This window comes from Lynx rufus, unplaced genomic scaffold (genome assembly GCF_022079265.1).
Source record: "Lynx rufus isolate CCGP_SWC_20201006 ecotype Redwood Valley unplaced genomic scaffold, mLynRuf1.p SCAF_15, whole genome shotgun sequence".
NCBI classification, from domain to species: domain Eukaryota; kingdom Metazoa; phylum Chordata; class Mammalia; order Carnivora; family Felidae; genus Lynx; species Lynx rufus.
This window is the reverse complement of record NW_025814829.1, coordinates 2,593,105-2,665,193: the sequence shown is the minus strand read 5'-3', so window position 1 is coordinate 2,665,193 and position 72,089 is coordinate 2,593,105.

Sequence of the window (72,089 nt, the reverse complement as noted above, 5' to 3'; positions counted from 1 at the left end):
TTCCAGCTGACCCCTGGACTGGAGTACCCAACAGGCTACCCAGCTCATCCTCCTCCCTGCTCTGTTCAGCCTCTGAGAACCTTGATATGCTTGAAGCATTACTACTGAAGCCTTCCAAACTGGGAATTCTTAGCTTTGACACAACTGGAGCCCGGGATGGCCCTGGACTCTGGCCATCACGATCACGTGACTCGAGGCCTCTGCACATGCTGTGTACTCAGCTTTGGATACACCACACACTCATTCTTCAGCTACGCCTCTGCATCCCTCAAGATCTACTGAAACTTGGTTCTAACGTCACTTTGGCATCCTTCCCCCAAACCTCACTGCAGAGTCAGTTAGACCATCTTCTGTAAATCAATGAGCTTGTAAGATTCTGAAATCCCTCTCGCTCGTCAGAAAAATTAAGTTATAATAAGGCAGTATGAATGCTTATGCAATGTATGTTATACAAAATCTGCAAATGCCATCAGTCCCCACGCACAAATAAAGCATTAACCGTCTCCTTCACTCATTAAGTAAATACGGAGTCCTTGCCATATGGCAGAGAATGTTCTAGGTGGCAGGACGGAGCAATGAGTCAAAGTCTCGACTATCACATAGCTTATACTCAAGCCTCAAAGGAACGGCTCAGCCACACACCGAGACGCGTCTTCAGCTTATTACTAAGAATTCTTTCTATTAAAGTTTAATGCAGTCCTCTCTAGAAGTTCGTTTTGTCTGCCAAGTCCTTTATGACTATTACATATGGATGCCACAGTCATAAGCGGATGGCATAAGCAAGGACTCACGGGACACAATAAAGGGGCCATGTCCACTCCTGATGGGTTATGGCTAACTCATTAGACCCTGTGACAAAAAGCCAGCACCAAGTGTGGGCCTGAATGACAGGGCATCGTGGTACACAGGAGGTGTCCTGTACAGGTGTCTGGTGAATGAATGAATGGATGAGTGAATGAATGAATATTAGGATGGAAGGAGCCTCAGAAATCGGTAATCCTAAGAGTAATGAGCACACCGTGTAATGACCATAAAGCGCAGACAGGTAAGAAGGCAGGCTGTGCACCAGCAAAGCCTCATACGATTTCTAGAACCTCTGCACTCCTCGGTTTCCTCGTTGCTAAAACAGGATTAAATAAGGGGGTACCTGGGTAGATCAGTCGGTTGAGCGTCTGACTTCGGCTCAGGTCATGATCTCACGGCTCGTGGGTTCGAGCCGCGCGTCAGGCTCTGTGCTGACTGCTTGCTCAGAGCCTGGAGGCTGCTTCAGAGTCTGTGTCTCTTTCCCTCTCTGCCCCTCCCCTGCTCGTGCTGTCTCACTCTCTCTCTCAAAAATAAATAAATGTAAAAAAATGATAATAATAGGGGCGCCTGGGTGGCGCAGTCGGTTAAACGTCCGACTTCAGCCAGGTCACGATCTCGCGGTCCGTGAGTTCGAGCCCCGCGTCGGGCTCTGGGCTGATGGCTCGGAGCCTGGAGCCTGTTTCCGATTCTGTGTCTCCCTCTCTCTCTGCCCCTCCCCCGTTCATGCTCTGTCTCTCTCTGTCCGAAAAATAAATAAACGTTGAAAAAAAAAATTAAAAAAAAAATTAAAAAAAAAAATGATAATAATAAAATAAAATAAAACAGGATTAAATGAGATCATGTACAAAGGGCTTTGCACTACGGCCAACAGTACGTGTTTAAGATGATCATATTATTCCTTCCTAACTACAGTCCAGTCACTGAACTGAAAAACAGGCCACATGAAACTTAAAACTCAAAGCGTATAAGGCAGATATCACCGGGAAGCGCTCTGTCCCCACGCTGGTGGGATAGGTCGGTGTTTTCCACATAGCCTGTCACAAGCCCTCTATTTGAAAAGAAACGGATTTCTGGAAAAGTTAACCCCACTTTGCACAAACTCGGAAGTTTGTTACCTCAACAGAACCCACTACCTTCCATGGTCCCTACGATGCCGCCTAAAAAACACGTGTAATAAGACACAGAATCACACAAAGGCTTCTTCTGGAAACCCCTAAATATTTCGGTATCTGTTTCTGAGGGTCCATATTTTCAAGTAACGGGGTGTTTCACGTAAAGTGCGACTACCCCTCACGCAGGTAAAAACACCCCAGCACCGTGAGCGGAGGCCCTGAGCTACATCTGGCCAGCCCCTCCAGGACAAAATTGCGTTATTCACCTCTCATTTTAATTTTTCAAAGCCTGAGACAGAGCTGAACTTTCTCCACATTCTGTTTCACTTAGGCAGTTATTCAAAATTCCTCTCTTTTGCAAGCAACCATTCCGAACCGGAATGGTTAAAGAGAAAGAAAGAAGGCTGAAAACACAAAGACAGAAAAGGAAAAACAGGGAAAGGGGGGGCGGGGGGGAGGGAAATAGCACGAACTCTTTTGGCCCTGCCTTGTGTAGAGAAAAAAAACGAAATGCTGCTTTCCTAGTCTCATTATTCCCGCTCTGTGCCTAGTGGCTACTTTTAGAAAACTCTGGAGGGTGGGGGCGGAGTGGGTTGGGAAGGAGGAAGGAAAGAGGTGAAAGATAAGGAAGGGAGGTAAGGCAGCTGCAGAAGAAAAGAAAGGAGGGGGACACGAGGCTGAAACCTGACACCCGGGCACTCGGGCCTGCCCCGGCCTTCTGGACTGAACACTCGCCAGCCCGCGGAGGCCCTCATGGAGGCCGCATACATTCAGCCCCTAATTTACAGCCGGTTAACGGCAAACATGCTACAAAGTACCTTTGGGGACCTCTGAGGACAGAAAGGAATCGGGGAGAAATTAGGTGCCTGGAGAGCTCCCCTCAAAGGCAAGGGCCCTTTCGTGCAAGTGAGCAATTTAGGGACTTTGGGGGGGGGGGAGATGTGCGGGGGCGGGGGGAGCAGGTCAAGTGGAGGAAACGCGGGGCTGGTGGGACCTCGGGGGCTGGTGGAGAGGGCTGGGGTGCCGGGGAGGGAGGAAAGGAGCAGGCTTTCTTGCCCGTGGGGCCGTGGGTGGCTGCGGGCGAGCGCTGTGCCTAAGTGGGCGACACCCACTCTTCGCCATCAACCAGACCCTTGTTCAAGCAATGAAATTAACAAGAACATCAAAAAATACAATACAGTAAAAACCCACGAGAACAACCGGGCCGGGCGTTTTCCTGGAGTGCTAAAATGGAGACCCACTTCCAGAATAGGGCAGAAGCCTGAAGTTTGCCCCAAGCTGCAGAAACTGAAACCCGGCTGGGGGGCGTGGGGGCGTCATGGTTTGGAGGGTGGGCCCCTTCCTGGCAGTCCTTCCTTCTCCTAGGCTGTTTCTCTCCAGCCCCCACTGTACCTGTGTGTGCTGGGAACAGCACAGGGCTTTAACTAACCAGGGCCTGGGAACTGGTCGGGCAGCTTTTCTCCCGAGGCTACAATGAACAGTGGCTGGGCCAAAACGCAGGCGTCCGAGAACCCCCTTCTCCTCTAGCAGCCGGGCCGACCGGGGAAAGAGAGGCTAAACAGATTACCTTTTAACTAACAGCTTTACCTAAACGGATTAACAAGGGAGGATTAACTTTCAGAGCCACAGAGCGGCCACCACCGCCAGCAGCCAGGACAGGGAAAGAGACAAGGGGGGTGGCTCCCTGGAGTCTCCCCAGAATGGGCCCGCTGCAAAAGGAACCCCACAAGCATCTTCAGAGTACCCGGCTGCAGTGTATGAACCCTTACGATCTTCAAGGAAATGCAGTGAAAGCTCAGGGTGAGGCAGGTGGCAGGGATGGGGAGAAGGGCACGTGCTCCACGGGGGCACACGGATGCCACACCACGTCCCCCAAGACTCACCCTCCGCCCAGCACAATCTCAAGTCCCGCATTCCCATCCCCTGGGGGAAAGAGTCGCGCATGCTCCCCTCGCCGGTGACCCCCACAAATGTGGCAAAACCTCCGTCACCCTCGCAATGAGCTTACCTGCCAGGGAATGAGGTTTCCTCCCAATCCCCTTTAACCACAGGTCCAGTGACCTCCCTCCTCTCTCCTTTGCTTTATTGTCAGCACAGGAGTCTTCTCACCTCAAAAGGGGGTGGCTATCGAATAAAGAAATCCCTGCTGCATTCTGATTTTCCCACGGCAGAGAGATTCCTGATTTGCGAGAAAGGCAAGCCATTCTTCAGGTGCGGAAATCACCCCCATGGCCCCGTCAAAAGGGATCCACTGGGATGACTCCAGTCTGGAATCCACCTGGGATTGCCCCCCAGTGTACCGTGTGACCAGAGACGGCCCGACCTCGTTAGGGATGGAGTCCGTGGTGCAGGAACAAGTCCACGGCAGTGTTAAAACACTGCTTTAACCAGTTAAGCTACACTGCTCTAAATAGGCATGGTGGTGTCCCGGTCACTAGGAAATTGCTAGAAGCCCTGTTGGCTTTGTGTCGAGAGAGGGAGTACAGGTTGACTTCAGTTAAAAAGGAATAAAACCGTTTAGGTCCTTAAGACTTCTGTCATTTTAGTCGAACACTACACCTTGGCTTTTTTTTTTTTTTTTTAAGGACAGTCCTGACTCACACATTCTACCCAAATGTCCCCATAAATACACTCACAATTATCAGGCCCAACAGACTAAATTGAGATCTAGAAGACAGGAACACCATGCCTCATTATTCAGCATCAGGCGAGGTACTTCAGATTGCCAGGGCGATTAGGGTCTTTCGCACTGCCCCCAAACTGGCCGCTGTGAATTAAAATTTGCTTTGCAAAAGAACCGCTCATGAGGTCTGAGTTGCATACACACACTGGCTTCAACTTTTGTTGGCTTGTTTCAAAAGAGCACAGAAGCTTTTTAAGAAAAGGGGGGAAATGGGGGATGGGGGTTGCACAAAGCCTACTCTTTGCTTAGCAAACGAATAGGAAAAGTAAGACGAAGAAAGGACACCCGCCAGGATGTACCCCCAGTCTTCCTAAACTCCAGCAACAGGCTTTTAGAAAGGGTACAGCCCATTTCGTCCAATCTGCCCCCAAGCACTTCTATGAGAGCAGGGAGACAAGAGACAAGTGTCCTTCCAACCTCCAGCATCCCGACTGGATCACCAGTTGTCCCCAACTCGGCCCATGTCCCTCCCCCACCCTGAAGGACAGCCCCCCTCCCAAGCTGCTTTTGTAAGTCTTGACCGGCACAAGAAAAATGATGGGTCTGAACTATCAACCCTTCCCCAGAAAGGACTAAAAGGGAGAGGAGGCCACGGACAAAATATTCACATGGGAATACTGTAAAAAAAAAAAAAAAAAAGAAAGAAAGAAAGAAAAAAGAACAGCTAAGCATTTGCCCAGCAGTTCCAGACTGGCCTGAAGAAAGAGAAAAGAAACATAAATAGAAGCGGGAGTGGGCGAGCAGTAGAAAGAGACTGGGGTCAAGCTCAGGATCTATTAAGAAAGAATGACACAGTTCAGAGAAAACTGGGAGTTCACGCTGGCGTCAGAGGAGAGCGAGGTTGGGGTCGAGAGTGGTGTGGGACATGAGATCTTGAGGGACAGGTGGAAGGGGAAAAAAAGAAATCGGTTGGTAAGCCTGCTGACGCTTCTTTGCTGAAAAACCAGGAGGAAAAAGACACAGAAAACGGAGGCCCACGCAGAGGAACACTACTTTGCCTATGGGCAGGGAGGGGCTGCTGTGGACCCAGACCAGGAGTCAAATTCAAGCTCAGCCACATACCTGTTGAATAACCTAGGGCAAGTCACTCCGCCTTTTGGGCCTCCATCGCTTACGTGAAAGGGGATAATGATACCTCTCCTTCTTACCTCCAGGTGGTTTGAAAGGTCAAATCTGATAACATAAATGAAAATGTGCTATGAACTCTACGGTACTGCACAAATGTCAAGGTATGAGGTTCTTTATGAAAAATGTGGCTGCCCAGGTAGCCCTTCAAAACGTCCAGAAGGATAAAGGGGGCAGGAGGGAGCTGGGGAGGGAGGATCCTGCTGCCCAGAAATGATAAGACAAATGGCAAAACCAGACATGAGCAGGTTCTCCGAGGACTTCACCACATAGTGAGGGCTCTGGGCATTCAACTAAAGACCACTTGGCACTAGTCTGCTCATCGGAAAAGTCTGGAAATTAAACTAGTTCGCCTCCAGCAGGTGACTCTTGTAGCTGTGAGAGTGCATGGTAGGCGTCTGTGAGGGTTGGATAGGAGAGATACCCAAGGGTGACAGCAGACAATGGAAGGCTATGGCTTAGGCCCTCCCCATGTGCCCTTGACCCCGCCCAACTCCAGTCTGAAATCCTTCTCTGGGTTCTACCACGCTGTAGGAAGGTAGGGAGGAGAAAAGAAGGGGGAAAGGAAAAGAGAGAGAAAGAGAAACATATTCTTATTCTACTAGTCGGGTTAACCAACCAAACAAACCAAAACCAGAAACCCAGAACTGGGAACCCTACAGAAACGTATGGCAACAATTCAGATCAGTTTCCTAAAAGGCCAAGGCTTCTTAAGTGCCCAGTTACGCGCTACAAACTAACTCATCTAAGGAATCACATAGCCACAAGACCCCAAAACCAAGGTCATGAAAAGGCCATTCCTGAAGTCCTAAAATGTGGAAGAAACTTAAGGAATTTGTTAAGGAACAGTACACACATGTCCTGGCTTCAAGGCCACACCTTAGAATCATCACTGGGGACAGCCAAATGGGTACAACGGTCCATATAAAGAGTTGGGAAACTCTTGTTTTTGCGTCAACAAATTTGGAAGTATGGTAGACAATTATCTCTGTGCCCCTCCCCAAAACTCCTTTATGATGCCATCGTTCCAACAAGTCAAGATTGTCTACCCCTTCAAAGAACTATGTTGTATTTTCCAACCACTGACGCTTGATATTACCATCTACCTTCTAAGGGGATGACCGCCTTCCCAGCTAGCAAACCAACTCTATTCCTTCCAGAAATGACAGGGAGAGGGGACGCTCCTCCTACCTGGCCCTATGGGGCCACATAAACCCATCCCAGCTGAAGGAGTGAAGTAACCGGCAGTACACAAAATGTAAACATGACTGTGAAGTGGTGTTTTCAAATTGTTAATTGCAATGACCATTCCCCCAAATGAATCTTACCCTATTGGGCAACTTGTACCAAAAAAACATAGCAAAATAAAGACCAGCAAGAACTCCTATCTCGAAGCCTGGGTCCTGGAGCATGCCTTCATTAACCCCCAGGACTGCTAGGAGCACAACTAAAGACAGATCATTGATCCCAGTCAGGAAACCAGCCTCATATCCCAGACGTGCCACTTATCTCCCGTGTGGATGTGTCAAGACACTAAACTTCTCTGAGCCCCGGCTTCCTCTTGAATAATTTTTTTTGAAAATGTTTGCTTATTTATTTTGTGAGAAAGAGAGAGAGAGAGAGGACAAGCGCATGAGCAGGGGAGCGGGAGACAGCGAGAGAGAGAGAGAGAGAGAGAGAGAGAGAGAATCCCAAGCAGGCTCCAGGCTGTCAGCGTAGAGTGCGACATGGTGCTCGAACTCACTAACTCGTGACCTGAGCTGAACTCAAGAGTCAGACGCTTAACCAACTGAGCCACTCAGGTGCCCCAAGATATAGACTTTTTTTTTTAATTTTGGAGGAGTTGAGCAACATACACGTAAAAAAATAAATAAATAAAAGCTTAGAGTTTAGTATGGAAACAAAATTAGCGTGCCCTAACAGCGGTCAAAATAATAACACCTTAATTCTCTGCACGCTATCATGTAGTTACCATTATTCCTATTTAATACGTAAGAAAACTGGAAAGTTAAAGGCTGTATCTAAAATGAGGATGAATGAAACAGCAGCTTCTATCCTACAAACAAGCACTCTCTGCAGTAGACTCAAGTTTTTCCCAGATCATGGGCAGGTCTCTAATGATATCACAGTGATCCTGAAAGGCATCCAAGAATGCAAATAGTACACGGTAGAAACAGATCCTAAAAATGAACCTGCATGTCAATGAAACGCAACAACAGCCAATGTTTTCCCTTGTATTTGTTCTTCATAACTCAGCTTCGTACTAAAACTGGTCTGAAACAATGGACTGTCTTTTACTGGGAAATTCTACTTTCTCTTGTTCTAATCTATGTTCAGGGTGCCATATTGGACTCCGCCAAAGCCCTGAAAATTACAACCTTCGGAGCTAGCTTGTCAGCCGCATTTCCCTAGCATGTATTTTTCTTAGCCAGCCCAGGCTGGGTGTCTCTTTCTGTCATTTTTTTCTTATGAGCCCATTTGCAAGGACAGAGTCTAATTCCATGTTCTTTAGAGCGCCCTTCATACTGCTGTTGATTAACACTAAATAATAATGATGTTTATAATAATGGCTGTCAATAATCATAACCATAACCATCATCGCCATAAATAAGATTTCCCACTGGTGGTTTCTTGAAGCCGGTGAATACACAGTGACCGTATCAGTTTGGAGATCACCTCCTAAAAGCAAAGCTGAGCTGGGTGGTGACAATGAGCAAATCAATCCCACATAACATGCCAAAGGTGGTGATTAATAAATGCCTCTTCTTCTTCTTCTTCTTCTTCTTGCCCAGGGATAGTGAGAGGGAAGTTCTGAGCAGCAAGGACCCCGTTCCACTGAAGGGAAGTAAGTCTGCTCGGCAGATGTACCAGGGGTTTCTACTTCCCCTAGACAGGCTGAGCAATCCGAAAGGTCTCTCTGCTACTGGAAAGAGTACGATGTACCTTTGGGGACAGGCATGGAGCTGTCTGAAAGCCCACTGACAGTGGGAGCCCTCTCTAAGCCCAACTGTAGAGTGTAAGAGAGAAGACGTAAAACTGTAGCAGAAACCGGGTTCTTTTGTCTTCCTACTGAAGTCACTTGAGTGCAGACGGTACAGTGAAAAGAGCTCAGAAGGCAGACTTGCTTCATTTCTGCCACTTATTCCTCATAATTCTAAGCCTCACTGCCCTAACCTGCAAAATTTAACAGACCGGATGTGAGTTGTCCAATAAGGTAAAAACCAGCCACGGGTGGCACAGAGACCTTGAAATGTGGCTCATCTGAACGGAGATGTGCTCTAAGAGTAAAACACATACTCAACTTTAAAGACTCAGTCCAAAAAAAAAAAAAAAAGAAAAGAAAGAAAAAGAAATGTAAACTCTCCTTTATAATTTTAAGTCCATTACGAATTGAAATAATATTCTAGATATATTGGGATATTCTTGGAATTAATTTCACCTGTTTCTTTTTAAACATGGTAATTGCAAGTTCTAAATTTTCTATCTGAATGTGACATACCTCTCCTTCTCAGTACTGGACGGGATGATCTCTAAAGTCTCCCCTGCAGCTTTAATATTCTGTGTTTCATTCTGCGCTTCTGAGTGACCTTTCCTCAGCAAGTTAGTAACAAAAAAGGATTGAAATCTTTTCCTTACAGAGATTCGATTTCCTTATCTCTGAAATGGGGATAATGCCACATTTCGGGGGAGATGAAACAGGAAAGTGATTTTAAATTAATAAAGTGCTATGCAAATTAGGTTATTATAATCATCGCACTGTCCTGTTACTTTCCAGGAGGTACTACCCGGAAACAGCAACCTGGAATACAGGGGCAAAGCAAAAGGAAGGTGGGAAAAGTAAGGTTCCCCCAAAGGGAGAGAACATCAGCTTAACCCTAAGAAAATCGGGAGCTGAACCTCTCAAAAGCAACAGAGACCTAGGGCCATCGCGCGGGGCCAGGGAAGAAACCAACACAGTGAAAGCAAGGGCCCGCTCTGGGCACGGAAAGCACCCTGATCTCCTTGGTCCCCAAGGCACAAAGCACTTTATCCTTTACAGGAGACCGGATGGTATGCACCGACCTAGCAAAAGCTAAAAAAGAAGAAAACTAGCAGTATTTTTACAAAGTAGTGGCCACTTTCCATTATTTATTTATTTATTTATTTATTAGCCCTCTCAACAACTTTTGGGGGTGAGCCAAACACCCTCACGTTTACAGATTGAAAACAAAACAGAGAGGTTAAGTAACTTACTGTGGTCATGCAGCCGGTAACCACGAAGGTGGAATTCACACCCACGTCCGCCTACCTGATCGGTCTTCCCATCAGGAAAAAGGGGAGAGGACGTGGGGCCGGCTTAGTGCTTCTAACCTTCAAGGGTACAGCTTAATTCTTCTGAAGGAGCCCTGGGATCTGGGGTCCACCTAACATGCGGAAAATCAAAGTGCGACCACAATCGCACGATAATTGTGTCCGGATCTAGAAATAAGTAGCCTGGGTTTAGAAAAAATGTTAAGGGCTGTGTGTTACAGGTGCTGGAGAAGTGTTAGCTCCCAGGGCAGGAAGGAGAGAGGGACCCGCCGGAACCCAGGGCTCAGGAGAAAACCCAGGAGGAGTCTCCATCAGCAGCAAGGCAAGTGGGGGGCCGGCTGGGGCAGGTTTTGGGGGGACTGGCATGCCACAGGCAGCAGTAGACCCCACTCAGGAGCAACGGGGTGGTGGGAAGGAGGGGGAATCCCTGAGGCAGAGAACTCAAAGCAGAGGAGGAAGATGCCCTGACCTCTGGCTGGCCCCCTATGGCCACGGATCTTGCACTGCTTTCCAGCGTCCTGTGTGCGGGTGCCACACCAATTCCAGAAAGGTCGTGCCCTTCCATTCCCCCTGAACCAGGCTGGACTCGGCCGCCCTCGTCAGCACCTGCTTATCCTGATGGCACTGGGAAGCGGGGCTCGCAACCGCAGCCCCCGCTCCTTTCCTGACCCTTGAGAAGGAGGGGGCCGTCTGGGGACCATCGTAGCTTGGGACTGTGGCGCAACTGGGCGAACTGGCAGCAATGGAGAACTCCTCTGTGAATGCCTATAAACTGCACTGAGGAGGCTGGCACGGGGGTTTACGAGCTGGATGAAGTGTTCCTCTCCCGTCTCCTAGGACACACGCTGGACTCACACGGGAGCTCCACCTAGACTCTCGCACGGAGACCGGAGACCGTGAGCCCAGACAGGATCTTGTGAGCTAGGATTCCCTGCCACCCTCTCTCCGAACCACCACTCAGCTTGAACAAAGACCCTCCTCCCCACCTCCCTCCAGCTTCCCAACCCCCACCCCCTTCAGCTGCCTTCCCCCAGCCACATTAACTACTCAGAAACCCAGCCACCCCACTCTAGACTTACTCAGGAATCACATTCTTAGAATAACTCATCAATTATACCTGTCAACTTGCCAAGAATACCACAGGGGAGGTGGAAAGTCTAGACTGCCTCTAACTACAGCAGCACAGCACCCCTCTTCGCAGGGGCCCCCCACTTTCTGCCAATGGCCTTTGCAAGTTCACAAGAAACAAGGATCCGAGGCAACGCAGGAGCGCCGGGGCTGGAGTGTAGACCGGGTCACCAAGCTACTCTGGAGCCCGGGGTGGCGCACGGCTCTCTCCCCGTCTCCGCTTGTAGACGAGGAAAACCCGGCACCAGTCTGCTAACAGGATGTTCCGCCACAAAAAGCCTGGGTTAGGAAACGTTGAAGAGAAATGTCACCTTACTACTCGAATATGCACACAAACTCGTCGTCAATAAAGGCACTGCCAAGGAAGCGCCATGACAGACACACTTTTTAATTAATTGGCAAGGATCATTAGTAATTAAAACATCTATTGGAAAGTTGATTCTCCTAAGCAGGATAAATTCCCCCATCACCATGGATGCTTCTGATACAGTTAGAAAGTCCTCTTTTTGTCAACCTGTGCAGAGGTAAGCGCTCGTCGCCTGCAGTGATTCCGGATCCCACTTCTCCAGGGTCTTAATTAACAAGGTTGTCCCTCGCTTCCCAAACCCTCCGAGCTAACAGAGCGATCCTGCAAAAACACCACCGGGCGTGTGCTGTATTTCCACGATAACGCACACGGCCATCGATGAAGCTGGTCTCGGGCAAGTTATTTCCATCAGCCTTTGCTTCAGTTTCCTCACTTGCTAAATCGTGACCATTTCCACCTCCCAGGATGGTCGTGTGGATTACCGGGGCTCATGCACAGGTGCACATACGAAATGCACACAAAACGCCAGACGTGTTAAGACGTGTAAGCATGCAAAGATTTTAATTTCACCACCCACGGCATCCCTACGAGGAGTAGAGTTTGTCTGTCCTTTATTTGGTTTACAATTTATTTAACAGAGCCACAGCCAGAAGGAGAAACAGAACCCAAGGCGTCCTGACTCCTTAGATCCATTACCCGTTCACCCCAACGGAAAGAACACCTGATTCCCCTCATCGCCCACGCTGAACGGCTGGCGGACAGCACCACCTCCGGGAGCCACAGCGTTCACCACGATCCGGACGACTGAGGGGAACAAGAGGCAGTAGGTCTGGTCACAATGCCAAGCAAGATTTCACGCTACTGTCCTCTCCCTGCAGGCTCGCCCAAAATGGCACCTTGCAACTGAATTTCCTCCTTACCAACTCAGGCCCCACTTTTCACTCCCACCAGCAGCTTGCTCACGGGGCCTCAGCGGTGCTGACCTCGGAGGCACAGGGCGGATGGAGCCTGGGAGTCACGGCAGGAGCGTGTGAAGCAAGCAGCCCAGGAGGGCAGGCCCAGGGCCTCGAAGCACTAAGGAAACGGGGAGCAGTCCCTACTGGGGTCAGGACGATCACAGCACTGCCCTCCGTTTGGCCTCCTTCTTCCTGGTTAGAGCTGGCTGATGTATTTCAGGGAGCGGTCACTACAAGACCTTGGAAAAGTCACTTCACCTCCCTGGCCAGCCATCCCATCCTGGGAACGGGAATCCAAAGAGCATCTGTCAGGCCCCCTTCCCGTGGTGACAGGTGGGTAATATCACCTCCACCCTAAATACCTCGCAGGGATGTGAGAGAATGAATGAGCCAGCATTACAGCCAATATTCGACTCTCTGGCAATAAACAACTCACCTTTTGGAGGTAAACGGGCTCTTTCCAGGGCACCAGGGGATCATTTAGCACTCTGGAAGCAGTAATTTGCTCTATGGTCCTCTGGTGTCCTGAGAAGTGCAATCCACCTCCAAAAGGTGAACCCTTAACTCCCAGAGAATCTGTTTCCTCACAGTAGGATCAGAAAGCTTCAGCGTTTTCCGCTTTAGGAAAAAGCACCCCAGCTATCATTTTCTGGCCTCTTCTCTGCTCTCCACTCCCCCCCCCACCCCCGCCAGCCACGTCTCCTTACAGCACTCCCCCCCAGACCCTCCTCCCTCCAACAGAAACCAGATGAAGCCTTCGGCAAACGACTGGGGAGCTCGCAGTGTGTGCCTGGGGACGCTGCAACAAAAATCCTTTTCCGAGGCTTGTCTGTCGAGGGCCCCGGCAAGTTAATGGGAACCCACGGCCCCCTCTCGCCCGGCTGGGTCCTCAGCATTTGATTCCTGTCTGTCACTGAGTGATGAGGACAAAGGGTGAGGAGTCAGGAAAAGGTCTGCGCCACTTTGTTCGGAGTCTGGATGCGAACTTTGGATGAACTCTTCATCGGGGAGGGGGCTGGGGAGGCAAGGGGAGGCCAGGGAGGAGAAATCCACACAGCTCAGGCCTCCAAAAAAAAAAAAAAATCCTCTTTAAACAACAAGAAAGGAAGAAAAGGGGGTTAGGAGGGTAGAGGCAGCCTCCCTCGGCCCCCTTAGGAAAAAAAAAAAGGAGGGCACGGTGGGGGGACAGGGGGTGTGCTTAAGGAAACAGAAGGCCGGGGGCTCGACTCAACAAGGCTGCCGGGCCCATGCTGTGGGCTGCTGGCCAAGAGCGAGTTCTGCAGTCTCCCCCTCCAGCCGGCTCTCTTTCTCCCTCTATTTTTTTTCCCCCTAAACTAAAGGGAATTCCTAATAAAGCCACAGCAGACTCGCAGAGAAGCAAAGGGAAGGGAGAAGGAGCCCGGGATGGGAAAAGACAGATCAAACTGCTTGCTTTTCCGAAAACCCCCAAATTGCATCTATGCATTTGTGCCCGTAAAACGAGAGCACGCTTCGCCCCACGACGGCGCACACCCAAAAACGTTTCGTGCTGAGTCTGTGTCCCCCTTCCCGCACCGGGGTGCACGTGTGGGCTTGCCTGTGGTGCAGGCCGGCAGCTTTTCCTGGGTGACCTTCCCCCCGCCGGAACCCTGTCGTTTCTAAAAAAGGGCCATTAACGTACAGTTGGAACCATCGCAAAAGCCAAGTTTGTCTTCTTTGTGTTCAATAAAACCCCGCTAAAACTCCTTCACCTCCACTTACCATCGATTTTTCTATTGTGCTCCACAGGCGTGTGTCTCTCACTCATCAGACTGTCTTTCATTCTGCGAACCTCTCTGACCACATCTGGACGTGAGGTTTTTCAGCTCCCGGGGATGGGTATCCCTGCTTCCTTCAATTATTTTGCGCCCGCGTGCAATCGCACAGTCACTTTTGGTCCGGCCTCGGCCCTTTGGTCTCTGCCTCAAGAGTCTGGATTTCAGTTCCCCCCCAAATCGGGTGTCCGTCCCAAGCATGGGGAGCAGAGAGGTGCCAAGGCCTCTCCTGCACCCCCGGGGCTCTTTCCCCTCTTGACCTGTATGGAAGACGTGAACTTAAATGACTTGGTGGGGGGGGATCACGCTCCCAGGGCTGCAAGAGGGGGCGCTGCGGCCAACATCTGGCAGTTGGCTCCCCACCCCTCCGGGGAGCACCCCCTGGGGTGATGTGTGAGGCTGTCCCCCCATCTCCCCAAGCACCAGGGCGGGCTGCTGTAAATGGCAGCTCTGTGCCTGTGTCTCAGATTCACAAAATCCTATGTGACAAAGACGGGCAGATAGATGGGCCAACAAGATGGCCCTTCATTTATTTTCTGAGGGACTAACTCCATGCAGTTGCTAAGTGAATCTATGTATCGAAAACCTCTCATTTTGCATTGCTAGGAATAGGAAAATAAACTCCACACAGCCAGTAAGTGTGTGTATGATGTCCTTGCTCTAAGGAAATCAGACGCACAGAGATCAACAACTACCGAGAAAACAAAGAGGCAGGTGAACTGTTGAGTACTCCCATTACAAAAAGGGCTCTTTGCCCTAAAAAGGGATGCTCCAAGCCTCGCCTGGAAGAGACCTTATTAATCACTCAAATCGAACCCCTTCACTTAAAGAGGAAGCAGGCAAGACCTTGAGTATAAGCAACTTACCAAGTCAACACCCTGCATAATGCCCCTCCCGTGTCCCCTCCACCATACACACGCTTTCATAAAGCTAAGGAGTATACTCAAATAAGGGACACGGTTTTCAAATAGCATACACGCACGCACGCATGCATATGGGGGAAAGACACCGGCACGTCTTACCTGAAGACACAGCTGTAGTTGTAGCCTGGCCCGGTGTGTGAAGCCAGGAAAGGTGAAATAGGGATACGCACACACAAACCCAACCAGCCAATGAACCACACGTGCCATTTCCATTGCCCACATAGTCCTACGCTCTCCTTGGGCGTGAGGGGTGAGGGTTTGTAAGGTTGACACTCAAGTTTTCGTTCTCCAGATAAAATCCTGATGGACCGGTTTTCTCTGTGGGCAGGTAACCTCTATTCTCCAGGTCCCTCCGTGGAGAACGGTGTCCCCATGCCAGGATCTAACTCCCAATCACAACCCTCTGTCCCACCCTCCTGGGATCTCGAGCTTCATATCCACCACATGCCCCACCGATGCCAGGGTCAACAAGATTTCTGAATCCACACCATGTCCTAAATCAGCCCTCCGCGTGCCTGCCAATCTGTGCCTTCTTCCTCTTGCTTCAATTTTCAGCAGGTTTGAGAAGAAATCTTGAAGCTGTGGTGTGAACTGGTAACTTACAAAGCCTCTCGTACCCACAGCTCCCTAGAGATTCGCAACCACCGTGGAGGCGGACCGGGTCGGCCCAATGAGTGTCATCAGCGCCCACACAACAGGTGAGGAAACCACGCATGCACCAGGAGCAAGAGCGGCAGGCTCCCTGGGTACCATCTACTCGATAGTGCAACAGGCCACTAATTGTTCCCCTGCGTCCGAATGCCGCTTGCTCTGCGTGGGCATGCGTGTTTCCATTTTGCTCTGGAAATGAAGAAGCAAAAACGTACGTTCTACTCAACACTCATCACACACCTAACGCCATGTCTGACGCTTGTTCTTACACCTGGGATGACCGTAGCATCTTCACCCACGAACAATCTCCTCTGGGCCAGCAAGGAAATACACACACGTGCATCTTCTGCAGACAACACGCTTTGTGTTTCTTACGCCTATCCGTCTGGACCCATTAGTGCATGGTCTTTCAACATCCTAAAAAATGCTCTAAGTTCCAAGGGCTTCTAAGTACAGCAGCTGTCTTCTCCGTGTATATCAGAGCTGGACGACTGGGTTCCCAGGCAGCTTTTCTCCCTCTTGTAACTTAGCATCCCAGGAAGATGCCATTTGCTGAATATTTGACTGAACAAATAAATCTCCATCTGTAACCATTTCTTCCTCAAGGAATGTTCTGGAAAATGTGTGAGACTAGAAATTGAAATTTATTTTGTTTATTAATTGCACACAGGGGAGAGTCCTTACTCAAGGACAGAACAACACACGAGCATCGGATGTAAAGAAAAGAGTCTCCAAAGCAAAGTGCAAAAGTGTCTCGGCTAGACAGGCGCTGTCGTTTGTTCCCCTGATGCCCCGCTTTGGGGGAGTCCTGGCAACTGCAAAGGTCATAGATAAGAAGTCTTACACAGATTGTGGTTCTCAGACAGTGGGACGGCCACAGAAAAGTCAGAGGAACCGGTTCCAGTGGCTTCCAAACCAAGCCAAAGGAGACCTTCTTTTCTATGAATGTACAGTCAGAAGATGTCAATAGTAACCTGATGCTACATCACGATGCCCACGGCATTTCCCTCACTCCGTCTCATCACGTGGGCATTTTATCATCTCCCAGCATCACAAGAAGGGTGAATGCAGCAGAGTAAGATATTCTGAGAGGCAGAGACCACATTCCCACAGTTTTTATTACAGAATACTGTTAGAATTATTCTTTTTATTGTTGGTCATTATTGTTAACCCCTTACTGTGGTGAATTTATAAATTAAACTTTATCATAGATATGTACAGGGAAAAATACCAGTTTTTTTAGGGTTCGATTCTACCCAGGGTTTCAGGCATCCTCTGGGGCTCTGAGAACACACCCCCATGGAAAAGGGGGGACTGTACTGGTCCTCAAGGACCTACTACCCTCCTCAAAGCCCACCGTGAGATTCCTTGCCTAAGACCACCCCCCTCCCACCCCCCAGCCCCAGGAGAGGGCTACATAGCAAAGTCGCTAAAACAAACGCAGGACCCTACATGGGTCCTGTTCTTCAGTCAGAAACATTTGAATTGCACTGGGATTAGGGGAAGGATATCCCCAGGGAGTGACCCTGAAAAGTGACAGCCCCGTTTGAGATATCACAGACTCTGACTAGGAATTTTCAGTGGGAGGAGGGGACTGGCGGGGAGCGGGGGGGGGGGGGGGGGGGGGGCGGGGGCAATTCTCTCTTTACTCCTCCCCAAGGACAGGTTTAAATTACATGTGCTCAACTGGAAGGGGGGGGGGGTGGAGCATGCCCAGAGAGCCTCCTATTCAACCACTTCCCCTGCCTCAGGGTCTACAACCTTTTCTGCCTTAATAAAAAAAAAAATCCCACTTTGAACGTCTTGGGCTTATTTGTTATTTCCTATTATTATTTAATGGAGGAGTCCTTTTCCAACATTTTGATTGATCTGATGGGAGGAAACGTGGACAAAAAGTCATCACAAGCAAACTGGTGGCTTGATTTTTGGGAGAGGGCAAGGAGAAAAGAGGAGGCTTTACAGATGGGAAGAGACCAGACCATGTGAGGATGGGCCATGCCTACTTCGCCTCCCTACACAACCCCGGGAAGGTTGTGTCTGGCCAGTTTCCTGCATCTGATCGTCACTTGTCTTTACACGGTTTCTCATGTCTCGTCTCGCACACTCTCCCCCAACCCCCGTTCACCCCACGATACCCCGAGCACCCTTCACCCCTCCAAGTCCCACATCCTAACTCGGAAAAGCCAGACTCAGAGGAGCCGTTCAAGAAATGCCCCCGTTTGGTAACAAGCTGATTCCAACCAGAACCTCTTTGTGTCCAAACATGGGGTTCGGAGCACTTCACGCGAGGGACCCAGGAAAACGGAAGATGTCTTCTTCTCAGACACATCACAGAAGTGCCCACAGAATACTCAGAAACGAGCGCGCTCACAGCAGATAGTAGCAATTTTGGAAATAATTTTTTAAGAGGCTCAGTCTGAAAATATTGGTAAGTCCAATTTAGATTTAGATGAATTATCTGTGACTCCTTTTTTCTTCTTTCCTTCAACCAGTATTTGTAGAGCATCCTGTATTATATACGTACATATACATGTATGTGTGTGTGTGTGTGTGTGTGCACCAAGCACTGTGCTAGCATGGCTCACTAGTTTACCATCTAGGAGGAGAAGCTTACAAGCTTAGAGAAAACTGGCATCATCTTTTTTTCTGGAAACAGCTGAGAGCATGCTGTGGGCGAAGCACTAGGCTACATTTAGGTCACCTTCACGGCCCTGCTCGATGCTGCCCTGAAGCCCTCTCTTGGTTTTCTCCCAGTGGTAAGCAATCTGAGGATTAGATCCTGTCTCGCCTCGCCCATTCCAGATACCCTCTGCTTTTCAAAAGTTCCCGTTGAGCTACTTCAACTTTGACGAAACACCTACACTCGTTCCTGTTTTCGCAAACTGAAAGAAACCCAAAGAGGACTTTTGCTTTTGCGGAAAAAAAAAAGGCAAAAGGCGATTGATTTGCAGTGAGGGTTACATGAGGCAGGGCGCACCCGGCCAGCAAGGAGTGCCACCCAGCTCCTTCCTGGGACCCACACTCATCCGGGACTATGACCTGTGTCTGTGAGCACACGAGCTGCGTCTCCACGTATCTTGCACATCCCCCTAGCAACAGGTGTCCTAAGGTATCAGAAAAGCCTAAGAGGGTCTGGGAACACTCAAAATTTTTTTCCATGTAAATTGATGGTAATCGTTTCTTTGCTTTACTCCATTTCAGCTTATGAAAGGTTTCACAGGTCATTCTACCTTCGGACGGAGGGGAACCCGTATGCCTAGCTTAGACGTGGCTGATACATGTTTTTAAACAGAAGGAAGAAAAAGAGACGGGAAGGGAAGCAAGCAGGTAAAAAGTCTCTCTTATTAGTATAGTAATGAATGTCTAAAAACTAATAACACAAATTTTTACAAAAAGCCAGATGTAGCAGCCATTTGCTCTTCCAACTCTTTATTTTGTAAGTATGTCCCAAGGATGCTTTGTTCTTCCAGCCTCAGGACCCATGTTTTCTCTGCAAGCCACTCACAGGGATGGCAGTGGTGGCCACCACTCCAGCCACCCGGTGGGGGATGGAACCACAGAGTCTCCCCGCCGAGGCTGCCTGGTCAAGTCAGGAAGTGGGGCCCCACTCCCCGCCCCCAGGTTCCACCCAACCCCCACCCACCCCAATCAGGGAGACCTCGGGTTCAGGGAGGTTGGGTTAGTCAGCCCAGGACCCTCTTTGCTATTTCCTATTATTACTTAATGGAGGAGTCCTTTTCCAACATTTTGATTGATCTGATGGGAGGAAACGTGGACAAAAAGTCATCACAAGCAAACTGGTGGCTTGATTTTTGGGAGAGGGCAAAGAGAAAAGAGGAGGCTTTGCCCTCAAATAGGACCCTCTTTCCTAAAAGAAAATGGAAATGAGAAAGCAAATCTTCGAGACAATCTCCTCTCCTCGGTCAGGAAACTCTCAGATGCCCTCATCATTGCCGTTTCTGCCTGCCTCTCCTGGCTTAAAGACCCACACACAAACTCCAAGGGGAAAAGCCAGCTGTACCGAGAGTGTATTTTAAGCAACTGTATACTCCGTTCCATAAAAGAGAAAATGCTCCTGCCTCTATTACATAGCACTTATCCAGCCAAACTCCAATGTACCTATTAAGATGTACCTATTCCCAGACGACCATAAGTAGCCTCGAGGGCAGGAGCTTTTGATTGATCCCTCTTTTTAGCAGCGAGTACTCACTGAATGTTAATAAATGGATTTATCTCCTTTTTGGATAAACAGATAAAACAGGATTTCCATTCAATAAATATCAACTGAGTATCTACTGTCTGCTGGTCATATAAGTCCCAATCATTGTTTTCCAGAAATTCATTAGTCTAATGAGGGAATCAGATCATAAACCAATAATTATAATAGAACCAATTGAGTGCGGTGGGGGCATTCTATACAAAGGGCTATGGTAAGATATGAAATATGTTTATCATGTTGTAGAGAACAACATCTATCACATTATTTAGCATCCTCCTATTATGAACTATGGGAGAAATTTTGCAGGAAGTCAAATCCTGATTCATTTTCAATACCAAATGCCTTGACATTTGAAACTGATCCTGTTTCCCTTTTTGCTTTTGCTGCCAGGGAGCAGAGAGTTAAATCTGTAACCAGCTCTCTAGGATCTGGACTCCATAAGGTGCTAGACTAGTTTGATCCACAGTCAGAAGCTATTTCCTTACCAGCAAAGGACTGGGAAGTCTACAATGAGAAAGGATCGTCATGCATGCAATTTTACACACTAACAGTCCCCTGCACTTTATTTTCAAGCATAATTGTCTCTTCTATTTTCCTCATTTATTTAGTAAATCTCTTCATTTTGCTTATCTTTTTTCGTAAAGTGCTTGAGTTCCTCTTTGAAATGATATGAGCAATACATAAATAAGTAAGATCCATAACGGGTTCTGTTGCAAAAATAGGAGACAATTTCATCCCTGAGCACGTCATCATCCACAAGAAATGAAAAATTCGTACAGCCATAAGGAAAATGACAGGAAGGAAATATAAGCATGGGAGAGGGGCGGGTGGGTGCTTATAATAGACAGCAAGCTAGGATAGTAAAATTAGTGAATTCTTCTTTTCTAAAATTTTCTTTATTAGGGTCTTCCTGGTATTAAAACATTTCCTAAACAATACATTTAAACAGGGGATATACTGGGGCCCTGAAGTGGCTCAGTAGGTTGAGCGTCTGACTTCGGCTCAGGTCATGATCTGCGGTTCATGGGTTCAAGCCCCACCTCAGGCTCTGTGCTGACGGCTCAGAGCCTGGAGCCTGCTTCTGATTCTGTGTCTCCCTCTCTCTCTGCCCCTCCCCTACTCACGCTCTCTCACTCTCTCTCTCAAAATAAATAAACATTTATTTTTTTAATAAATTAAATTTATTAAAAATTTTTAAATAAATTTTTATTTATTTAATAAAAATAAATATTTTTTAATTTTTTAATTAAAAATTTTTTAAAATAAATAATAAACATGGGCTATGCCAAATTCTTTCTTTTTTCCTTAAACACCTGGGCAATGTGAAGATACTAAGCTTTGCAAGAGTCACTGTCACCAGGATTTTACCTCCACCCAGGTCCTTTCTTTTTTTTTTCTTTTAAAGTTAATTGACTTTTTTTTTAAGTTTATTTATTTATTTTTAAAGTTTTGCTAGGCAAAGTTCTCCCATAGTTCATAATAACAAGATTCTTTGAGAGAGAGAGAGAGAGAGAGAGAGAGAGAGACGGTGGAGGAGGGAGAAATGGGGGGGGAGAGAGATGGGGGGAGAAACAGAGGGGGGACAGGGAGGTGGGGGGAGAGAGACGGAGGGGGGAGAGGGAGGTGGAGGGGAGAGAGACAGAGGGGGGAGAGAGACTGTGGGGAGAGAGACAGAGGGCAGGGGGAGAGAGACAGAGGGTGGGGAGAGAGACGGTGGAGGGGAGAGAGACGGAGGGGGGGAAGGGGGAGAGAGAGGTGGAGGGAGACAGATAGGTGGAGGGGGGGAGAGAAACGGAGGGGGGAGAGAGATGGGGGGAGAGAAACAGAGGGGGAGAGATGGGGGGGCGGAGAGGGAGGTAGAGGATGTGAAGCGGGCTCCGAGCTGTCAGCACAGAGCCCCACACGGGGCTCGAACTCACAAACCGTGAGATCATGACCTGAGCCAAAGGCGGACACTCAGCCGACCGACCGAGCCACTCAGGCGCCCCCCAACCAGGTCCTTTACACCAGGCTGCTCCGGGGCCACCCCACTCCTTGGAACACAGTTGTCCCCTCCTGAAAACTGAGAACATGCACTTCTCAAAACAAAGGGGCGGCTTCATTCCCACGAGTGGCTTTGTGGCTGGACACAGGAGACTTTCTGGTCTCACCAGTGCAACTTTCAGCTTAGAAAGCTGAAACTTTCAACTTAGAATCACCTGAGCGCCCGGGGGCCTGGAGGGTGGCCACAAACGGGGGAGGCAGGACAGAAGGGACAGCAGGACCAAGAAGGGTGTGCAAGAACGAGGCACTGTGCCCTGCTTTATGCTCCTGTCAAAAACCCCAGGCTTCTGAGAAGGAACCAGAAAAGGTGATATACACCGAAGAGGGACAGTCAAGCTGTAGACCACCTATGAAAATAAGTCATGCTCATTGCCTGAAAGAAATCAGGAAGATTCTAAAAAGATAACAGGCAGAGGCCTAATAAAAATCAGGGAATAGGCCCAAGGAGAATTTTGGACTTATCTCCTTTTACTTATGTTTTACAGTCAACCACAGCCAAGAGATAATTAAATTTATGTACCTGAGAAACAGGACCAGAGATGGGTAGAGCCAAGCTATTTGTTTTTTGGACAACTAAGTAGGATTCCACAGGATTTTTCTTGGAAGAATCACAATTTAAAGGGCTGTCACTCAACAGGAATGCATATTTCTGCAGAAAAATCCACATTTCGTACAACTTTTTGAGGACCACCCGTCCCACGTGAGCCTCTCGTTAAGTTGTGTGACTTTAAGGAAGTTCATTAAACTCTCTGCACCTGTTTCTTCATCTTACAAACCGGGGTAATAATGGTAGCTCTGTGTGTAATTAAGTGTTCCGGGCACATTACCTATTATTACCTCCGGACAGAACTCCCTGCTCCACAGGGAGGTGAGGGAGCGTCAACTTCTGCTGACATTTCCAATCCGGCTTCATCCAGAGATGACCCATCATCCCGCCCTTCCCCCGGCCTTCGGGTCACTCGGACGGGTAAACGCGAGGAAAAAGCAACAGCTTCAACCATCCACATGGCCTGCCTCCCTTCCTCGGCCGACCGCCAGGACAGACAGACCGTGCGTCTGTGGGTTCTGAGAGCCGGAGGAGCCTCCGGGGGCTGGCCTGTCCCAGCACCTGCACTGAACCAGCTCCTGGACCAGTTTGATCCAAAGAGACAAGGAGCTATTTCCTTACGAGCGGAGCGGCTGGGCAGACCACGATGAGAAAGCCATCACCAGAGTCCCAGAAACCTTAAGGAGACAGGGGGTCTAATGGCACATGGCCTCAAAGAGCATTAAGTTAACCCAGTGTCTCCTACCAGCAGGGAGGGAGAGGAAGAAAGAAGGTAGCTGTGGAGGGAAGGGGATGCATGTGAAAGATGAATCTAACCATGAAAATTTAATTTGTTAAAATAATGACTAGAGAATGACAGATAACGCACAAATTGTCTACATGCATTTATTGAATACATAATAAATGTGTGTATGAATATATATAACTATATATGTGCACCGTGATAAAAATTAATTCCAGCTTCTAGAAGCATCACTGTTTGTCTCCCTGCTGGCAAGAACCCTGGAGCACAGAGGTAAATTTCACACTTCCTCTCCGCACTCTCTCAACACAGACCGTGTAGCTTAAACTACCCAGGTGAGCAAATGTCACAGAATGCCTATTCAGCGGGTGGTAAATTTCAGCCATCCCAGGGAAATGCCAAGTGGTCTCAGGTCACAAGTTTGGCAAATAGCAATTTGGGGGTGCGGGGGAGGCCCCGGTCGAGGCTCGGAAGGGGTCAAAAGAGACAGTGGAGGGGAGAAGGCAAAGCAAATGAAACCGGGCGACAAGATTTAGGGAAAGGCAAGGCCAGATGCGCAAACTCGGGACACAGAACATTTCTCAGGCTGCCTACACGAAACACAGCAGCCTCTGAAGCAAAGAAAGCACGCTTCTACACGTACTGCCCAGAAGCGTTTCTGAACTCTCATCCAGAATGACCTTGACAGCCACACTCCTGGCCCCAAGGAACACATCCTATCCTGGGCACAGGACTTTCGGGGCAAGTCAGCTGCCTATGCTACAAAGATCCTGACCACGATTCAGGGCCCCCCCATTGGGCTGGGAGCTCCTGGATGGTTAAGGGCCACAACTTGCACATTTGTATTTCTTCTAGGTCTCACATAATGTCCCACACAAGAAGTTTCCTAAGTATTTGCCCAAGGAACCAATGGTCCAAAGTAGGATACAAACTGCAAATTACATCACGTCCTCCAGTAGGTCTAAACTGAAAATGTGTAACGGGCATTGAAAAACGAAAGCCAACCAGGACGGGTCTGCATTTTTAACTTTTCCACTATCCAACCCATGGGACCTAAGAGTCTTCCCCCAACATCTCCAGAACCCACGGCGTTCAAAAATATCTGGCCAGACTTCCTGAAAAACAGTTAGGCTTCCATAACCTCCACTCAGGAAGGGCAACAGTCAGAAGGTGACATTACAGGTGAGGGATCTTGATAAGACCACCCATCTTTGCACACTTACGCCCACGTGGAGGCCGCCAGGGAGATGCTTTCCTCTTCAGGGTAAGCTGCGAGGAAGCGAATCCACGGAGGCAGTTACCAAGATATCTGAGCCTGAACCCCCTAGGAGGGGAGGAATCCGTACAGTAAATGAGTAGGAGGATGGGGGTGTCCCAATCAGGAGCAGAAGGAAGCAACTATTTTCACTCTTCACTGTTACCATTGCCGGTTTGAGCGTCGCTACTCCTATATTTGAGCTGCAATGTCCGCCACAAGCAAGAAGAGCACACCAACTCTCAGCCTACCCAACAGCCCCTTCCAACATCTCCCCCGGAGTTAACCCGGACCAGAAACCCCTGCTGAGAAATTAATAATGGGCCTGGTAGTTGGTGGATCAGAGACTGGGCTGGTGCAATTCATAGAATTAATTCACGGATTTGGGAAGTAATGAGGGAATTCAACCTTTCCGACTTCTAGCTCTCCCACGTGCATTCAATGGAAAGTTTCTGGAGGGTCTATTGCAGGACCCGGGGGTTGCTCTGCGGGGCTGTAACAGAGCAATAATAGGAAAGCACAAGAATCCATTTAAGAATAATAATCACACATCAAGAACATCTTTCCTAGTGTAACTTTCTAAGAAGAAAAATAAAGTAATACGGCTTAGGCATGAGCATGATGACAGCCCCTTCCTGCCTCGGCTCCAGTAGGCTGGGGGGCTGGGGGGCTGGGGGGGGCGGGGGGGGGGGAGGGGAGCAATTCCGTGTATGTATAGGCGGAGGGCGGGGGGCAAACTCCCAAATCACTTTTCTCTTTGCTTAAGACTCCCGTGAAAGACCAGACGCGTCGCCATATAAGAAAGTAGGTATGTCTGAAGGCCCCAAACCTTCTTCAAGTGTTCAAGGAATCAGACTTCCCTTAACAAATGTCAGGGCCGTTTAGGGTCCATCAAGGTTCTCTGGGTTAAAAATCCCCCCAGGGGAGGGTGCCGTGCTCCCTGCAAGGGCTGAGAGACAAAGGAGACACCAGGGCTCCTGCAGCACCTTCCGGAGGGTGGTGTGTGATTTCATTTCACGCGCACAAAGCACCGACGGGAACGTTTAAGGACGGAGAGGAAACGACACCGGGCCAACGGAGAAAAGACGCTGCAGATCAACACGCGTGCGTGGGAGCGCGCACACTCTCAGCCACGTGCTCGCACGCCGCCCTCTGCGTGGCACCCCTGCACGCAAAGCCACCGCCGCCGAGGTCTGCAGGCCTCGGGCACGTCGCACACCCGGCGCCCGGAAAGCGCTGGAGCCCCGCTCCCCGGGGCCAGGCCTCGTGCCCTCCAGCACCCTCACCGCCCCTCCCCACCCCGGGGCTCCGACGCCCCGACAGCGAGCGAGCGGCCTGACCCGGTGCGGGGGGGGGGGGGGGGGTGCTGTGCAATGAAGGGTGGGGTGTGCGATGAAGGACGCGTGGCGCCCGAGGGGGTGGGGGGAGGGGTCACCTCCCGCCACCTTCTCGGGGCCCCAGGGCGCGGAGGGGGGGGAGGGGGGAGAGGCCGCTGGAGGCACTCCCCCGCCCCCACTGCGAGAACCCCCGGGCCGCCCCGCGTCCGCAGGGAGCCCCTGCCCCTCGCGCGCCGCGGGTGGCCCGCGACCGGCCTGTCCCCGCGGCGGCCCCGCATTTCCCTAAGTTCCCAAAGTTTTCCGCCGCCGCGCATCCCCCTCAACTCCTCGCAGACGACTCCGCCTTGCCGCGCACCACCTGGCGTGCGCGAGCCGCCCTCGCCCTCCTGTCGTGGCGGCGGCGACGGTCCCCCCCCCAACACTGCGGGCCGCTCACCTGGCCGCAGGCCCCGGCGTCCCCCCCACCCCATCCCGCCCCACCCCCGCCGGGACCCAGTGCTCGCGCGCGCGCCCCCGCCCGCACCCGCCCCGGGCCTCGCCGTCGCCGGGGCTGCGGGGTCACGGCCACCCGCGCACGCAGGCCGCACAAAGGAAAAGCCAGGCCCGGGCTGCCGCCGCTTTGTTGTGAAGTGTCTCCTAACGTCGGCAGGGCGCGAGGCCCCGGAGCCCCCCGCGTGCAGGCTCCGCAGGAAGGCGACGCCGTGCACACCCTCCCACCCGGAGAGCAGAGCGGGCCTCGCGGAGGGCGGGGAGGCCGGGCTCCTCGTTAGGGTCCCCGAGAGGCTTCCTTTGTTAGGGACAAAAGAGAAATGCAAACTTTCCATTCGATTAACAATGGGGATTACAAGGAGGATTCTCCTCCGGGGACGCACTCGGGCTCAAATCACCCGCAGCCCTCGCTGCCCTCGGAGAGACGCCCGCCTGCCCTCCCTCCCGGGCCTGCCAGCGCAGGCCACTAGGTAAACTTATTCCTTTGACCTACTGGCAGATTCAACCCGGTCTCAAAGCACAACAGACACAGAACTTCACGCACACACAGATACACACACACACACACACACACACACACACACACACACACCTGCGGGCCGCACTTCGTCTTAGAGACAGCCAAACATCTTTCTAAATACCCTCACTTTAAGTCTCCAGAAGCCCCCCTGAAGGGTAGGTGGGAAACAGGCCTTGTTTCAGCGTTTCAGCTGAGGCAAATGGGAAACAAGGAACTCTGCACAATTCCAAGGTGAAAGGCAAACCCAAGTTTCCCCGACTTTTTCCTCTGGGCTGCGCCGTGTGAACGAACTTGCACAGGTATACTGCCCTTCCAATCCTGCAACCACAAATCTTCGTGTTTTCCAAAAAGCAATCTCCAGCCTAGAATCCAACAGCTAGCTACAAACAGAAAGGATGCAGAAGAACCATTATTTGCCTTCGGTCATGGAGTCTACAAGGTGGATTAAACCGGGACTGGCCTCCAACGGGCCTTGTAAATGTGATGCTAAATACTTCAATTAAAAAAAAAAAATCACTATTTTTTTTCCTCTCCCGGTTTGCATTCTCCAATTCAACTTGACTGATGGGAGGTAGCTTTAACACCACCATAACCACTTTTATATGACTGTCTAGAAAAGGGACGAGGAGTCAAAGGATAAATTAAAACTGCAGTAATGAAAAAGAATTTTATAAGTGCTCCACGTGCCTTCCATCCAAGTCTTGGGCAGGACTCATGTTGAGGCTCATGATCCGTGGGATGTGGGGTCAGCCCTCTAGAGTTGCCCATTCCATGGATGTGGAAACCTGAGACTAAGAGGTTAAATGACATTCTTAAAATAACACGCTTTGGAGGCAGTCAGCAGTGCACCTCAGAACTCCTGACCCTGACTCTGGGTCCTGCAAACTTTGTCACACCATGGACTCCTCTGGACTTGTCCCTTGTGTTCTAACTGTAGGAAACAAGATGGCGGCTTCCACCTACTCATTCTCTTGTGGGGAACATTTAAGATGTTGTTAAGGATATGGAAACAAATCATAAAACAATATGTTATGAAAAGAAAAAAGTAAAAAAAAAAAAAGATAGTGATGAACCACCTCATCCTAGTTCTATGCCAAAAAAGAAAACAAAACAAAAGTTTATGCCAAAACAACCATTCCTTGGCCAAGCTGACCAACATGGAAGACCCGAGCCACATGTAAACCCTGAGCACTTAAGTATGCCTAGTCCACATTGAAGACGTGCTGTAAATATAATATACACAATGGGTTTCAAAGTCTTAGTACAAAAGAAAAAATAAAATGGCTCATTAATAATTTTATGTTGATCACATGTTGAAGTATTTTAGACATTTGGATTTAAAAATCTATTTCTTAAAATTAATTTCACCTCTCTCTTTTTTTTACTTCCTTTAATGAGCCACTAGAAAACTCAAAACATTAAATTTAAGGGGCGCCAGGGTGGCTCAGTCGGTTAGGTGTCCAGCTCTTGATTTCGACTGGGGTCATGGTCGAGCAGTTTGTGGGTTCAAGCCCCCCATCAGACTCTGCACTGGCAGCGTGGAGCCTGCTTGGGATTCTCTCTCTCTACCTCTCTCTCTCTCTCTCTCTCTGTCTCTGCCCCTCCCCTGCTCTCTCTCTCAAAATAAATAAACATTAAAAAATTAGATTTGAAGTTACCTATGTGTTTACCAGACAGCACTGTTTTATGGGATTCCTTTTCAAGCACTCAAGGACTGAAGGAGGAAAGTGCAGATATGCTGGGATACCTTCTGTTGAGATTTGCCCAAGAGTCTTTTCCAGACAACCATTCAAAGCACGTAAATGCAGCAGCATCAGGAGGCATTTTGGTGAGCCTCTAAAACTCCGGGACCGACCTGCTAGAAAACCCAACCTGAACAGACAGAGCCAAACTCATGAGTAGGGTGGTCAACACTCTGCCACGTGGTTTTGGAAAAAACAAAACCCAAAAAACAGTAGTTGGCGTTTATTGAGCACACTCACTAGACTATATGCTTTGTATTATTGTGTTTAGTCCCCCAAATTACCCCACTAATATTATTATCTTTACAGTACAGGTGAGGAAATTGAAGCTCTGTTACATCAAATAACTTATTAATATTACACACCAAGCTAGGAATGGAATCCAGGGTGGTTTGCCTCGAAGTCCTGGCTTTCCCTATCATACTAGACTGCTATTCAAAAAATTGCCCAATCTCTTTTGCTAATTTCTCCCTTTCCAGGAACCTCACACCTGAAATTCCAACAGTAGAGATTCATTCCTTTGACTTAAATTTATCAAAAACAATTTTTTTTAGAGTAGGTGTCGATGATCAAAGAAGACAAAAAATACAGAACCCTAAACATGGAGGCAAAGAAGAGATCACTAATTGGAGGAAAAGGTTGAAAACAATGGAAGGCCGGGGGTGCTAGAGACAAAAGGTGGTGTCACTTACAATATGACTTAAGAACACAACACATGTTATGGGACTCCATTTATGTGAAATGCCCAGAAGAGATAAATCCCTAGAGGCAGAGGTTAGCAATTTCTAGGGGCTAGGCAAAGGGAGAAATCTGAACTGATTGGTCATAGGTACTGGGTTTTTTGGTAAGTGATGAACAAGGATCTAAATTTAGGTCCTGCTGGTTGTACAATTTTGTAAATATACTAAATCACTGAACTGTATAGTTAACATGGGTGAATTTCATGGTACATGAAGTATATTTCAAGATGACCATCAGGGGCGCCTCGCTGGCTCAGTCGGTAGAGCCTGTGACTCTTTACCTCGGGGTCATGAGTTCAGCTGCCTCGTTGGGCACAGAGTTTGCTTTAAAAAAAAAACCATTTAAAAAAGAATAAAAAAGAATAAAACCTACAATGTATCCAGGCTGTCATTATGATAAAGATAAAATTTTTCCTAAATAAGAAACGTATTAGGAAGTCAGGAAAAGATCCTTGTTACCCTAACCTCACTTTATGTTACTCTTCCTACTTTCAAACTTTGTAAATTGAATGGATGGGTCCACGTGTTTTCAGAGAGAAAATATTTTTAACTATAAATACATAATATCTCTAGTTGCTGATGCTAAGAAAACACAATCGCTAATATATGCAATCTTAGTTTTTCAGGTCGTTGTCGTCCAGTTTGTGGATAACTAAAAACCTTTGTCTTTGTTCCTACTCATTCTTTCCCCCTTTTCTTCCAACCTAGTCCCAGCCTTTTGGCCAGATAGAGCTAATTCTCGCTTTAAGAGAACAGCAAGAGAAACAAAAGAAAGCAGATCTTAAATTCAGCAATTTTTGTCTCTTTTCAGCATAGAATCACAGAGTCTTGGAATTGGCTTGGTCTTTAGGGACCATCTGGGGCAAGCCTCTCTTTTTCATAGAAGAAAACAGGGCCAGAAATAATAAAAGCGAACAGTTATTGACTGCTTACGCCAGGCACTGTAATTTACATGTATTACCTCATTTCATCCTCACCACACCCCTCTGTGATAGGTATCATCAGTACCTCCTTTTTACAGATGAGGAAAATGAAACAGAGAGGTATAGTAACTTGAATAAGGTCACAGAGCTAAAAAGTAAGAGATGTGGGATACAAATGCAGAGACCAAGTCCTTAACCACTACTGTTAGAGTTTCTCCTACAATTCTTTAAGCAATTTTTTGCCTATCATCGTACAACTGCTTAGTGGTAGGTCCAGAATTAATACAGGTGCAGGGCACCCATCCTCATAACCACTTAATGACAAGAGGGTCAGTGCCAGATGTAGCTGAATCTATGAGCTCAACCCAAAAGGATGACTTTTTTTTTTTTTTTTTTTTTTACCCATTGCAATCTTGATTTCCACCAATAATTGAGAGATTGAAACATAGCTGTCAGCGGTAAGAAGACCTTCCGGGAAGTCACTACTGACCTTATTCTGCCATAAAGGGAGATCGTTTTTATAATCTTATGACCGTCTATACCTGTACTTTTTTTTTTTTTCTGGAAATCACTCTGCCAAGTTCTGAGAAGTGACACCTCTCAGATGCACATGGAGCCATAGATTCAACCAGAGAATTCTCCCCATGAGAGACGACCAACCACCCGTTACATAATTACGGACTGGTAGATACGCTCCTATGGCCTGAAAGGGTTAACACAGTGACATCCTATGAAATGGGACAGGATATGGGTCCCGACATAATTTATTACAGAAAACACAGCATCTTTTATTTATACAGCCCAGGGAACTCAAAGCACTTTGCAAACAACTCATTAATCCTTCCCTTATTTTATTTATCAATTACTGTGTCCCTTACAGCTGGCCACGCCACCTCAGGTAAGGGACAGGGGTGGAGCCAGAATTATCATATTCCTCTCACCCAAGGACAAATGGCAATGCAGATGGACCGGGTGGCTCTCAGGGTCACGCGAGAGTGAAAAAGAGCAGTCTTTGGGAGCTGGATCTAGGACACAACCTCGGTCATGTGGTGTTGTGTATATATATATATTCGTATACACACACACACACACACACACACACACACACATATAAAATGAGTTGTTTTAATATATGAAAAGGGAAAGGAATGAAGTCTATTTGGATTCACCTCCCCAAGTTCAAAACATAACAGCCTCCATCTAAAAGGGGTTTAAAACCAAAATTAAGGCTAAGTTTTCCTAAGGCATGAGTGGAAACCGTGTCTCCAAAGAAGCTGGGGTTATGCTTTAAATTAAACTGAAAATGCTCTCCTATTTAAATATGTTCAGTATTTAAGTGTTGGTTTGTTTGCTTGTTTGGGGGTATTTCTGTAATTGTGCCAACAACAACAACCAAAAGTTCATGGGCGTCAGTAGAAGGCAGGGGAGAGCACGTGAGCTGCCTTGCACCAGCAGAAAGCTCAAAACACAGGCAGGCACTACGCCCCCTCCCAGCACCACCCAACTGGGAACCCACAGCCTCACTCACCCCCCCCAGCTCCTGACACCCACGTCCCTGGGTCTGTGAACCCTCTCCCAAACCCTCTCTCAGTTCCCTTAACTTACATCTGCTCCCCAATCTTCACAGGCGCCCTGACTGTCAGAGGCGACCCCAAACTTCCAAAACTCTCGTGCGGACAGGTCTGCCCCCCATGTGCTTTGCACCCCTCCTTCGTACCTCTCCAATGCCAGAATTTATCAACTCTACTTCTAAGAATGGATCGCACTAAAGTGACTGGAGAGAAGGGATACTTCCCATCAGTCAGTGTTGCACGTCTATATACAGCTTACGACCAGATTATGATGAACCGTGTATTGTCGAATCACATTACTTCTGCCCAGCTCACTGCTGGACCTGGATGGGAGTGTTCAAGCAAAGCTGGTTTGTAACTTCCCTTCCCTCGCACCCCCCCTCCCCCACTTTTCCCTCTCAGCCCCTTCCACAAAAAAAAAAAAAAAAAAAAGACAGGAAAAAAAGAAAAGAAAAGACCTAACGCTTGAACTTTGCGATCAGCAAGAAAAAGTTTTTTGCATTTGCCCGCTATGGGTGAACTTCCATGAAGTCACTCCTGCCACCGTGACCCCAAAAGGAATCTGAGCAGAGGCAGCTCTAAATTGTCTAAAGTTATTTCACTCCTGCTCGGCTCAAGGCCTCATACCATCAGAATTATTCCCCTGCTGGATACAGTGTCGCTGCATCCTGCCCCTCTCCTACTTATACAAACACACACACAGACACACACACACACACACACACACACACTATTCTCTAATGCTGTAAAGAGACTACCAGTCCCATAATATAACTGCTGTATTAGAAAGAAGCGGCAGGCAAGAATAAGGGAGCGTGTCAAAAGTGAAATACAGTAGTAGACTTAAACACACACACACACACACACACACACACAGATCTATGATGGGGGTGTTAATTGAACACAGAGAAAAAAGAAAAGAGAGAACAAAAGGTTGGTAAGGAAGCAAAAAAAAAAAAAAAAAAGAAAAAGAAAAAAAAAAGCCTAATTTTTTTAACCTCCTTCAGTGATTTGATTTAACTTCAGCGCAGATAATTCACAGAGGAAAATCGGCTGGAAATGCCATATATAGCTATTATGTTCTAAAATTAAAAACTATTCACAACAATTACCGCTCTTCATTGCTGTCTATAAATATTCTCCCTAGTAAATGGCACCCAGTATTTTTGGGGTGTTTTCCTAATTTTTCAACCTGCGTGAATTTTGACACTACAGTAAAAAAAAAAAAAATCAAAAGACATTTGATATTATATGCAAGATCTTTTTAAGAAACACAGTGCGTTTGACTTTTTTTTCTCCTGTTCCATCGCATCACCCCCCCCCCACCCCTACATATACGCCTAGGTAAAAGCCAGCCTTTTGCTACTATGTCAGAAGACAAGGAATGTTTCCTTAAACACAAAAGAAAATAAGATATTAAATGGCCCAAAAGTCGATATTAAATCCCTCTGATCCCAGAAGGAGACAGCAGATAAAAGCCACTTGTGAGATACACATTGCTATGGGTCTCGACAAGGGTTTCCTTGGCTGTTGTTTTTGAGATTTGCCGCCCGGAGCGTTCTGCAGGCCGCCTTTTTTCTTAGCATTTATTTTTAAAAAGCAAAAGGGTATCAAAATAAAAACTCACCCACACTCTGAAGCAAGAAGACACATGGTGTGTTTTTTTTTTTTTTTTTTAATATCCTCACAGTAATTTCTGACTTAAATACCCATCAATCAACTGTAATTTAGACGGTGCTGCCTACTTCGGGTGCTGTGCGCATGTTTCCCTCGAGTTGCAAAAGGTGGGGAAGACAATCTTCCCCACTTAGTTCTGAGCTCTCGCACTGAAATCGTGAGCAAAAACAAAAACAAAGTAAAAGCAGTAAATGAAAGCCATTACCGCTGCTCCCCTCGGCGTCCAGTCTTCCTTCTAAAGGCCTAGGTGAGCCGAACGTGGGAACTTCGCGAGCGAATAAACAAGCAAGCCCACCCTGAGCCCAGTAACCTCTGCAGTGCTTGGGACGGAAGCTCAAAAATGCTCATTCGAGGCCAGGGGGCTGGGAAGAAACAATAGGGAAAGTCCCATAACAATGAAGGAATGCATAGGAACTGACCCTCCAACAGATCTGCCTACCAGCCCTAGATCCAGAGGGGGGAAGAAAAAAAAAAAAAAAAACAAAAAACCAAACTCCTGCAACTTTACACACTTTACCAGACGCATCGACCGCATGGGAGATACACTGGCACAGAGACGGGGATTTGGGCAAATCCTGAGAGCCGGGGGAATCATGCTTCAGAGTCAAAGGCTTCTGTTCCACACACCAGTTGTCTATCTCCCCACCTTTAACACAGAACACTCAGCATTCCAGGAGATGTTTCTTCCTTCCCCTCACTCCTTCTAACATACAAGTTGAAGAGAAACAAGGAGGAAAGCTTTTTTTTTTCCCTTTCTTTTTTTTTTTTTTTTTTTAAACTTTCACCCATGGGTGCCCTCTCAATCCAAACCTCTATCACGCGTGTGTGCGTGTGCACATGTATATTTCCGCTTTAACACAGGGGCAGGGATCCTTATCTTCTCAATCTACAGTACTTCATAAACTATTTTTTAAATATATTATTCTAAAGACAACACACCGAAACTGAACTTAGATTTTTAAAAATCTCCAAACACCAATTCATCAATTGACAGGAAATTTTAAAAGCGAAATATACAGTCCAACGATAGATTACACCTTTCAAGCGTTATTTTTGACCAATACCCCTGCTTCCTACAACCACAGTTTAGCCAATGTGAATAAGGAACAAACTCTTTAACCCACACCAGAACCGGATCTCTATTCACACCCATCCACTTTGATCTACTGCCTTGGTAGGTTTTAATTAGAAGGCTAGAATTAAACACTTTGACCACAATATACATTCAAGTGCCCCGATGGGCTTCCTTTCCATAAATATCTGATAAAGTGTCTTCCAAAATTGAGTCGCTTTAGCCTGGATTATCAAATATGCCTTTATGTCTTGATTCTATATTTGATGAATCAAGACGGGCAGGAAAGCATACTAGGTTAGAAGCAGATTTCAACAAACCAAAAATTCAAAGTAAATAAGCATTGGAGATCAAAAAAGAAAATGAGAAGGAAGAAAAAAGGAGAGGAAAAAAAATCTATATACATACACTCAGGTTTCCTGCCCTGGCTAATAGGGAAAAAAAAGCTAAAAAGTGTGACAAACTGGAAGGGCTCTTTGATATTTGTATGCACAATTCATAAATCTCTTAAGAGGTGTTTCACAGCTAAAATAATGTAATTATCAGCTTTGCAGTAAGGTTAGGTTTTGGCAAGGCAACCTGAAAGTCTTGAAGGTCTGAACATTACTGCTCAGGTGCTTTGTCTGGAATGTTGTGCACAACACAAATAACATTCAACAAAGGAGCTGCTTACTAATTTCACATAGATTTCAAGACCCAAGTAATTACATATTCGATCAACGGTCACATCTTGAAACTATTTATTCTTTTAAAAGAGAAACACAGAGAGCTTTCAAAAAGAAAGCCACCCTGGGTGCCCTCCCCCCCCCACCCCGCTTTTTTATGTGTAACTATCAATGTATATCAACCGGGCATGCAATCATATTTATTGTCACTTTCATTCATGTCATGCCCTTGCTTATATGGTTTAGATATGAATTATTGACTGTTACACTCCTTGTTGTAAAAAATAAATAAATAAATAGGATGGCAGGTACTTTGCACTGCTCTGAAGCAAGCAAGTCAGAGGCCAGCAGAAGCTCCCGCTTTATATAACCACCCCTCGTTCCTCATCATTATGCTCTCGTTTCAGATTGCCTTCTCAACTCTCTCTTTTTACAAGGGAGAGATTCAGCCACTTTGGAAAATTAAGGATTAAAATAAACAAACAAGAGGATGTTGCTAAATGTCCTTCCCAGAGCATCTGTTGTTTAAGAACACCTCTGATTGATGACTGCTATTTTTTAATTGTTGCTTTAAAATTTAAATGCCCTCCTGGGATGTGTTATAAGTGTGTTAGTCCATGAGAGGAGGTCTAGAAAGTAGAAAAACAACAGAATGAGTGATCTCATGGCATTATATTCTCCTAAACCCAACGCTTCCCCCTGCTATGAAATCACAGGGCACTCAAATACCGATAACCTGACGTTGTATAGCGCTTTCCACAAAGGTATTTGACAACCACCACTGCTGAGAAACCTCTAGCCTGCTCCTTTGTACCATCACAAGAAAAAAAGGAAAGGAAACTTTAAACAGCTTAGCCCCCATGCCCAACTCCAAAAACACCAGGGTTTTAAATATGGGCCAAAATACATTCCTTCAGGAAACAGACTTTTACTTTCATATTTTTCCCCCAAAGGCACATCATTCTATCAATTTCCCTTCAGAACCTCTGTTCTAGCCCCAGTTTCAAAGAGGCTGGTAACAGAGTTAAGGAAAATAAACCAGTAATGCTTGGTAATAACTGTCAAGGAAACTTGGTGCTTTCTTTCCCAGGAAACAGGGCTACTAGAACTCCCTATTGGAATACGCGATCCATCTTGAGAGTACTTTTATTCTGAAATTTTAATATTTAAATAATGGGTTTGTGATTGCTGGCTAAGTGAGTCAACTGGCCAGAGAAAACGCTTAAATGTTGAAATCTCATTCCTACCTGTTTTTTCTTTGATTTCACACAACACATTAAACAAGGCAGGCTTCATTCTGTGGCAGTTTAAAGCATGTTTTCTGCAAGAAAGAAACAACATAATGGCTTAGGTGGACTTTCAGAATCAAACTGCTGATAATGCACAGGGGGAAAAATCCGAACATTTAGCCAAAATTATATACCACGCATAACTCTGTGGCATGCTTCGATTGTTTTATGACTTAATATACAGAGTCCCGCCATAGAAAAGGAAATAATGTTAATTAGCTGAGAGAGAGTAGGGATTTAACTACAGAACAGAACTAACTTAAATTATGCCCATTTAGGCAGAGTTAGTTTTTTTTTTTAATAGTTTAATCAAAGTGGAATTCTTAAACCAATAATCCTATATCCAGGGCAATGAATACGGCAAAGCTAAACGCATAGGATAACAGTTTTCTATAATCTATGCAACCACCCCAGCCTAGGAGCTGTCTGCCTCTTAGTCTGTGTGTGTGTTTTCAAATTTAATTCATCCATGTGTTCGAATTCATTCCGCAGATGCCCCTGTATTCTCATAAACACAAGATGCTTGAAAGGTCTTCTGAGTAGAACTGTCAATTTATAAAATTTCAGTCCCCAAGTTAAAGAGTATGGAAATGCATTGCCAGGGGGCAAACATACCCATATGGGGAATAAATTCATTTCTCTGTGTTCACATTATGCCTCTTGTGCACACGCCGCTTATTTGCAGGTGTTGAAATTCAATTATTTACAATTAGGACCTTGCACCCATTGGGGAAAAAATAAATACAATTCTGCCTTTTAGATTAGTGATTTACCTGGTTCTGGTGTGCGTGTGTATTCAGAATGCACTTGAGGAACAAAACAATACCTTTCCCTTTATTTTACTATGGAAGCACTTAGCAGAAGGATATTGTTTTGGAAACAAAATACTGATCGTATCAGCTATCAGTTAAAGGAATTCTGTTTACAAACTGAAATTAATGTGTAAAGACAAATGGAAGCCCCTGGCACCCCAGACACATGCAATTCTTTCTTAATTCTTGCGAAAGTTAAAAAAAAAAATGGACACACATCCTCATGAAAAGCAGTAACCAGAAGCAGGCTCTCTATACTGTGAGTAGAGTTACATTGTTTGAACAAAAAGAAAGCTCAATGGTGCCTGAGTTCTCATGGGGGGTGGGGGGTGAGAAAAAAAAGGTACAAAATACTTTATTGTATCAAAGACCTCTTTGAGGGCCTTTTAAAATAGTTTTCATTAATTGCATTCTTACATATAGGCCCAAATGGAAAAACAAACCAACAAGACTAATAACAACAAAAGCCCCAGACGGCTTTCCAGAAATACTACATTTCCACAGCACATCAATGGGGTTAGAGACAGAGAACAGAGTTCCCCATCCCAAAATGTGGGTCTAATCTCTCTCAGCATCTAGGCCACTATCAGGGGAGACCCGCCAAGCCTCGGCTGTCCTCAGCTGTACAAAAAGGGAGTACTGATCCTACATGAGGAAAGTGGGAAGTCTCGAGCCTTCCCGGCCCCTTGCCACTTCACAAACTTGTTATTAAACCAGTTTATTGGTATGTCTGAGTTTCTTCTTCTGCAACAATGTAATGGAGAAATCTGTTCCAATTCAAAAAGAGATGGCCAGTGGGAAAAACCTTCCACTTTGCTGTAATTATTAGCTTCTCTAAAGATAATACAATTGGAAGAGAGCACCGATTAATTTTTGAAAACTTTCCCCCATTTAAAAAAAAATTAAGCACAGTTCCTGGCTTCGAACATTTCTAAGTTTTCCACACTCAGTACTTCTGAGTTTACATGTTGCATGTGCCTGCAGCTAAAATAAGGGTGTAATTCATAACATCCACGCTTTTAACCGCTTCGGCTCATTTTCTCAACTCAAATTCCTTATTCCCATAAGACGAAAATACATATAATGTCTTTTCCACATAACTGAGTCATTTGGGGTATAGGAATTGTGTACATATTAAAAAAAAAAAACTACTTCTGAGATTTCACAAAGCAGGGTAATTAACAGTAAAGACATATGTGGTCATTAGATTTTTTAAATTCTTCTTTTCGAGATCGGCCTTGGGCAAGCTGTTTCTGGGTTGCCATTGACTCTACATTTTGTTTTGGAAGAGAATTTACTGTAAAATCCTGGAGTGTTGAACTGTCTACCTGGCAATGGATTAACTTGAGAAGCTACACAGCTTCTTTATTGTGTTTCCTTAATAAAGACCTTCCTGTCCTACAGTACTGAAAATACGTGAAATTCACACATGCCTTCATTTCTATTTCTGTGCATTCTAAGTGGTCCTGAAAAAAGCATGGGGAAAAGATCATGCTTGATTTTTGTCCCCCCACCCCCTTTTTTAAAGGACCATACATTCTGTGCCACAGAGCGTTGGTAAAGTGGCTCAAATTAAGAGACAATAAAGTTAAACTGAATATCTGAGTCTCCTGAAACTAACCAATATGCCTCAAAGCAAAATCATGTTTTCCTTCTTTCCATTAGCTTTTTTCTGAAACAGAATCAAATGAATGCAAAATATTTTTTGGATAGTTGACAAGTACTGACAAAGAATTAATCTGCTTTTTTTTTTAATTTTATTTTAAGGGGGCAGAAAGAAGGAAAAGCTCAAAATTAATTTTGGAGGGGCACATCAAGAAAGAAAAGCCAAAGTCTCTGAATTAGGTGAGGAGTCACTAAATATGCAAATAAAGTGTTATTGGGGCATTTTATTTTGTAATGTTACGGAGTCCCTCAACAAGAAGGCATGGAATGCTGTCCAAAACTTGTCAATTCTGCTCTCTCTGATACTTTTTTAAAGCAGTAAAAAGTGCCGAGGGCCGCTTTTGGACCCGTTGGCAGTATTTTCGGCGTGCCTGAGTGTTTGTGTGGACATATATGAATATCTCTATATTCACACACACACGCAAACACACATACATACACACACACACACACACACACACACACACACACACACACACACACAGAGCCACATCTCGGCATGGGCGATTACACTTTCGATAACAACGCTCCTTCCAATTTTACTCCTCCGCCATGTAGTTGCTCGTCAAAATGGGAAAAGAAATAACATTTAAAAAGAAAGCGCTGTGCTGATTCGGTTCCCATTGTTTCCCCCTGCGAGAGGGAGAAAAACAAAAAACCCCAAGAAAGGAAAAGAAAACCTCCATCTCACCTGGCCTGCGCCTCATCCAAACTCTGGTCTGTGATGGTCATAATTTGCTGTAAAATGTCTCCAATGTCCTGCTTCCTCCCGCCCTCCCCCTCGGTCCCTCCGGCCCCATCCTGCAAGTGCTGGGACAGGCCGGGGTGTCCGGCCATCCCGACCCCAGCATGGGAATGCATCAGCCTGGGCTGCTCGTCCATCTCCAAAGGCAACAGCAGCCCCCGGCTCTTCCTCTTCTGCTCCTCGGCTCGGCTCCTGGGCAGCACCAAGGCTTTTTATCCTTCAAGCTGGCTTCAGATCCTTTTCAGGATAAACAGGGAAGGGGGGAAAAAAGAAGACCAGAAGAAAAAAAAAAAAAATCCCTTTGCCTCTTTTAGAGGCTGGTGGGAGGATGGGGAGTGGGGAGGGGGAGGGGGGCGTGAAGGGGTTGCGGGGTGAGGGTGGGGATAAGGGCTGGTGGGGAAGGGTGTTGACTCCAAAAAAGCAAGAAAAATAAACCACCTTCCCACTTGACGAAAAGAAATCAGAGCTGGCTTTTGGTTTTTCAGTCCGGTCTCCTTTGCAAGGCAGAAATGGGCTCCCGGCGCTTAAATCTGTGGCTTAATCCTTTTGCAAATATGCATTGATCGGGAGAAAGGAGAGGAAGGCAGGGGGATTGCAATGCAAACTTTCCCCCCCACCCCCCGCTGCCCCCCACCCCCACTCCGGGCCAGAGTGATCTCAAAGGGGGTGGGCTGTTGCAAAAGCCAGATCTCCCCCGGCCGCGGCGGCAGGCAGAGCACAGGCTCTCTCCTCCTCCGTGTCTCTGCAAACTCCGGCAGCCCCGTCAGCCTCCTGCTTTTGTTTAGCTCAGGCTCAGGACTCCAGAAACACATACAGAAAAACCACAGCCTGCGAGGAGGAGGAGGAGGAGAAGGAGGAGGAGGACGAGAAGGAGGAGAGGGGAGGGGGCGGGGAAGCCGGGAGGCGGGGGAGAGAAGGAGGGAGGAGGGCGCGCAGGCCCCGCCCCCCCGCCCTGATTGGCCGTCGGCGGGAAGACGGGCCCTCCTCCCCCTGCTCGCCTCCCCGCACCTCCCCTCGGCCTCCTTCGGCTCCTCCTCGCCCGGCGCCCTGTCAATCAGAGTTCAGAGGTGGGCCGGGAAGGAGGCCGGGCTAGTGCCAAGTCTCCGGTCCTTAAAGGTGCCGTGGTACCCGAGCCCCAGCCCGGTTACTGCCCAGTCCTGTCGCCAGCCTCGCTTTAGCTGCCGTCCTTGAGGAAAACGTGGCCCCGCTTCAATGCAAACGTGTAATGTTGACAGGAGAGAGCACAGACGGTGTGAGTCTACCCCCCACCCCTGTTTTCTTCTGCTGTACCGTTGCAATTGAAAACCGGATCCTTGTAAAGCCTTAGACCTCAGGGAAACGGTGGCGAGCAAAAGTTTGTCAGCCCGAAGTAGTTATGAAACACAGCTGAGCTGCTAACGTAACTAACAATGACCTCTAATAAGCGGCGAATGTAATCATAGATTTTCTTAAAGATCACAGTAGAGTTCAAAGGAATGCTGAGCTGTGTGGCATTTGTGTTGCATGAAAACTGCATTATGAACTGTGAAACAAAATAATGTTGAAGGAAAAAAAAAAGATTAATAAATAAGTCCACCAAATGAATCCAGTTCAACATATCTCTCCCTTCCCCCTGGGGGAAATTAGTTATTTGGCTTAAATACTTAATAAAGAAATGCATTATCACAGTCTGCTTCTAGTTTTTAATATAGTCTAATAAGCATTATTAACTGGAATAAGAAACGAGCTGACATTTATTGAATGCCTACTATGCACCAAGTAATTTGCATGACTTATTTTATTTAATCCCCAAGACATCTCTGAGTTATGGATTATGATTTTCACTTTGCAAAAAGGGAACTCAGAAAGATTAAATAACTTGTCCAAGGGTCCCATAGTTATTAAGTGTCAAAGACGGAATTCAAACCAAAGTGTGGGTCTCTCCAAAAACCTGGTGTTTCAGCTCTGCGACGTGCCTGGATCTAACAGAAAAGTATGAATCGTGTAAAAATCAGGCACGTGTTCATTGCCCGTGTTGTTTGTAAAGAGCCTGAGAGTGCTTAAAAAGATAATACATATTTGAACAAGATGACTCAAATTGAAAATGGGTAGGAAAGAATGAAAAAAGGTTTTAAGAGAATCGCCCCCGGGGGTGGGGCTGGGGCGCTAGTAAGAAACTCACAGCTGAAGTCCAGGACTATAGCTCCAGGTAGATCACAGATTTGCCTCCCATCTTTTCACCAGCCCAGGTGAGAGGAGAAATCTGACTGGCTACGCAATCACCATGGCCAAAAGAGAAAAGGGCAGATAAATGACTTAGGAAGAGCCCAGAATGTACTGGAATATAAACTGTTCTCTGTAGCCCGCCCTCTTCCCGGATGGTAACCCAGCCAACGGAAATGGGTTGAACCATTGCAAACCTCAGTGTACCCAATCTTCAAGATGGGAGGAAGCCCTGTCAGGTGGTTTGGGATCCTCAAATAAAACGTGATTCTTTATGTCACTCCAACCTCCTTCCCAATCATTATCAAAAACAAGTTTGGCAACATAAGGAGCCCTTATGAAAGGATTTCAAAACAGTTTTTAACAAGCTACTTGGCACTTATTGGCATGAGGGCATGCACTAGGGAGTATTAATTGTAATTATGATGCAATTACTTAATAACAACTGTTTTATTCACATACTTGTAAACTAGTTTTTTAAATCACCACTAATAAAAAGTTGAGCACAAAACGATATCTTCAAATTGTATGTCAATCACAGTGGGTAGCCCTCACAATAATGAAATTATCTCACCTTCGGTAATAGAAAGAAGTCAACCCAGAGCCTATATAAAGTCAGTATGGGAGCAAGTAATTTTAACGGAAAATCTAATAAAAGTTCTCCAGGCAACGTATTGGAAAAGGAACCATCAATACCAGAAGGTCATTGTCATCTAGGAACATTCTTTTTGGGGGTGATGAAAATGTCCTAAAATTATATATAGTGTGATGGTTGCTCAATTCTGTGAATATACTAAAAAACCAGAATCTTTTTGTAGAGAAAATTGTACACTTTGTAAGTGTGAATTTTATGGTAATGTGAATTATATCTCAATAAAGCTGTTTTCTTTTAATAAGAAAATAGGGAAATAAGAAATGTCCACACCAATAGTATTAATGACAGTTAATATTTAGCGAGTGCTTAGGGCGCCTGGCTGGCTCAGTCAGAGGAGCATGGGCCTCTTGATCTTGGAATCGTGGGTTCAAGCCCCACGTTGGGTATAGGGATTACTTAAAAATAAAATCTTAAAAAAAATTACCCAGGGGAGCCTCTGTGGGTCAGTCGGTTGAGCATCCGACTTCGGCTCAGGTCAGGTCATGATCTCACAGTTCGTGAGCTCGAGCCCCACATCGGGCTGGCTGCTATCTCGGCGTGGAGCCTGCTTCAGATCCTCTGTTCCCCTCTGTCTGCCCCTCCTCTGCTCGCTCTCTCTCTCTCTCTCTCAAAAATAATAAATAAACATTTTTTAAAAATGTATTGAGGGAGAGAACAAAAAATAGTAATCGAGTGCTTTAGGATGATTAGGTATTACATCTGATCCTTGAACAACACGAGTTTGAACTGAACAGGTGGCTTTTCTTAATAAACACAGTAAAGTACTGTAAATGTATTTTCGCTTCCTTATGATGTTCTTAATACCATTTTCTTTTCTCTAGCTTCCTTTATTGTAAGAATATGTATGTGACACATATGAGAATACATACATCATACAAAATACGTGTTAATCAACTCATGTTATCCGTAAGGCTTCTGGTCCACGGTAAACTATTAGTGGGGCTCCTGGCTGGCTTAGTCGGTGGAACGTATGACTCTTGATCTTGGGGTTGTGAGTTCGAGCCCCACGTTGGGTGTGGAGATTACTTAAAAAAATCTTTGAAAAAAACAGTAGGCTATTAGTAGTTAAGTTTTGGGGGAGTCAAAAGTTATAAATAGATTTTCAACTGCACAGGGCATTGGTACCCCTAACACCCATGGTGTTCAAGAGCCAACTGTGTATTCATGGGCTGCCTGGATAGCTCAGTGGGTTGAGTGTCTGACTCTGGCTCAGGTCATGATCTCACGGTTTGTGGGTTCAAGCCCCGCGTAAGGCTCTGTGCTGACGGCTCAGAGCCTGGAGCCTGCATCTAATTCTGTCTCCCTCTCTCTCTGTCACTCATGCCCTGTCTCTCTCTTTCTCAAAAATAAATAAACATTAAAAAATTTTTTTAATTAAAAAGAAGAGTCAACTGTATATTCAACATGCGGTGTTCATTTAATCACTACAGCTGTCTCATGTCAATACTTACGCTTTTCATTATTACTCTGTAGGGTTGCCAAAATATATTTCAATATATATAAACTATAGCTGAGATAGCATGTCCTCGAAGCCCTGTGAGAGATGATAAACAGGGAAGCCCAATTACAGTGATTACAAGTAAGCTTTGGGGTGCCTGGGGGGCTCAGTCGGTTGAGCGTCCAACTTCGGCTAAGGTCGTGATCTCACGGTTTGTGAGTTCGAGCCCCGCGTCGGGCTCTGTGCTGACAGCTCGGAGCCTGGAGCCTGCTTCAGATTCTGTGTCTCCTTCTCTCTCTGCTCCTCCCCCGCTCATGCTCTGTCTCTCTCTCTCTCCTTCAAAAATAAATAAAAACATTAAAAGTAAGCTTTGAGTGATTAGTAAAAGCATAGATATTGAGGTCAGACAGCTGTGGTGATTAAAATAATAAAGCACCTTGAACATACAGTTGACCTTGAACACTTGGCTGGATGAGGGGCACCTGCTCCCCATGCACTCAAAACAACTCTCGTTACTATTGACTCCCTCCAAACTTGACTACGCACAGCCTACTGTTGTCCAACACCAAATTTGGGGAGAAGAGAACATGAAATAAGGAAGAGGGATTAGGAGAGTGGCAGTAGAAAGGGAAAGGAGAGGCAATTATGAGGAACACGTTCAAGGTAGAGCCAATAGAACTTGGTAACTGATTTTGTGTGGGTTGAGGGAAGGATAAAAAAAAAAATGTGTTCTAGCTGATGTGAGCAGAATGAAGTGGCATTAACAGAATAATAATTATAACCGTAGATACAATTTGTTGAGTGCTGATTGTGCTTCGGGCCCTGTGTGTCCATTACCACTTACTTTCAGTGACATGACACTTAATTTTAACAACTTTGGGAGATTACCATCTCCATTCTGCAGATGAAGAAACCAAGGTTCCTGGGAGTTGAATTACATCACCAAGTATGGATTTGAGAGCTGTCTTATTTTAAACGCATCATGGAGAATAAAGGAAGTTAAGAGGAGACGCGGCCACAGGTGAAATAGAATAACCATTGGAATCGCCCGTTTGCACTAAGGAACTTCTAGTAGGTTCCGAGGAGAAATTGACATCCCTTGGGCATCGGGACAAGGGATGGAGAATGCTTTGTGTACCTTCCATATCTCAGTGGGCCTCTAGTTGTAGTAGTTGTTTAACAAATATGTGTGGAAAGAATGAATGATGCCTGGCAATCATGCTGTGTTTCTTCAGACGGGTAACTGAAGTCCACCGAATCATGTTTCAAAGACATGAGCCATTATCACATTTCGCCACTTACCCCTGTAGTTCTCAGCCTGGTATCGTTCTAACGTTTACAAAGTCGTCTCACCATGTTTACCTCTGTATCAAGGTTTAGTTTACTCTGAGGATTCTCTCTCCAACTTCGTTAGAAACCCACTGGTACGTATTCTCATCTTCATTAAGGGACAAAGCAGGGTGCAAGGAGCCCAGTGCGTTCCCTGGAAAATAAAATGGAGATGGGCGCACGGCATGGTCCCAGAAATAAATCCACGACCACACAGTCTTCTGTCATCTAAGCAGACACTCGTCTGTGTATCTCTATGATTATAGTTGAATTGGCCTCTAGGCTTCTGTAACTTTTCAGCTTATGTGGGAACAGAAGTTGTCCTCTGCCCAAGAGGGTCGGAACCAGAGATCACAACCCCAGGTAGCACCTCAGGCAGTCGATGGCCCCGATTCCTCTGACCAAGGATTCTTGCCTTTTTTTTCCAGCTCTACTCTTACCCCCTCATTCCTTGCTTTCCTTCAACTTTTCCAGCCCCTTCTCCTACTCCATTCCTCTTGCTCTGCCTCTCCTTCTGTCCACCCTCTTCCGTCCTACTCCCAGAGATCCTTCCCTCCCCACTCATCCTGTTTCCTTGCCTCACTGGGCAGGCCCTGAGGCAGTGCTGGGACCACCACCACGGAGCCCTGACGTCATAGGTCAGAACACGGAGAGCCCAGAGCAAGGGTTCTTGACCGATGATCCATAAATGAGCTCCAGGAGTCCTGCGAACCCTTGGAAATTATGTACAAACGTTGGCCGTAGGCACTACCTGCCGTTATTTTTCGAGCAGGGTCCATGACGTTTATCAGAGTCTCAAGGGATTTCAAAACCCAAAAAAGGTAACATTAAGTAGGCTTGGATTGTCAAGTAAAGTCAATGGTACTCTAAAGTAAGCATCTTTTTTTTTTTTTTTTTGTCACTTTACTTTAAAGTAAACCTTACCACTTGGTCTGGAGAAACCAGGTGGCTCTTAGCAGATGAGATTTTCTAGGAATATCCGCCTATATTTCCTGAATGGAGCGAGCTACCAGATTGTCAACAGCGCATTAGGACGGACTATTGAATGATGGTCAATCTAATTTCAATATCAGGGCTAAAGAGCTGCAGATACCGACCCTTGAAAGCAAAGCAAAAGGGAGGGGTGGGAATCTGTCACGGAACATTGACATTGTTGCCTTGTTCAAGGCACTGGGAATATAGTGGTAATAAGACAAACTGGATTCCCTGAATTCATTGAATTCTAGTGTAAGAAGCAAATAAATATATGAACTCAGAGACTCGTAAATGCTATGAATGAAAGAAAGCAGGGTAACGGAACATGGTACTGGGGAGGCAACATCAAACAGGGTGGTCAGAGAAGAGCTTTCTCAGAAGCCGACATTGGGGTTAATCTTGAATGGTGACAAGCCAGAGATGGGTAGGTCCTGGGAAAGAGCAACTGGGCGGGTGGGGTAGGAAGCGGGAAACAACAAATGCAAAGGGCTTGAGCTTGGATTTGAACTTGAAGCAAAGAAAACCAGAGAGACTGGAGCATAGTAAGCAAGAGAAGAAAAGGATACAATGATGACATCAGAGTGGAGAACAGAGACCAGATAATGTACAGAATTTCAGGCCAAGGTAAGGACTTGGGATTTTATAGAAACCCACATTTGAAATCCACCGGAGCATACTAAGCAGGGGAGCAAAGATAAACATTTATTTAACGAAGATTTGTTTGACAACCTACTGTATACGAGTCATTTCCTAGTCATGAGGGTCTATGCCAGGCCCGGCCTCTGCTCTCATGGAACTTACATTCGAGTGAAACAAATTAAATGAACCCAGCAACAGGCAAACACCAGGGAATGATAAATTTTATAAAGAAGATGAAGTCAAAAAGTGCGGCGGAAAGTGACCTGCCAGCGACTATAGACTGAGTGCAGGAGAAATGGCCAACACAGTGCCCCCAACTGAGAAACAAATGTGCTAGAATGTTTGAGGTAAGAACCAAAGACAGAGGGGCAAGATGGGGAGAGTGGTTCAAAACTGAGGTCAAAGAAGAAATAAAAAGGTAGGTAAGGTTTAGATTAAGAAAATGAAAAGGCATTGGAGGGTTTTAAACACGATGTCTTCATCTGTTTGAGCTGCTATAGCAAAACACCATAAATGGGGCGGCTTCTAAGAAATAGAAATTTCTCTCTCCCAGTCCTGGAGCTGAAAGTTCAAGATCAAGGCACCAGCGGTGTCCATGTCTGGTAAGCGCTTGCTTCCTGGTTTATAGGCGGCTGTCCTCTCATTGTTCTTCCCATGGCGGAAGGGGTGAGGGGGCTCCGCGGGGTCTCTTGTGAGAGCACACATCTCATTCATGACAGTTTCACACTCATCACTTAAGCATCTCCCAAGGCCCCACGTTCAAATACTATCACGTTGAGCATTAGGTTTCAATGTCTGAACTTTGGAGGGACACAAACATTCAGCATTAACACTGGAGAACAACGTCCACTGACTTTTACTCTAAAAGTATAATGGGCTTCAATGCAGAGAATGGATTGCTAGGGTGGAGATGGGGTTGAGAGGAAGCTGTTTAAGAAAGTACAGCGGTAACTTAGGCCCCAAATGACGGTACCTTGGACAAGTACCGTCGTACTAGACAAGGTCGAAAGGATTAGATTTGGGAACTTTCTTTTGTAGGTAAAGCCGACGGGACTCTCTAGAGGCTATGACGTAGAAGGAAGAGGAGGACAAGGAATTAAACTTCTGGATTTTGGTTTGACCAGTTAAATAAATGGTACTCCACTTACTGTGGTGGAGAAGGTATCCACTACGAGGTAAATAGTTGCATTCCCACTTTACAGATGAGGAAACTAAGCTTCAACAAATATGATTCCAAAATCTATGCTTTATCCACCACAGTGTCTTTGCCAGGAGTGTGGATTATCCAGGTTTGATTAATGGGCATAGGAAAAAGGATATACATGGCAAAACAGGCAAGTATCTTTGCAGTGTACGTAAGGTGCGTGTGTGCATGCCTCTCTGTGTGTGTGTGCGTGTATGTGTGTGTGTGTGTTCTAGTAATCTTGCTGAGAGAAGTGTAGATCAGCTCTCTTATTTTTTATCCCTTCCTTTATCTTCTCCATCTCTGAAAGTGGAAAGACAGTGGAGAAATCAGAAGACTCCGGACTTGAGACCAGCCTGTGCTGCGAGTACCAGGATGAACTCTGACAAACTGAGGTCAGTATAACAAAAAATCATGACCTAGCAACTCGAATAATCGTCACGCGTGGTCAGAGTGCAGAAAAGAGTTTCAGCTGCACAGATTGTGGAGACAGCCTTCCACCCCCAGAGTCCCAGGCACAAATACAAGACAGGGTAGAGCCCAGGGCTTAGAGGTCAAACAGACGCCTGCCCTGGAGCTCACCAGCTTTGTAACCTCAGCCAAGTAAGTCCACTTATCAAAAGCCTTATTTTCACAGCTTGTAAGGTTGAGGTCAGGTTAGAATTCGATGATGATGAATGTTAATTCATACTATTCCTCTTGGGTAGTTTCTTCTAGACTCATGTCATTTTCCTTCTGTCTGTCCCTGCCTTGGGGGCCGCTAATGACATCATGCTTTCCTCCATAATTCCTGAATCTCACAACCCTTCCAGAGAGTGACCTGCTTAAATATTTTCTCTTCTCCGTCCTCCAAATCAAACTTTCTTTTGCTTGAGACTATTCCCATTCACTTTTGACTAAAGCGCTTTACTTTATAGTATCAATCAAATATAAGTGAAATCGCTTGACATAATTGTATAGCCCCCAAAAGGAAACTTTATTTTAGGGAATCTTCATTGTCAGTGTATCGATTATCTATTGTTGTGTACCAAGCCATCCCCAAATTAGTGGCTTCGAACCACAACCATTTCTTTTCTTTTCTTTTCTTTTCTTTTCTTTTCTTTTCTTTTCTTTTCTTTTCTCTTTTTTTCCATTGCCATTTCTTCTTGTTCACAAATTTACAGATCAGCTGAGTCATACTTGGCTGAATTTAGTTGGACTTATTAAGACAGCCAGGAGGTTGGCTGGGTCCCAACCAGTCTAAGATGGCCCCGCTATAATATCTGACAGTTGCCTAGCTATGGTCTGGGGTGACAACAGCAGTCAAGGCTTGCATTTCTTGTCATCCATCAATCTAGCTCAGACTCTCTCATGTGGTAGAGATAGAGTTCCAAGAGGAGAGGTGAAAGTGCCCAGTGTCTTTTGAGGCCTAAGCTTGGAACCAGCTTGGAGTAGCTGCAAAATCACATCACAAAGGGAGAGGTGAAAGATCGGGAATATTTTTGAAACAAAGCATTAGAGTGGAGCCTTGACCTGGGCCATCTTGATTGTCCTTACTAACCCTAAGTATCCTTCGCTCCTTCTCTTGTCAGTCAGTAGGTACAATTTAGCCTACTTCTGGTTGCCTCAGTAATACTAACCCGGGCTATTCTCCTTCTTGAATCTAGCCTTTGTGGATCAACGTTGTCTAAACCTAAGAACCCTAAGTGTTTCATTTCCCCTATGAAAGGGAGTTGGAGGAACAAGGGGAGGTAATAGAAAGGCACTTGCTGTGGAAAGAAGCAGGTTAGACTCTTTTTTTAAAGACTTTATTTTTAAGTAATCTCTACACCCAATGTGGGGCCCAAACTCACAACCCTGAGATCAAGAGTCACACGCTATACTGACTGAGCCAAATGGGCACCCCCAACCGGTTAGACCCTTATTCTCAGGTGACCCTTCTGTAGCACAGCCCAGCCTTCTTTTCCTCCATCTACATATGCACGTACATCAAAAAGATCATTAGAAAACTAAGACCTATAAAAAATATATGTATTTTTCTTGTTACATTTATTTAGAAAAAAATTTTTTTACATTATTAATTTTTGATAGAGAGAGACAGAACACAAGTGGGGGAGGGGCAGAGAGAGAAGGAGACACAGAGTCGGAAGCAGGCTCCAGGCTCCGAGCTGTCATCACAGAGCCCCACGTGGGGCTTGAACCCACAAACTGCGAGATCATGACCTGAGCCGAAGTCGGACACTTAACTGAGCCACCGACTGAGCCATCCAGGCGCCCCTCTTGTTATATTTAAAAGGAAAACGTGGCTGGCAGGCTTAGCTAGTTGTAAGCACCCAACATACATTCTTCCTTACTCACAAATCACAATTATTTTGACAGCAATGTACCCAGTTAGATAACTTAATCTCCCAGGCTTCCTTGCATTTAGGCGTGGTTATGTGTCATAATTTTGGGTAATGCAATATAAGAAAACATGTCTTGGGTTGAACTTCTGGGAAAGCTTTTTTTTTTTTTTTTTTTTTTTTTTTAGGGCTAAACATGGACAGATTTAGCATACTCAAGCCTTTTGCCTTTCCCTTTCTCATTTATTGCCTGGGACGTAGATGTAATATCTAAAGTATCTAAAAGTAAAAGAGTAGTCTTTAGACAACGAGGATGAAAGGTGTTGCTGTGGATGGTTGAAGAGGACAGCAAAAACGGCCTGGATCTTTAATGATCGCCTTGAAAACCATCCTTGTCCTTGACTGCTTACCTCCGGATTTCTTTTTAGAGGAGGTAAAATAGTTTGCTGAAGTCATTGTAATTGGCTTACGAACACGTGTACCAAACGCTGTCTTAACCGATATAGCAACTAAACTTGGTCACAAAAGTATACACTGGTCTTAACGTTGCAAGTGACTTTGAGAAGAAATAAAGAAGCTGTTTTGTCCCCCCAGAAAAGAGATCATCAAGGGTCTGTTGCTTCTCCTTGGTTGCTTCTCCTGGTTGGCACTGGGTGTGAACAAGAGGTGGGAATCATATAAAAGTAAGGAAAATCTTAGCTGTGTGGATGGGGAGGCGAGGTCAAGAGAGAGGAAGTAAGCCATTCTGTAGATATCCAACATGCCAAAACTTTCCTCCAAATGTCAAAGCAACAAGCCACCAGGCAGCTGGACTGAACTCATCCTTCTCTTGCACTTCCTCGTAATCTGTTTCTCATCTAAGATAAGGGTATCACCACCCACCCATTCTCCTTGGTCAAAGAGCGCTATCTTCTTCAGCCCCGTGGGGACTTGATCACCAGATCCTCTAGAGTGTACCGCTTCAACTCAGACCCTTCTGTGTATATGAATGAAGGAGACAGATGTACAAAGATATTTAACTGCTGCTCAAGACATCTTTGTCTTCATGGACAATGGCATTAATTTCCCAGTCACTGGTTTGTCCCCATTCTTGTCTTCAGTCTCAAGTTCTGGCACAGTTGTATTCCTAGAAGCCAAAATGTATCTGTTTCTCCTTTGCTTTAAAATATCGAGGAGCTGGGGCGCCTGGGTGGCGCAGTCGGTTAAGCGTCCGACTTCAGCCAGGTCACGATCTCGCAGTCCGGGAGTTCGAGCCCCGCATCGGGCTCTGGGCTGATGGCTCAGACCCTGGAGCCTGTTTCCGATTCTGTGTCTCCCTCTCTCTCTGCCCCTCGCCCGCTCATGCTCTGTCTCTCTCTGTCCCAAAAATAAATAAACGTTGAAAAAAAATTAAAAAAAAATATCCAGGAGCTTTGGGACACCCGGGTGGCTCAGTTGGTTAAGTGGCCGACTTCGGCTCAGGTTGCGATCTCACAGTTTGTGAGTTCGAGCCCCGCATCGGGCTCTGTGCTGACAGCTCAGAGCCTGGAGCCTGCTTTGGATACTGTTTCCGTCTCTCTCTGCCCCTCCCCTGCTCATGCTCTGTCTCTCTCTCTCAAAAGTAAATAAACATTTTTTTAAGTTTTTTAAAAAAAGTTAAAAAAATAAAAGATTGAGGAGCTTTGAAAAAAAGTATTTAGGACCTTTGTGTTTGGATGGTGTTCAAATTCCTCTGCATGGCATATTAGAACTTTCAAAATCTACCCGCATGTTACATCTCTAGCCGTATTTCCTATTATTGTCTCTGCACTGAATTCCAGGTGTACCATGAACTTTAATAATTCTAGAAAGCAGTAGGTGCTCTACCAGAAGTATCTTTCTGTCTCCTTTCATCAGCTAAACCCAGCTCAGATTCCTTTCTGTCTTTCCCAGGAAAATTAATTATTAATTATTTTGGACCTCCTACATCCTGTTCACATAACTCTTGGTTTTGGGGTCTGTGAGTATGTGAGGGGAGCCGTGCCCGAATGGCTAGCACATGGAAACATCTCAGTGTATCGGAGAAAAAGGAAAAGACAAAGAGTGTTTCCATTAGAGACTTTTTTTCTTTTCTTTTTGCTTACTTCTTCCAGTGAACGTGAAGTTGAATCTATGTCTTCATATACAAAGGGAAGTATTTTCAGAAAATTATTTTTGAGGAAAGCGGTAACTCATGTTTCAGAAAGTCAGACTGCAAAGACACCCAAGATCCCTTCTAGTGGAATTCTATGCCAAGATATATGTATATATATTTTTAATGCTCTATCAGAATATTTTAAAATGAAAAGTTTGTAGAATTCGGTTATGTAACTAAATGTCTGAAACCTTCCCTTTGCTTTGTACTTATATGTTGATAAAAGCCAATGGAAATCGATGAACTTTATATTTCTGAATTAGCTCTTTGGATTTCAACAAATTTCAAGACAACATAAAGTAGTTCAGTGGACTAAGTAATGATGATAAAATGATAGACAATTTTGTGTTTCTCTTGGTTGAATCACATTTTGTAAAGTCAATACCAAATATATAAGTTAATAGCAACTATCTTTCTTAAATCGGTATTAGCTACCTACATTAGTTAGGAGTAAAGGATTGTTTTATATGACACTTCCCTGAATTATGAGGTTACTGAAAGCAAGACATTACTTATCAAATAGGGCAGAGAATGGAGAGGGGAAATACTCATTCTGCCTCGATCTAGTCACTCTCTGTGGACAAATCGAGAGTGAAGTTGAAATGAGAGTCAAATACACACACACACACACACACACACATACACACACGCACACACACACACACACACACACTGCCTCCCAGGCTAAGGTGATACCTCCATCATCCTGTGCAAACAAGTAGAAGCTCGTGCTGTATAATGGAGGCTTATTTATGAGCAGAAGAACTGAAATTGATCTCTCCCTTTCAGTATGAAACAAGACCCACCAAGCTGAATTCTCCAAGGTTACAAAAAGCAAACACTTCTGGATTTCCACTTCTGGCTACGGCAGACTAGTCGGTATTGGACAAGTGCTCCTGACAATAACAACTAAAAAGGGTTAAATTTTAAAAAGCTGTTTAAAGGCATTTGAGAATTAGTGAGTGAAGACCGAAGGTCCTATGACCCAGGAGACAAGAAATTCACAGAGGAAAGCCTTGCTTTTAGCTCTTTTTCCTTTGGAGTCATCAGCTAATTTTTAAGTGGCTGCCAGGAGGCTGAGAAACTGAATAAATAGTCTCATCATGCTAGGGAGATAAATAAAATGATAGCTCAGGGCCCCTAAGAAGGAGACTTTCCTATAGATACCTCAGTACTGCATTAGAACTAGAGATGAAGAAAAAAAAAAGCTTTTTTATAGAAAAGCTCTCACAAAACTTCAAATCCAGATTCTATTTAGTACAATTATAGGCTGGATTCAATTGCTCTATCCTATCCATCTGCCTCTCAAAAATCAAAGTACATCCTCTCCAGACGTATTGAACATTAATTGGAATTGCAAATTATCTGTACAATTTTCTACACGCAGCATTCATCATCATTGAAAAATTAATAGGCATTCGAGTAAACAAGGCCAAATGTACAAAAGCTCAGAAAAACAATGGACACAAATGCACACAGGAAGTCCCTATGCATATATTAAAATTTATGCACGTGGCTTTTAAAATACCTGTGACTTAGACAAGGAGGTAAACCGTGAGACTCTTAACTACAGAAAACAAACTGAGGGGTGCTGGTGGGGTGTTGGGTGGAGGATGGGCTAAATGGGTGATGGGCATTAAGGAGGGCACTTGTTGGGATGAGCACTGGGTGTTATATATATGAACGTGATGAATCACTAAATTCTATTCCTGAAATCATTATTACATTATATGGCAACTAACTTGGGTTTAATTTTTTAAAAAAAATCTGTGATTTATATGTTCAAGAAAAATAGGGAGGAAATGTGTGGAATTTTAGTGGACACTTGTAATTTATGAACACATAAATCCTAGGATTGAACAATCAAATAACGAAAATGAGGAATGTAATAGACACACTTATCAGCCAAGTAGACATAGCTGAAGTGAGGTCTATGAAGCAGGAGATAGGCCAGTAGATCATATACAGCCTGAAACACAGAGACAAAAGATGAAAATCATAGAAAGGCTCCTATGAGATAAATGGAGCACAGTTACAAGGCCTAATATACATATAAGTGGAGTCACAGAAAGAGATGAGAGATAAACTAGGTCAAAAGCCGATCTGAAAAGAAATTGGCTGCAAATGTCCAAAGCTGATGAAAGATATGAAGCCAAACATTCAAGAATAGCTATGAACTCCAAATGGGAGAAATTAAAAGAAAACCACACATAGACACATGGTAGTATGACTGCTAAAAATCCATGATAAAAAAAAAGAAAGAAAAGAAAAAAAAAGTCTCAAGAGCGGTCAGAGAAAATACAAACATTACTTTCAACAGTGAGACTGACAGCCGACTTCTTAATAGAAGCATTTGAAACCAAGGAACGGGAATGGTCGTGGTAAACCACTGAAAGAAAATCAGGACTAAAGAACTAAGGGCTATAACCAGAAACAATAATTTTCTAGGGATATTAACGCAAATAGAGAAGGGGATAATGATACCTTATGCTGCTTTTTAGGAACCGTGTAATAGATTGTGAGCTCCTTGAAAGCTCTTCGTGGTATTCTTGACAGTGTATCAGAACTTCAAGACTTGTGGAGCAAATGAAGAATGTGGGGCCATTTGGCCTTTCTACATGTGGGTGAAACTGATCCGTTCTACCGCACAACTTCACTGACAGGTGGGCCCCACTACTTTCCAGTTGTGTAATACGGAGAAAATCATTTAACCCCTTGTATTAGCTTCCTGGGCTGCCCTAACAAATTATCACAAGCCAAGTGGCTTAAAACAGAAATTGATTCTCTCAGTTCTGGAGTCTAGATGGTCAGAATCAAGCACATCTAGGCTCCCTCTGAAGCATCAGGGAAGAGCCTTCTTGGACTCTGTAGTTTCTGGAGGTCACTAGCAATGCTTGGCATTCCTCAACTTGTAGCTACATCACCCCAATTTCTACCTCCTTTTTCACATGACCATCTTCACTTGGTGTGGATCTCTGTGTCACTAAAGCTCCCTCTCCAGTTATTGGATTTAGAACATCAAACATTGGATTTAGGGTCCACCTTAATCAAGTATGACTTCACCTGAACATGATTCTATATGTAAAGACTCTATTTCCAAAAAAAAAAAAAAAGGTCACATTCACAGGTGGGGGAGGGGGGTAAGGACTTCAACATATCTTTTTGGGGGGACACCTGGGTGGCACAGTCTATTAAGCGTCGGACTCTTGATCTCAGCTCAGGTGTGTTTAGTGAGTTCAAACCCCTCATTGAACTCTGTGCTGATGGTGCAGAGCCTGCTTGGGATTCTCTCTCTCCTCTCTGCCCCTCTTCTGCTTGTTCTCCCCCCCCCCTCTCAAAATAATTAAATAAACATTAAAAAATTAAAAAAAAACATATATCTTTGGGAACACAATTCATGGTACTGTATCCCTGAACTTCACTTTCTTCTTCTATAAAACAAATATTATGATACCAACCTTGAAGAGTTATTATAAGCAAGAATCTATAATGCTTAGGACCCTTAACAGATGGAAAATAAGTTCTCAAGGCAAGCTTTAAAAACTAAGTAATATGTAAGAGAATGAAATATTAAATACATATATTGATAGAGCCAAGAAGGGGTAGGTGAATGAAAGATCCTATTAACTACACACGGTGATAAGATTCTGCCAATGAGGAAACTTAATTTTTCTTCAAGAAACTGTAATAGTCAAATATCAAATGGACCACTAAGAAAATACAAGGACCAAAGAGACACAATTGAATGAATTTTTCAGCCCATTTTTCCTTCAGAGTAAGGTTTGGCACATTCCTATTTGATTCTGTTCCCATTTCTGCTATCAGCAAGATGTGCTGACATTGGCTACATTGTTACATTGCTTAATTTATCTTTGCTTGGATTTCCTCACTTATAAAACAAGAGATTCAGATCCTGTTTCAATTAGGAGTCAAGTGAGACAAAATCCACTTTATTTAAGAGTAGCTTAAATAAACAGGGGCTTAATCTTTTTTATCGAGATATTGTGATATTATATGTATATACTTGGTCTTTGGCCCAAGTTCCTGGCAAAGAGGTCCTGAAACTCTTGTATTTCCTGAGTGACAGAGGTGATAGTAATATCTTTCATTGTAATATTTGGTCTTGGTGACCCGCATACACCCTCCCTCTCCCCAGTTTGTGACAAAAGTTCTTCTAAGACCCTTGGAATCTCCAGAGCGATGAGAGTCTTTTTGTATGCTAAGGAGATGACTGGTGGCTTGGAGGTCCCCAGATAGGTTCAGGATGGGATCTAGTTGCCAGAAAGACCAAGCATTATCAGAAGGCTAGAACTTGCAGCCCCACTCCTAACCTCTGTGGAGCGGAGAGAGGTTAGAGATTGAGCCAGTCACCAATGATCCAAGATTTGTCTGTCACCAATGCTCAACCATGTCTGCCTAAGGGAACTTCCATGAGCAACCTAAAAAATGGAGTTCAGGGAACTTCCAGGTAGGTAAACACGTGTTGGTACTAGGAGAGTGGTAGGCCTGAAGAGGGCAAGGAAACTCTGAGCACCCCTTCCCCCAATACCTTATAAATCCCCTCCATCTGGTTGTTCTTGAGTTGTATCCTTTATGAAGTAAAATGTCTTCATGAGTTCTGTGAGCTATTGTGGCAAAATATCACATCTGAGGGTAAGTTGTGGGAATCTCTGATTTCCAGCCTGGTTTCCAGCCATAAGTACAGAAGGCTAGGACTTAGACTGGTGTCTGAAGTGGAGGGAGGACAGTCCTGTGGGACTGAGCCCTTCACGTGCAGGATCTGATACTAACTCCAGGTAGATAGTGTCAGAATTGAGTCAAATTGTAGGACACTCATGTGGTGTTGGAGAATTGGTTGATGTGGGGGAAAAAATCCTCACACATTGGGTGTCCGAAGTGTTCTATGGGTAGAAACAGATCTCATTATTTACATACCAGCAAAGCAGAAGTAGAACAGTTGCACCTTTGAGTTGGATGCTTACTGACGTTAGACGCTAAGACCCTTTTGTATTTCTGCTTAACTAGCCCTTGCGTGTTGGCTGTTATTTTCTTGGTAACAAGGCAGCTGCTGGAGCTCTCGTTCCTACATCCACGTTAAGACAGAAGGAAATGGAGAATCAGCAGTTCCCAGTCCTGTCTGTCTTCCTTTATCAGGTAGACAACAACTTCCCCAGAAATCCCACAATAGGCTTCAGCTGAAGATTATTGGTCAGAAATGGTCATGTGACTACCTTAGCTGCAGGGGAGGCTCTAAAAGTCTGAAACACAATTGTCCCGTTGGTCAAGCAAGTTATGTCTCGTCTCCTGGCACTGGTACATTTGACCACAAGTCGGGGTTCTCTTAGCAAGAAAAACTGGGGGGTGGGGGTGGGGATGCCTATGGACAGATAACCAGTAAGATCTTCCGCAGGTCCCTTTTTGCTGAGTAACTGTATATTTTTTTTTTTAATTTTTTTTTTCAACGTTTATTTTTATTTTTGGGACAGAGAGAGACAGAGCATGAACGGGGGAGGGGCAGAGAGAGAGGGAGACACAGAATCGGAAACAGGCTCCAGGCTCTGAGCCATCAGCCCAGAGCCTGACGCGGGGCTCGAACTCCCGGACCGCGAGATCGTGACCTGGCTGAAGTCGGACGCCTAACCGACTGCGCCACCCAGGCGCCCCGTAACTGTATATTTTTAAACTTCCAAATGGTGGGACACCTTGAACGCCCCCAGGTTTCTATGACAAACTTGTAGTTTTGAACCACAACTTGAAATGTCTCAGATATCTGTAACAACCTGGAGACCCTAATTCAAGCCTAGATTCACTAGAATCTCTGGGACACTAGTCATATTATTAGACTCTAATCTCTATTATCTTTAACATCTAGCAAAGTGTGTGTCTTACAATATGTTTCAATAATATTTCGTGAGTGGATAAACTCTTAGAATCTCTGAAAAATCTTAGATAGTTAGGAGAAGCTACCTCATATTCAAATTATAATCATGGCCCAAGATTGTGCTGTAAGAATTTTTCTGATTAGCCAGGAAGTGATCCAAAAAGGGAGGATACTTCCTCAGCTCTTACAGAATAATAGGCAATTCCATAAATGAGCATTTTTGTAAAAATTAAGGGCAACTTACTAGTAATGTGCTATGCAACTTATTAAGGTTATTAAAATCGGTCTATATCTAGAGTTCACTGAGACACATGCTGTTAAATGAGTCTGCCACCAGATTGGCAAGGTAGTTCTTGCATTCGAACTCAAGCATATGTTTGGAGTTTAAACAAATTTCTAGAAGGACTTCTTGACATAAGTGCATCATATCTTAAATGAGTTGTATTTTTTTTACAATTAATTCTTCTTAAAAAAAATCAAAGTAACATCTACATAGTTTCAAATGTCAAATTGAATTTCAAGGCTGTTAACCCCCAGCATTAGTCCTCTTTCCCCTTTCACCAGAATCCCACCTCCCAGAAGCAGCCATAATCAGTAATGATAGCTGTTCCTTCTGGTATTTTTAAATATTTCCCTCTTTTTTTTTTTTTTTCAATGTGTATTTCTTTACTTTGAAGAGAGAGACAGAGAGTGGGAGCAGGGAAGTGGCAGAGAGAGGGAGAGAGAGAATGCCATGCTGTCAGCACATGGCCAGATGCTGGGCTCAATCACATGAGCCGTGAGATCATGACCTGAGCCTAAGTTAAGAGTCGGACACTTAACTGACTGAGCCACCCAAGCGCCCCTGTATTTCCCTATTTCTAAGTAGCATACCCACATTTAAGTTACTGATTTTGTTTTTCAATTTAGACTTTATGTATTAATCTCCTATTATTTTGTTATTCATTCATTGTCCTGGTCATTCATTAGGCCCTTGGAACCAGGAATCTTACATCCTTCAGTTCTGGGAAGTTTTCTTGTGTTATTTCTGTGAAATTGTGGTTTGTAATAAGAAAAGTGTTCTTGGTTTCTGTCCTCTTCCTGACAATGAGCTCCTACAACCCTTGCATTTTCCCAAGTGATAAGGGCTATAAAAGTGAAGTGGGGGAGGTGGGGCAGATATAGAGGAAGGTGGAAGGAGAGGTTTTGTTATTCATCAGAGCCTATTTCAACCACACCTGAAGTTATGTTAATGAGGCAAACTTTTGGAAAGACCCTAAGGAGGAGAGGGAGCTGGTTGCCAGGGAAACCATCTTTGGATTAGAGGGTTCAGGCCCAACTCCTACTTTTGGGGAGGGAAGAGGGACTGGGACTCGACTTAACCAGCAATGGCCAATGATTTAATCAGTCACACCTACAAAGTGAAACCCAAGGAGGGCATCATGGGAACCCTGATTTATAGCTGATCGGTCAGAAGCACAGGTGACAACCTGTGATTGGTGTCTCAAGTGGGAAGTAGTTTATAGGGCTGCGTCCTTAACTTTTGGGATCTGATGCTAATTCAGGGTAAATAGTGTTAGAATTGAATTGAGTTGGAGGACACTGGGTTGGAATAGAGAGTTAGAGAATTGGATGGTGTGGGAAACCCTCTTCCCCAGTTTGGTGGCCAGGAGTAAATAGTGTAGAAAGAAGAAATAGACTTTCCACTTCTTTGATGATTTCTTCCTATTTATTCTCTCTTTGTGGAACTTTTTGTGTGTTTGGTATTTTACCTCTTGGTTGAGCCTTTAAACCCACCCCCTCTCCCATCCCTTGCTGCCCTTTCCTTCCATATTAATTTCCTTAGCTTATTTGTTTATTTGTTTTTTGCTTTATCTTTTATGGAGATTTCTTTAACTTTTCCAAGTCTTCTATTGACTCTATTTCTTTTTCTTTATTTTTTTTTTAAGTTTATTCAATTATTTTGAGAAAGAGAAAGAGCGCATGCTTGCAAATGGGGGAGGGGCAGAGAGAGAGGGAGAGAGAGGATCCCAAGAAGGCTCAGCACTGGTCAGTGCAGAACCTGACTTGGGGCTTGATTCCACACACCATGAGATCATGACCTGAGCCCAAGAGTCAGAAAATTAACCAACTGAGCCACCCAGGTGACCTCTTTATGTCTATTATATTCTTAATTCCTAAGGATTCTTTCTTATTCTCTATTACCTTTTTATGGTAGGATTTTCCTTCACCTTATAAAATTCCTCTTTTTATCTCTGTGAAGATATTGAGTACAATACTTATTTTAAAGTTTTTTATGTTCTATGAGTTATCTTTTTCTCCAAATGTCTTTTTTATATTTGTTTGTGTTGGTCTCTACTGCATGGGCTAGTTGGAGCTGGGGGCTTTGTCTCTCTGTTTGCATTTATGAGTGAAAGCTCTAGGCTGTTGATTGAAAACCGTGTGGGGTTGGCTCATTGACTGGTGGGTTTCCGATGATGATCCGGCCCATCGTATCGGTCTTTTGTTGGGAACTCTCAAAACTTGATTTTTCACCTGAACTAAAAGCTAATCCATTTCTTTCCAGAGAATAATTTTTCAAGTTTTATCTGGGGGATCTCCAGCTTTTCTGCTGGCATTCTGAAAGTGAGGTAGGAGAAGGAAGCTGAGGTCTTCTCATTCAGTATGCAGAACTTTTCTCTTCATTTTTCTTCTTCTTCTTTTTTTTTTTTTTATGTGTATTTATTTATTTTGAGAGAAAGAGAGCATGAACAGGAAAGGAGCAGAGAGAGAAAGAGAGAGAATCCCAAGTGCTGGAAGGGCCGTGAAAGAATTCATTCAAGACAGACCAAAGGAGACAGAAGTTTATTGAATATATTTCAAGGGAGCTGTGAGCAGGACAGCAAAGGAGAGGCTGTCTTTCATGAGGCAGTGGGTCAGGGCTGTTTCTAAAGGGGGAAGGTTGGGGGCGCCTGGGTGACTCCATCTGTTAAGCATCTGACTCTTGATTTCAGCCCAGGTCGTGATCTCACAGTTCATGAGTTCGAGCCCCGCATCGGGCTCTGCACGGACAGCGTGGAGGCGCCTCCTTGGGATTCTGTCTCCAATCTCTCTGTCCCTACCTCTCCCTCTTCTTTCAAAATAAGTACATAAACTTTAAAAAACCCGGGGCTTGGGGGGAAGGTGAAGAGGTATGGCACATGGAATCTTCCCCTTTTTTGGAAACTGTGTCTGGTTGTAAGTAGCCCATTGGTCAGTTAGGGCCCATGGATATTTTGGGGTGGGTTGCCTGATGGGCCTGTTTGTATTCAGCCAGGTGGTCACTGTGAGCCCTTTCTACATTTCATTGCTCAAGCCTGTTGTCTAAAAGCAGCCTCTACAGGTTATAATTTCTCAATTGTTTTCATTTAAAAAACATTTTTTTTAATGTTTATTTAGTTCTGAGAGAGACAGAGTGCGAGCAGGGGAGGGGCAGAGAGAAAGGGAGGCACAGAATCTGAAGCAGGCTCCAGGCTCTGAGCTGTCAGCACAGAGCCGGACGCAGGGCTTGAACCCACGAACTGTGAGATCACGACCTGAGCCAAAGTCCAACACTTAACTGACTGAGCCACTCAGGCGCCCCTCATTTTTTTTTTTTTTAAAGTAGGCTTCCAGTCCAGCACAGGGCTTGAACTCAGGACCCTGCAATCAAGACCTGAGCTGAGATCAACAGCTGGACGTTTAACCAACTGAGCCACCCAGGCACCCCTCAATTGCTTTTATTTATTTACTTATTTAACATTTTTATTTTATTTTATTTATTTTGAGAGAGACAGAGATAGAGCAAGTCGGGGAGGGGCAGAGAGAGATTGGGAGAGAATCTTAAGCAGGTTCTGTGCTGTCAGCGTAGAGCTGGATGTGGGGCTTGATCCCATGAATCGTGAGATCATGACCTGAGCAGAAACCAAGAATCGCAGGCTTAACTGAATGAGCCACCCAGGCGCTCTGAATCATTTAGTTAAATAACTCGTTCCTTGTTTTTGCTTCTGCAATAGTGTGATTTTTAAGAAATATCTATTTGGCCATTCAGATGACCAAAATATATTTCTCACGTATATATTTGGTCTTCATCCACAGTTCTGGGCTCACAGCCCCTCAGACCCTTGGAAATTCCTGAGAGTGATAAAGGTGCCTTTTATCATATAAATGAAAGTGACATTTGGACCCCACCCAAGGGTGGGGCTGGTTGCCCAAAGGGCAGACCTAGTTATTAGAGGATCGCAACTTTTAGTCTGACCTTGCGACCTCCTGACCTCAGGACCTGAACCCTGGGGAGCCGGGGAGGGGAGAGGGGCTGGAGGCGGAACCAGCCAATGGGCCAATGACTTAGTCAATCTACACTAGGCACTGAAGCCTCTCGAAAAACCCAAGAGGACCGGGTTGGGAGAGCTGTGTTGGTGAACGCGAGGAGGCTCAGGAGGAGTGGCGGCTGGAGAAGTCTGGAAGCCCCTGCGCCCTTTCCCCACACCTTGCCCCAGGCATCTTCATCTGACCCGCTGATTCACCAGCACACCCTTTACTGGTAAGTGGGAGGAAGTGTTTCCCTGACTTCTGAGAGCCACTCTAGCAACGGAAAGGAGCTAAGGAGGAGGCGGCTGGGCCCTCCAGACCCTGGGCGCTGGGTGGGGAGCCCGGGTTGCAGCCTGTGACTTGTGAGTGGTGCATGGGGTGGTCAGTGGGGGGGTCTTGCGGACCTGAGCCCCCAGCCTGGGGGATCCGATGCTCTCTCTGGGTACGGAGTGTCGGAATTCCGTTCTCGGACACACTGCTGGCTTCCAAGACTTCTTTGGTGTTGTGTGGGAACCCCATTTCCCCACGTTGAGATCAGGAACAAGACAGAGCCCGGGGGCGCCTGGGTGGCGCAGTCGGTTAAGCGTCCGACTTCAGCCAGGTCACGATCTCGCGGTCCGGGAGTTCGAGCCCCGCGTCGGGCTCTGGGCTGATGGCTCGGAGCCTGGAGCCTGTTTCCGATTCTGTGTCTCCCTCTCTCTCTGCCCCTCCCCCGTTCATGCTCTGTCTCTCTCTGTCCCAAAAATAAATAAACGTTGAAAAAAAAAATTAAAAAAAAAAAAAAAAAAGGCAGAGCCCGATTCAGGGCTCAAGCTCACAAACCAGGAGATTGTGACCTGAGCCGGAACCCAGAGCCAGATGCTTAACCGACTGAGCCACCCAGGCGCCCCTATATATTACCTCTTTTTACACCATAGTGGCAAAGCATACATACTGTTCTGCACTTCGTGCATTTTACTGATCTATATAAAGATTATTTTATATCAGTATATAGTATTGTTTCATATATATATGTAGAGCTTACATTAATATATATGTTACATTAAAAATATATATATATGTAGAGCTTACATTAAATCTTTGTGATCTTTGCCAAACTGATGGTTCAAAAAATGATATCTTGGTGTGTACCTAATCTGTAGTTTTCATATAATAAATGGACTGAGTGTGATAGCTCAGATTTAAGCCATTTGTATTTCTTTTTAGTTGAATTCCTTATTAATATCCCTTGCTCATTTTCTTTTAGATTATTATTGATCTGCAGGAGGCTTTTATATTTGGAGAAATTAATCCTTATGATATAATTTGCAAATACTTTCTTCCAGTTTTTCATTTACCTTTTGGTTTTACTTACGGTGTTTTTTGCTATACAGAAAAGTTTTATTTTATATAGTCAAATTTATCAATATTTTAGGAGTTCTAGGAATTTCAAAATAGTCTAGGAGGCTTTTATACGGAGAGTATAAAGCATTGCTCCCATTATCTTGCAAAGCATTTTTTTTTTTTTTTTGGTTAGTTATCCTGATATGTATTTGAGATATGGATCCAACTTAATTTTTTCCAAATAGATACTCAGTGGTTCTAGATTTGTAGGCAGATGATAATACAGTTGCAAAATATATAAAAAAATATTTTTCGAACTACAAGGAGAAATGAGCAAATGCATAATCTTGGGCAGAGACTTTTAACCCCTTTCTCTTAACAACTGATAGATCCGATATTTAAAAAGCCTAATACAAGGGATGCATTTCTAGCAAGAGTGATCAGAAGAAAAGGAAGAAGTCACAAAGAACCCTGTCAGAAATTTCAAAAAGTGCCGTGCATGTAGGTTCTGTAGCCACTGAAATGATAGTAAGAGGATCTTGGGAATAAGTTTGCCAATAATGAAGTAACACGTTTCTAGTAAATCGAATTTGCTTGAGTGGCCACGGGAGTGAAATCGAGAATGTGTGAAGTCCTGTAACTGTTCAAACAAATTGAATCTAATTAAACACTTTTCCACAAAAGAAGTTCCAAGTTCAGAATGCTTTACCGTTTTGTTTCTGGATAGTATTTAAAGGACAAAGACCAACAGTCTTATACATACTCCTTCACAGAACTGGAAAAAAAAGTAGCACTTTACAGCCACGATAACTTCGATATCGATAATCTGCAAAGATAACGTGAGAAATAAAATTGATTGACCTGCCCCTTTCAGATGTAAAAATCCCAAACAAGTTATACTATTAATACATCAAATCACTCAACATGTAAAAAGGGTACGCATTCTGAATGAGTTGAGTTTATTTCAGTAAGACAGGGTTAGTATAATATTAAAATATCAATACAGTGTGGCATGTCAGCCGAATAAAGGAGCAAAATAATAGTGTTAACTGAATAGATGTAGTAAAGGCGCATAATAGAATCCAACATGCATTCATTTTGAAAGCTTTTTATAAACTAGGAATACCAAGAAAGTATTCTTAATCTGGTCAAAATCGTCTATAAAAAACTACAAATGACATAATTCTCCTCCTCACTCCAAGACACAATCCTTTTTTAAAAATTGTTTTAATGTTTATTTTTGAGAGAGAAACAGAGAGACAGAGAGACAGAGAAACAAAGTGTGAGCAGGCGAGGGGCAGAGAGAGAGGGAGACACAGAGTCTGAAGCGGGCTCCAGGCTCCGCGCTGTCAGCACAGAGCCCGACGTGGGGCTCGAACTCACAAACCGCGAGATCATGACCTGAGCCGAAGTTGGACCTGAACCGAATGAGCCACCCAGGTGCCTCTAGAGATTTTATTTTTAAGTATTCTCTACCCAACATGGGGCTCAAACACACAACCCTGACATAGAGAGTTGCATGCTCTACCCACTGAGCCAGTCAGGTGCCCCACGAAAATAAAATCATTTTAAAATCCCTACAAATTAATAAAAAAGACAAGACTATCCAATATAAAAATAGTCAAGAAACTTAAACAGGAGTGTCACCATCTAAATGGTTTGTAAACATATGAAAACATGCTCAATCTTCTTACCAATTGGGGAATGAGAAATTAAAACTTCAATATGACACCAGTACATAACTTCTAGAATGTCTATAATTTAAAATACAGACAAGTACACGGAGGATGTGGGGAAGTTGGAGCTCTCATACTCTCCGGGTGGGAGTGTCAGTTATTACACATACTTTGGAAGCATCGTTTACTAAAGCCAAATATGCACACACCTTAAGATCCAACAATTTTACTTTTAAATACATATTTAACATGGTGCACACAGATGTGTACCAGCAGACGTACAAGAATGTTCATATCTGCATTATGCATCACAGCCCCACGTTGAAAACAATCCACAGGGTGCCTGGGTTGCTCAGTCTGTTAAGCATCCAACTTTGGCTCAGGTCACGATCTTGGCGTTGGTGGGTTCCAGCCCCACGTCGGGCTCTGTGCTGACAGCTCAGAGCCTGGAGCCCGCTTCGGATTCTGTGTTTCCCTCCCTCTCTGCCCCTCCCCTGCTCTCTCTCTCTCTCTCAAAAATTATAAACTTTAAAAAAGTAGAATACCATTTATATGAAATTCAAACTGAAGATCTCAATTAAACTTGAGATATACACTTAAAAATTGTACAAAAAATGAAGAGGTGTGGTTGTCATAAAAGTTAGGATAATTGCTATGTTCACTGGGGAGAAAGGGAATTATGATGGGAATGGGGTACAGAATCTGGGCAACTGAATCCTATTTCTTGTCCTAGGTGATAGTTACACAGTGTTGATAATAATTCATTAGGTGACACATTTGTGGTTTCTATGCTTTTGTGGAAATATAACATATTTAGTAGTAAAGATATATAAAGGAGGAACATATTTTACATCCTGTTTTAATTAATTAATTTTTTTAGTGTTTATTTTTGAGAGAGAGAGACAGAGCGTGAGTGGGAGAGGGGCAGAGAGACAGAGAGAGAGAGAGGGAGACACAGAATCTGAAGCAGGTTCCAGGCTCTGAGCTGTCAGCACAGAGCCCGACAAGGGGCTCGAACTCAGGAACCGTGAGATCATGACCTGAGCCGAAGTCGGACGCTTAACCTACTGAGCCACCCAAGTGCCCCTTACATCCTCTTTTATGTGTTAAGGTCAGAAATGCAACTGAAATAAGAATTTCATGAAATAATACCTTTACTATGTGTGATACACTCAGATATATCCGATTCTTTTCTCTCCTTTTGTCTTCCATCTCATTCCATTTTTATTTCTCTACTCATTTTTGAGAGAGCACAAGCAAGGATGGGGCAGAGGAGGGGAGAGAGAGAATCTTTAGCTGGCTGTGCACCCAGTGCAAGGCCCTACTTGAGGCTTGATCCAGGATCTTGGGATCATGACCTGAGGCGAAATCAACAGTCAGATGCTGAACTGACTGAGCCACACGGATTCCCCCTTCTCATTTCATTAAAAAAAAAAACCAAAAACGCTGGCCATAAGCTACACCTTTTTATTCTATTTTATTTTATTTTATTTTATTTTATTTTATTTTATTTTACTTTATTTACCTATACCATGATTTTTTAATTAATTAATTTTTTTTTTATTTACATGCAAGTTAGCATACAGTGCAACAATGATTTCAGGAGTAGATTCCTTAATGCCCTTTATCCGTTTAGCCCTTACCCACTCCCACAACCCCTCCAGTAGCCCTCTGTTTGTTCTCCATATTTATGGGTCTCTTCTGTTTTGTCCCCACCCCTGTTTTTATATTATTTTTGCTTCCTTTCCCTTATGTTCATCTGTTTTGTCTCTTAAAGTCCTCATATGAGTGAAATCATGATATTTATTTGTCTTTCTCTGACCGACTAACTTTGCTTAGCATAATACCCTCTAGTTCCATCCACGTAGTTGTAAATTGGCCGTAGGCATTCACCCTGGCATTAAGAAACTCTTGGGGTTCCTGGTGTAGCGACTGAATTGATCCCAACTGAATTCCCAGTCGAATTCCAAGTTGGGATCAGAAATACCCATCTCTCTCTGGCAGGGTTGCTCACTGTCAACACCGCTGGCATTTGGGGCTGGATAATTCTTTGTTGTGGATGCTTGTCTTGTACACTGTAGGTACTTAGCACCGTCTCTGGTCTCTTCCTGCTAGGTGCCAGTAACCCCCACTCCCCCCACCACACACACACACCTCCAGTTGTGACTCCCTAGCAGGCAAAATTACCTCTGTTGAGGGAACCACTACTCTAGAGGCTCTATAACTTTCTAAACTTGGCTCTGCCTTTATAAAGAATCCATAAGTTAGCATTTCTCGAACATCAGTGCACATTAGCGTCACCCGGATATTCTGTCTGAGAAGTGGGCTGGGAATGTGCCTTCTTAACAAAGATCCCAGGTGACTCTGATTCAGGTATTTCCAAAGATCACACTTTGAGAGACATTGCCCTAAGATGACTGCCCTCTTGAATGAAAATTCCCTTGGAGGCATTAGAATGTTCCAGATATATTAGTTTTCAAGGGACAGGTCAATGCACTGGAAGATAATAAGCTTCTGCTGGGTAAGAAATCATGCAAAACATCCAAGGTCTCTTTAGGGGGCAGATCTGGTGCAGACACCGGTGAAATCACAGCCATGGGGTCTGTTCTCTGTGTCATTGTTCTGTGACGCGTGCGGAGCTCACCGGGGAGGGGCTGTGGAACCACAGAAACTGAGTCTGACCTTTCTAAGTCCGCGATTTCCCTGAAGCTCACCCAGAAGCATGAACCAGCATCCCTAGTAAAGACACTGCCGTAGCATTTGCCAATTACTTCATGCCTGATGGAGAAGCTGAAATGCCTCCCCATACTTCAGATTTTTTTTTTCATCCCAGTTAATTGTTCTTCCTAAATTGAATGATCTATTTTTGGAACTAAAAGAGATGCAGTGTAGGGAGAGAGGAACCGACAAAGCCCAAGGCAGAGAGGGGAGGTAGTCGGAGGAAATGCAGGAATGAGAGGGGATACTGAGTGAATCATCTCCCCCCCCAGCAAACACATCAAAAGCAGAGGAAGGGCGTTCTCCTCCTGCGAGCAGGTGGGTGACACAGGAGGGGCTGGGAGTCTTGCTGAAAAGATGAACACACGAAATGAAACAGGGCAAAATTCTGGGAGTCGTTGTGACCCGGAGGCTCAGGCCGTAAAAGTCATCGGGCGTTACCTTGGAGCTCTCTAGTGGGTGAGAGCGCATTCTTATCACCGAATCAGAAGATGAGAAACGCTGCTCCTTTACCCTATTTCCTACTGGAAATTGATTTGAAAAGCGCTGTGGCCTTAAAATGTGCAACTGTCTAGTGGATGTGATCCCGAGACTGGCGGGTCTTCGGATGCATTTCGTCCACAGGCGCGTCCGATGAGGCACGTGTGCCCCCAGATATGTGTATTTCTAGTGAACCCAGAGCTGGAAGTAACATCCCCCTCAGCCAGACCCTCTGGCTGTTACCAAAAATGCACTTGAAGAAAGGGTAGGCAAGTATTGGACCTGACCATTGGCGTGGATATCGGCATCATGCGTTTTATTGCCTCTGTAAATAATGCTTCTGTTAACTCCAGTGGCTTCCTCTGATCCTTCTGCAGCCTGAACGTCATGCTCAAAGCTTTGGAGCCTGCCCACGCTAGCCATCTCTGCTGCTTCTCCTCTCTAGGCATCTCAATTGTAGTTACATCTTTAAAAGACTGTCGTTTATGCTGTGAAATGTTTAGTGAAACTACAAAGCAGAACACACGTCATTTTCTTCAAAACACATAAGCATTTTGGCCTGCAAAAGAGACTACTCCGAAGACAGCCAGCTCGACTTTAAAATGCATGGGGGAAAGCAGAGACCTTTCCAAGGCCCATACGATCATGCCATTCCTTTCACCCCTCAGTGGATATTTTAACGACGCGTGTAGTTCACTCCTGAAATGATTCAACTAAGGAAAGGGAGAGGCGGCCGACCCCTGGCTACGTTTGCCTTGTACCTGCCGTGAGGGGTCCGGAAGAGGAGCTCCTTGACTGTCCACGGCATCAGTTTTTCCCATTCTCCTGCCATTTTCGTCCAAGCATCCAGGGGGTAGCACATCCGTATTTCTCTGTGTGTCCGAGCAGTTGATTTCCAGCCACTTTACCAGGAGACTCTAACATCACGGGGGTGGAGAATGGAGCATGGGCAAAGAAAGGAAAGATCGTGGGAATGATAGCATTCAACCAAACAGGCTTTGCAGATCCCTTTCACGCCAGGTTATAACACAAAGGTTGTAGGATTGAAAGATCCTTGCTTTCTTCCTCACGCATGTCCACGTTCGGGCGGATTGAGTAAACTTCCGTTTGGTTCTAGATAGCTTCTAAAGGAGATGAGGTCCTATAGTGCAGTGACAAAGAATACGGGCTTTGCAGCTGGCATGCCTGGGTTGAGATTTTGGCTTCATCTAGATTCGTGCAACCTTGGGAAAACCGAGTGACCTCGAGTCAATGACAACCTCTTTGTGCATATTGACTCCTCTGTAAAATTAGAATAATAGTAGTGTGTGTCACTACTGTGAGGCTGAAATGTGTAGTTGGATGGAAAAATAGCTGGAATGAGGGGCGCCTGGGTGGCTCGGTCGGTTGAGCGTCTGACTTCGGCTCAGGTCATGATCTCGCGGTTCGTGAGTTCGAGCCCCGCGTCGGGCTCTGTGCTGAATGCTCGGAGCCTGGAGCCTGCTTCGGATTCTGTGCCTCCCTCTCTCTCTGCCACTCTGCCGCTCACACACAGTTTCTCTCTCTCTCTCTCTCTCAAATGTAAATAAACATTAAAAATTTAAAAAAAGATAGTTGGAATGGTTGGTTCTGGTCTACTCATTATGAAAAATAGAAGTTATGATTGTTGGTGTTATTAGTATTATCTCTTTTATACATTCAAAATCACTGACAATGATGTGGGAGATTGAATTCTAACAAATTCTGGGGAGAAATGTCAACAGTCAGGGATGGGGTGCTCCCCCTATCCATAGGTATTGAGATAGCTCACACTTTGAGTAACCCCGTCAAGTCCTTCCAGAACCTCTCTGGATTTTATATTTATGGAATGCCCCTGGGAGTGTTATAAAGCATATTCATCTGGATTCAAAGATGGGATTTTTTTTTTTTTCTAGAATTGCCCTGTGACGTCCTATCTTGAGTTTGTTCTTTCCGGGGAGTCTTACAGGAGTAAGAAATGGAAATGTTTCCGGTTATTTGAATGTGGTTCAGGTGTGGGTCCTTATTCACTTCTGTTACCATGTGTTTGGTCAGGAGTTGAGTGTTGTTTTTGGCACTTAAGTTGTCAAATCCACCATTAATTGAATAATCCGCTTAACCCTGATTTTCTGGGTCCACAGGTGGTTATCGTGGCTATACTTCTGCTATTTTTATATTGTTTTTATTTCAGATGTAGGAAACATCTACGCTGCAACTGTCTCTGTGGCCTAGTCTCACCTCAAAATCTGGTCCGGGGATCTTGATGGATTACTCTTTATGAGTGAGTAGAAGAATAAAAAGACGGTCTTCATTCACTGAAAGTGTATTTGCTCATTGAATATTTACCAAGCCCCCATTATACATGTAAGTTACTGTGTTTGCTATTGAGAACAGACTGTTGACTGAGATGGACCCCTCCACCTGCCCTCATGGGTGCATTTTGGTGGGAAGAGTACAGCGGATGCTCTGTGACTATGTAATGAAGACATGAGACCAAATCTGAGCGGTCAGAGATGTTTTCTTGAAGAAGTAACATCAAGCTGAGGTTTGAAGGATGAATAGGCGTTTATTAAATGGGGAGGAAGAGAAGAAAGAGGCAGAAGGAATAGCGTGTATGGCCCTGGGCATGGCAGGAACACAATGAAATGACGTGAAGGAAGGTGGGCGCAGAGAAGAGGGGGGAGTTGGATGTGAGACAGGGAGAGGGAGGCAGAGACAGGCCAGGCAAGGACTCAAGGCCAAGTGAGGAGTTTGAGCTTGACCCAGAAACAATGGGAAATCACGAAAGAGAGTGACCTGATAAGAATGGTGTTCTTATTTCAAAAAAAAGAAAAAAATTTTTTTTAACGTTTATTTATTATTGAGAGACAGAGAGACACAGAGCGTGAGCAGGGGAGGGGTAGAGAGAGGGGGAGACACAGAATCGGAAGCAGGCTCCAGGCTCCGAGCTGTCAGCACAGAGCCCCATGCGGGGCTCCGACCCACAAACTGTGAGATCGTGACCTGAG